The 72089-nt window shown below is 39.6% G+C and overlaps 2 protein-coding genes across 2 annotated transcripts; one reads left to right on the forward strand and one right to left on the reverse strand.

Annotated features, from left to right (window-relative positions):
* The first annotated feature begins 6458 nt into the window (after positions 1-6458).
* Positions 6459-16200, forward strand: LOC122657711. The gene is made up of 3 exons (XM_043852504.1): positions 6459-7063; positions 15645-15735; positions 15962-16200. The coding sequence occupies exons 1-3, from the start codon at positions 6791-6793 to the stop codon at positions 16183-16185; spliced, it is 588 nt and encodes a 195-aa protein (XP_043708439.1). The 5' UTR covers positions 6459-6790; the 3' UTR covers positions 16186-16200.
* A 42409-nt stretch (positions 16201-58609) lies between these two features.
* LOC122659067 lies at positions 58610-59576 on the reverse strand. The gene is made up of 2 exons (XM_043854222.1): positions 59324-59576; positions 58610-59223 (listed from the first exon to the last, which is right to left on the reverse strand). The coding sequence occupies exons 1-2, from the start codon at positions 59574-59576 to the stop codon at positions 58610-58612; spliced, it is 867 nt and encodes a 288-aa protein (XP_043710157.1).
* Between the last annotated feature and the right edge of the window lie 12513 nt (positions 59577-72089).

A 72089-nucleotide genomic window follows, 5' to 3' on the forward strand; every position in this document is an offset into this window, starting at 1 on the left:
AGATGCTTTTAGGATTTCGATATGGTTAGGAGGTTGAAATATCACAAACATAAGGGTATACTGGGATTTAACAGAATATATTTAGGGTGATGTCGGAATGGGTTCAGGGGAGGGGAGAGTTATTACTTAATACCCATGGGTGGTGTCTGTCATTCGGGCATAATCGAGGGAAGGGGGAGTAATTTACTCTAAATAATTTGTAACTTCAATTTTTTGACCCTTTAGTATTTCATACAAATTTTCTAATAAAGGTAAATATTGTCATTTCAAATGTGTATTTTTTTTTTTTGTAATAATTTCACGTGTATTTGAAATATGTGCATTGTTTTTCTTTTTGGTGAATGAAATATGTGCATTGTTGATATAATGATATGGCACTCTCAAATTATTTTTGAAAATCCTTTTATATCCTCAACTGAAAGAAAAAAAGAGGGCAAAGATGTCTTTTCATATGGAAAAGATAGATAGATTCAAATAGAAAACTTATCCAGGCACTCCCTTGCTCCACACTTTTCACTTATACTTTTTAGACATTTTTGCCCCTAACTTCTTCTTCTTTCTTCCTTCTTCCTCAAATCACCAACTCCCTTTCCAATCGCAGTTATTACTCCTCCTTTTACCTACTACCTACTCTATGAGTCTCTGGCCAATTGCAGGTGATTAAGAAAGAATCTAACCACTCAGAGGGAAAAACTTTCTTTGTTCCTCTTCTCTTCCTTTGTACCAATATATCGGATTCAGATCCTCTACGGCGCGGGCTGCCCCAAAGGTCATGTTACGCAGACACAAGGTGGTGCGCAATGACCGCCTTATCCCCACTTGGGCAAGGTGCTCGGGCAGGGGTAAGGCCGTCATTGCACACCGCCTTGTGTCTGCGTAGCACAATGAAATGGGTTGTTCACTTGTAGAAAAACCAAGCGTTGGGGTCTTCTATGGCCGAGCTGCCCCTACTGCCGTGTGCGCTCCAGACATAGCAAGGCGGCAAAAAGACCACCTATCTCTGCCCGAATGGGTGTAAGGCGATCTTTACCGCCTTGCTATGTCTAGGGCGCACGGTAGTAGGAGCAGCTCGGAAGTAAAGGATCTGGATCCAAAAAGCAACAGACAGAGGGGGATGAATGTTCACGTATGTGAACGACTCATAGCCGTTCAGATGGAACATTCCCACAAAATAGATTCCATCTGAACAGCTGTGAGTTCATGTACGCTTACGTACGTGAACATTCCCTCCACACATAGTAGCATAGTTGAGAAACAACAAGACTTAAAAAGCCGAGTCTTTTGTAGAAGTAAACATCGGAACCGCTGTCTCCAATCTCGTCTTTGGTAAACCTTGTTTCATTTCTTCAATTGCATATGATCACCCACATCCGCCTCTACGATGTTGACACCAATATCCTCTGAGCCCTCGCTGGCACCAAGATCCATGCCATTTTTAGTGTTCCCAACAACCATCTCATCGCCATTAGTCCATCAAACACCACCATATCGCTTGGATCGATTGCAACGTTGTGGCATTCTACAATAAAACTTTAATCACCGGCGTCGCTATTGGCAATGAAGTCTTAACTACCATCTCCTTCTTGGCTGCCCTTTTGTTGCCGGTCCAAGGAGATGGTTGACCCAAACACCCTGCTTTACTACAGCAACGTGTTGGACGCCATGATCAACGTAGCATACTTCTGTATGAAGGACCTAAACAGTAAATAACAAGTCCGTGAAGGTGCTGGTGATGAAGACTGGATGGCCGTTGAAGGGGAATTCGAAGGAGTCGTACGCCACCATCGACGAAGCAAATGCTTACAATTTGAATCTTATCAAGCATGTGTACAACCATAGCTGAACCCGTTGCACCCGGAAATGATGCCAAGCGTGCTCATATACGTACAATCCTTCCCTGAATCTCCATTGTTCCTTCTACCCCTCTAATCCCCGACCTCCAGTTGCATCATTGCCACTGTCAACACTGAGCTTCTCCGACACACTCATTTTATCCAAGATCTCTAAAGGGGTCGCTTTTGCTTCAACAACAGGGAACTTCACTCTCTGTTAACAGGTCCATACCAGCATTGGCACAATTCATTACTGGAAAATAAGCTTCGACACTTCCGGAAATGCCATTTCAAAATTTTTTTTGGATACGTAGGGATTCTTTTCATTTTGAATTCTATTCCTATGAGCAAGCAAAACCGTTTTTTGGGTAGTAGGGGCTGACGTCGCCGTTCACTGTGATATTCCTATCTTGAGCATACTGGCATCCTGGGAGAACCTCTGATCAGGAATGGATAGGTTGATTCTTGTGAAAATCTATTCCACGCTATGCAAAAATGTGTTAAGAAAACAACGCCCAAAAGTGGCGATTTGCAGAAGAATGAAAATGAACAAACACACAATGCACAACACAAAGGGATTTACGTGGTTCACCCCCAAGATGGAAGCTACATCCATGGTTGAGCAACAAAACGAATTTCACTATCTTTGTATGTTACAAAACCTCTCATACAGCCCTCCCAGAGAAAAGAACATTATAAAAGGAAGCCCTAACCTAGAAAGTACAGAAATGCCCCTAGACCCAAAAATTACCAAACCGGACAGGGTCGGACCAAAACATAACGTATATCGAAAAATATACCATTTCGAAGCTCTCGACGAGTCCAACACAACTCACTACCAGTAGCCACTATCAATAATGTACGCCCTTTTTCGGGCATCCGAGGTCGATTTGAGGCCGAAACGGCCCTCCGAAGATCCTCTGAACCACTTTCTGGATAGAAATTAGGCTTCACCAATAACAAAATGTTGGGGTTGATTCATGCAAAAATCAATATAGAACCTCGGATTAGAAATATAGGGGCTATTCATGTGAAAATCTATTCCATTGGATGTCGACAAGCTAGTTTGCCATTAAGGTCTTCAATCATGTTTTTCGCATGATTTATATTAAGGGTGTTAAACGATCCGGTTTCAATTAAACGGTTCGGTTCGGTTCGGTTTAGGCTGCTTGAGGTAGAAACCGTAACCAGACCGTTTAACTAAACGCTCTCATAATCAAAACCTAGACCGTTTGGTAAACGGTTTCGGTTAAACGGTTTTTAAACGATTTCAGTTAAATGGTTTTTAAACAGTTTTACACGATTTCAGTTAGACGGTTACTAAATGGTTTCATAAACCATTTACAAAGTCTAATTTACATTGGTTACCTGTTGCATGTTTTAATAGAAAATGGGCTTTCTATCAATCTTTCCAATCAGAATTTCCACCTAGTGCATCTCTTTTAATCTCCCTATTTCCTGATAGCTTATTTAAAACCCACAACTTTCCTAGAACCTATAATATTTATACATTTTACCAAAAATATATATATATATATATATATATATATATATATATATATAATATTTATACATTGGATGAGAAAAAAACAAATTGAATCTTTAAACTTAGTTTAGAGATTAACTAAGATAACAACAGGAAACGAATTTGTTTGAAAGAACATCCACCAGGTCTCTATAAACTGGGGACAATAAGAAGATAAAAATTAAGAATGATTAGATCCCCATTGATATTGGTAGCTGCAGCTTCCATAACGCCTTTCGCAGCTCTACCGATGACAGAATCAAATGTAAAGACCACACCAACGTTCACAATTGGGGACCTTTGGTAGTGCACATAACCATTAAGGAAGACACATATAAAAATTAAGAATAAATAGGAACAACGGAAGCCACGGTTAGAGCTTCAAAATACAAAGACCCAGAAACACATAACGGTACGAATCAATAGCCCCCTGAAACTAAGGTTTTTAAACGGTTAGACGGTTTGGTTATACAACAACAACAACAAAAAACTCAGCCTTATCCCAACTTAATGGGGTCGGCTACATGGATCCAAACACAATAAAAGAAAACTAAGTTCTAACAGGGGATGCAATATGAAAGAAGAAGTAGAAAATGAGGAAAGATGCAATATGATACTAGATACAAAATGGAAAGTGGAAAATGACAAGTGAAAGATGAAAGATAGTAAGAGGAAAGAAACCCAACCCAGCATGACAGGAGAATCTTAGCTAAATGGGGTCTACTATTTGGATCCTTGCCCTCCAATAGGCCCTATCCGAAGTCATACTAGGTACAAGACCTAGGCTATGCATGTCCTTTCTCACCACTTCTCCCATGGCCTTTTTAGGCCTACCCCTAGCTCTTTTAGCTCCTTCAATCGGGATCATATCACTCTTCCTTACTGGGGCGTCCCTAGGCCTCCGTGGAATATGACCAAACCACCTTAAGCGACTCTCTCAGAGTTTGTCACTGATCAGGGCGACTCTCACATCCGCTCTAATACGTTCGTTACGTACTTTATCCTTCTTTGTTTTACCACACATCCATCTTAACATCCTCATCTCTGCTACACAAAGCTTATCAATATGACACTTCTTAACTGCCCAACATTCTGCCCCATACATCATAGACGGTTTGGTTATAATTGGATTACACGGTTTGAAACCGTTGGATTAATCGGTCTAATCGAACCGAACCAATTAAATAAACGGTGTCATTTCTAAAACCATAAGTGGACCATTTAACTAAACGGCCAGGCAAGTTCAATTTCAACGGTTTGGTTCAATTTTGGTAAACGTTTTCGGTTTGGTTTGGTTTTGACACCCTTAATTTATATCCATGGGGGATTGGGTGGGTAAAATTTTAACTTTTCCTATTTTAAATTCCTTGAGGCATGATAAACGTTCTAGAATTTGTTTTTTTTTTGGGTCTTTATTATAACTTGTTATTTTATTTGGCACCTTAGAAATAAGGTGATACATGGCTCCATCAAACCCGATCCTTCCTGGGTCCACAAGAACATTCAGTCCTCATTAAAGGATTTAAGAATTGTCTCCCCTCCCCTTCTGTCGTTATCTTCTGATGATTCTGCTTCGATAAAAAGCAGTGTGTCATTATTATCATGTTTGGATTCATTGCCTATATTACACCATGCTATTTTGATTTGCGTAGGAACAACCAACACTTCCCTTAAAGAAATCAGGATGAATGTTTACTATTTTGTTGGACGGACATTTAACTATGCTAGCTGCAGGTTTTTTGGATATTAACCATTTTTTGTAGTCAGAGTTATTTGACCTATTATAGGGACTGGATCATTTTGCTCAGTTGGGTTATAATGTGAAAAAGTTCTTGTGTTGCAATCCTGATTTGTTCGATATTCTCCCATCTCCCACTTCTTTAGTGTAGTCTTGGAGTTTGGTCCCTCTTCTATTGAAAATTTCGGAGCTACTATCAGGCATATCATTTTACAACACCATGATATCTTGGACTTTATCAGCTTCATTTCCAACTAGGGGTGTAAGTTTGGCCCTATTGGCATGAGCCCGCCTTGAGCCCGAACAGGGTTTGGGCTGGATTTTTTAACCCCGAGGGCGGGTTAGGGTTGAAATTTTCAGGTCCTAGGTTAGGGTCAGGTTGGGCCAGGGTTGAGGCCTCGGGCTAAGCCCAACCCGGCTTGACCCTGTGTTAGGTTATGTGTTACAATTTATTGTTTACATTTTTCAAAATTTTTAGTATCTAATTATCTATTGGTTTACCAAAAAAAATTCTAATTTATCTATTGAACAAAAAAAAATTATAATTTTAAGATTAGGCTAAATTTTTTAACCCAAAGAAAAAGTCTAATAGTCAATTGAGTATGAAACAAATCAATACCCAATCACATAACTGTCTCATTTTTTGAATGCATAGGATGACGTAAATGGCAAAAAAATAGGGCAAATCAGGGCCAACCAACTCCTACTAAATTTCAGGGTCAATCAGGGCCGGGTTGGGCTAGGTTGAACCCAACAAGGTTGGGCTTGGGCTGAGATATCTTAGCCTGACCTAGGGCCGGGTTGGGCTTAGGTTGAGATAAGAGGACTCAGGGTTGGGCTAGGGTTTTAAATAATCGGCCCTGTTTTACCCCTATTTCCAACTATGTTATTAATTCCAAGAAGGAACTTAAGGTGTATGACAATATTATACACTCTCTATCTTCCTTATTTTAATATATCTTTGCTTTTCCATAAAAAGAAAAGGTCGATAGGCGTCATCCTAGGGATTTGGGTCCTCTCCAATGAAGGTATCACCCAATGAGTGTCCAATGAGGCATCCAGCGGCCAGGCTGTTATGCACACATTTCAATGCATGCCAAGCCAACATGGATGATGTGCCGGGATGTGTGCGCAGTAGCCCAACCGTTGGATGCCTCATTGGGCGGATACTCATTGGAGAGGGTCCAAATTCTCATCCTGGTGCATATAATGGTAATATTCTTTCTAAGTTGTGTAAGGTATAAGGGAATCACTCCGAATAAATTGATAAATTAATTACCCATTTTGTACGATCTGGTAAGTTATTCAAAGCGTACATCCAATGATTGATCATGTTAAAACTTGAAACGGTAGGAAAATACAGGGGAAATCTGCGAGCATACAAGCTACATTGCGCCTTGCACGACACATAAAAGCCGAATAATTATACGGAATATTATTTTACTTTTATATTTTATATTTCTTTTGACGGATTTGATTAGACTCCAAAATTTTGAGTTTTTGTTCTTTCTTGGGAAATTCCAAACCATCGAAGCAGGAGACGCAACAGCAACGACAAAGCTCACAGTCGCCGAACAAAAACAGAGAGAGGACAGATCATCATCGAGCTCCGTCTGTCTCGTGGTGGAGACGATCTTGAAGTTGAGAAGCGAGTCCGAGGAGTGCTTTGTCTTTCTTAGATTTTGTTTCTAGGGAATGGATATTGAAGTTTCTGGTTCGAAACCCTCCTCGACTGTCGGTGATGCCAGAGGAGGGATAACAAGGGAGCAGATACGTGTCAAGACGAAAGACTTGCAGGCGGTGCTCGAGCAATGTCAGAGAGCTCTCGAATTGCTCAGGAACGCCGGTGAGGATGACGTTGATGCTGAGGGGGAGAGGGAGGAGGAGGAGGAGGAGGAGGAGGAAGAGACAAAAGAGGTGACTGATCAGGATTCGTCGTCTCAGTGTGGTGATCTTGATACGGCTGAGGTAAGGCCTTGTTTTCCTCCCTTTTCCTCTTTGATGATGTCTGAGAATTTTTGTTTACAGTTAAGTTTGTTGTTTCCGACCGATTATGTCGAACATTTGAACCTAGAGTTAAATTATGCTAGATTTTGTTGTCCGTTCGATCGATCCAGGTTGATCTTAGTGGAACTAGCGCCAGCCTGTTTATCAAGTTTTTTTTTTGGTAAGAAATTTTATTATCTTTGGAACAAAGTTCCAGCAGCATCTACAAAGATAGGATGGGAAATACAAGGAGGGGGGTCATGAAACCAAACCCTAGCATCCTGCGTAGACGATCCCTGACCTGCAAGAATGTCGGCCACCGCGTTGCCTTCACGTAGAGTATGATGGAAGAGCACCGAAGAGAATTGTTGGGATAAATTCCAGCAGTCCAATATTATGCTTTCTATGCGCCAAGGAATGGAGGACGTGTTGTAGGATAGAATATCAATGACTAAGAGGTTATCTCCTTCGACAATGAGATGCGAGCTGTTCCACGAGTTAGCCAGGATTAGGGCTTGCCGTACAGCTAACGCCTCTGCCACCAGCCCACCAGAGCATAGTTTCGACCTATTCCAATCGAAAATCAACCGAGGAACGAGTTTGAAGTCCTGTAGACCCCACCAATTCCAGCCATTCCTGGATTCCCAAGCCTGTTTATCTATTTAGTCCTTATCCTCTAGGCACTAGAAATTTTGGGATATTGGAAATCTGACCGATGAAAATTTTATTAATTAGTATTTTTTTTTGGTAGAAAATTAATTAGTATAGTTGTTTTGCTCAATTGGAAGAGCCTTTGGTCTACTAACAATAATCTTTATGGCATCACATTTATTCCAGCGATTCGCTGGCTGAACTTCTTTATTTGTTTTTCTAGAATTTATGGGTTGCTTTGGGAAATTATTGCGCCCATTAATGTTGTCTGCAGTACCTTTTTGCATATTCTGGGGTAGTAATTAATCTGTATGGAAGTATTAAGATTGGGTTTTGTAAGATGGATTTGGATTACAATTATGGATGCACGATTAACATGTGGGAAATATGAACTATAAAGTATGAAAAATCAGATCTATAATGTGAGTTCTGAGACTTGTAATTGGTGTCCACTGGAAAGTACGGGTTCTGGCCTAATGTTCTTAAGTTTCCCCTTTGGAAGGACCAAAAATGATGAAGCTTTTATTCTCCTGTGCGGCTCTACTCATTCTCATCCTATCCGGCTCCTCTGTAGCGCGGGGGTGCGCTACAAATCTTGTGGCGTGGCACTAGAGCTTGCCACATGGACAAGCTCCCATTTGGACGGCGCGGATTGAGCTGGAAATCCAGATTTCAAAATTAAGAAATCCTCTTGTCCATCGCATGGGCACCACGCTCACGATTTTCAGCTCGGTCCAAATGGGAGCTCATCCATGTGGCGAGCTCTGCTGCCGCGCACCTCTGCGCTATAGAGGAGCCCAATTCCAAGTGTTAATAACATAGTTGTCAAGGCGCCAAAGCGACCCAAGGCGCTGGATGGGTGTCTAAGCGCTTAGGCGACAAGGCACATGTCTAGGCGTCGCCTAGGCGACCAAGGCGTCCCCAAGTGTTAATTTTTATTTCCCCCCTTTCTAACATTATTTAGTATGCTACAATATATACCTTATATCATCATAAATCAGCATTAAGCCTCCTCAAGTCATCAAAAATCAATATTAAGTCCCATCAAGTCATAAAAAATCAACATAGAACTAGAAGACAACAGAACTGAAGAAGCAAGCTATTGGAAGTTTGAAACAATCAAACATACATTTGGTTTATACTGTTCTTAGAAAATATGATCTTATCTATGAGTAATTAAATTGTTCTTGAGTTAGAGAAATGTTCTTGTTCTCTAAGAAGTTTGACTAGTCAGATGATTTTATTTTTAAATGAGACTTTTAGTATTAGGTAGAGAACAAAACCAACTTTCCAACAAATCCAAAATTGCTATATTGAAGAAGTTATGTTCTGGTCAAACCTTATTTGGTATGCGCAAATGCTGTCAAAATCGCTCTGACTGAAAATATTTTTTTAGATATCAAAACCAATGAATATTTTACCGCACTTTTGGTTTTAGCAATGTTTTACTATATTAAGATTTATAGAATTTTTAGATTTGAGAAAAACCCCAACATTAGAAAGTTGAAAATTTTACTTACCATTGAAAATCCAATTTTTGTTCTTGAACTGGGGGGTTGACTTTTTATCCATTTGGAATTTTTTTTTTTAACTATTTTTATTGGATTCAAATAGGGGGGTGTTTGCTTATTTATGAATATTATCTTAAGTAAATGAAATATTTACTTAAATGATATTTGGCATAAAAAAGAACCAATACCGGGTTCGATACCAAAAAAACAAGAGCAAGGTGCCTTGCAATAAGGCAGAGGTTGCCTAGGCCCCAACAAAACCGCCTGGACGCCTAGGCGACGCCTTGACAACTATGGTTAATAGCATACTAGGCATGTAAATCATGTAAACATATTGAGTCTCTAGTGGTTTCCTTGAGAAGCCAAATCAACATGACAGCATTGTTCAAAAACTCTTTGAAATTTCGCTCATTTCAACATGTCTGAGACGAAACAGGAGGTGAAACCCAGAATCAGCACTGTTTCACCGAAATTTCATTCATTTTGGGTTGAGAATTTTGGTCATTGCCTCTCCCCCCCCCGCCCCCGCGGGGAAATGGCCAAGTGAAACTCACGGAAAAAGTACACTGTTTTGGCAAAATTTCACCGAAATTTTGGTATTTCACTCATCTTGGTCTGACCAAAATGGCCTACCAAAATGATTTTTCAAACTATGCACTACAGTAGTTGAATCTGTTAGGTTTTAGAGGAGAAAGAGAAGAGAGGAGAAAAGCTCCAAGGGAGGCAAAGTTCAAACACGATTTGGTGTAATCTGTTATGTCTCTCAACTTGAGACAACCAACCTTATATTGAGAAGAATATCTAATTACACTCAGGCCCTTAGCCTAATACAAATAGCACATAAAATACATAAGTAAGTGTCTAAGTACAAATATACCCCTGAAACTAAGTACTCTTAACACTCCCCCTCAAGCTGGGTGGTATATGTCATACATACCCAGTTTGTCTAACATAAAACTGAAGTGATGAGAACTAAGTCCTTTGGTGAATATGTCTGTCACTTGTTCACTTGTCTTCACAAAAGCGGTACAAATAGTCTTCGACTCTATTTTCTCCTTGATGAAGTGCCTGTCAACCTCAACATGCTTTGTGGTGCAATACTTATGGCTACCTTGTTGTCACAGTATAGACTCATAGGTTCTGTCGTCTCAAACCCCAATTCTTGGACAAGTTTCTTCAACCACAAGATTTCACACACACCATGAGCCGTGGCCCTAAATTCTCGGCTTCAAGACTTAACCTAGCTACCATAGGTTGCTTCTCGCTTCTCCAGGTGACTAAGTTTCCCCCAACAAATGTACAGTATCCGGAGGTGGACCTTCTATCAGAAATAGACCCGGCCCAATCTGCATCTGTATATACTTCAATTCTCAGGTTACCATTCCTAGAAAAGAGAAGACCCTTTCCAGGACATGACTTCAAGTACCTGAGGATCCTGTAAACTGCATCAAGATGTCCCACCTTGGGTGCATGCATAAATTGACTCACCACTCCCACAGCATAGGTAATGTCAGGTCTGGTGAGGGAAAGGTAGATTAACTTGCCTACTAATCTCTGGTATTTTTCAGCATCCACAAGCGGTTCACCACAATCTTCCCCTAGTCTGTGATTCTGCTCAATGGGGGAGGAGACTGGTTTACATCCCAAGTAGCCTGTCTCTGTAAGAAGATTAAGAACAAACTTCCTTTGACAAACATTGATCCCTTGCTTGGATCTAGAAACCTCAATCCTCAGGAAATACTTCAATGGACCGAGGTCTTTGATCTCAAACTGTCGAGACAAGTAAAGTTTAAGCTTTGAGATTTCGGCTTCACTATTTCCCGTGACCACAATGTCATCAACATAAACAATGAGAGCCGTAATAGTGATGTCCTTCCTTTGTATAAACAATGTGTGATCAGCTTGACTTTGAGTATATCCGTTTTGCTGGAGAGCTTGCCTAAATCTCTCAAACCAAGCCTTAGGAGACTGTTTGAGTCCATAAAGAGCCTTCCTAAGACGACACACTTTCCCACTGTCACCAGTATGCTTGAACTCAGGAGGAGGATGAATATACACTTCTTCTTCTAGGTCACCATGTAAGAATGCATTCTTCACATCCAGTTGGTACAAAGGCCAATCAAGATTTGCTGCCATTGAGAGAAATACCCGGATGGAGTTGTGCTTGGCCACTGGAGCAAAGGTTTCCTGAAAGTCAATGCCATACACCTGTGTATAACCCTTAGCGACAAGTCTTGCCTTATATCTCTCCACGGTACCATCAGACTTGAACTTGACTGTGAATACCCATCTGCACCCAACAGGGACTCTCCCTTTAGGGAGCTCAACAAGGTCCCAAGTATGATTCTTCTCAAGTGCCAACATCTCTGTGTTCATTGCTTCTCTCCATTTTGGATCTGCCATAGCCTCTGCTACATTTTTGGGAATAGATATGGAGGAGATAGCCACAGAGAAGGCTATACCTGTAAGGGAAATAGAATCATAGGAAACAAACTTGGCAATGGGATTAGTACATGCCCGAGTTCCCTTGCGGTGGGCAATAGGAAGGTCCAAGTCTGAGGATATAGGAGTAGAAGAAGGTATACCTGTCTCGATGGATGGAGACTTAGGATGAGGTGATGAAGAAGGATTTTGGCAGGTCTTCTTTATAGGCAGCCATGAAGCAGGATTTCTCCTTTCCTTCGTATACACCAGTAGCTCCCCTTGTTCTCTGTTCCCCTGTACACAAGGATGCTCCCCCTCAACTACATTCTCTATACAAGGCTCCCCCTCAACAGAACTTCTCTTTCCCTTGTCAATCTGAAAAGGTGAAATAGGAACAGGATAGGAGATAGGAAGTGAGACAGACTCGGGAACCTCTTCATCTGCAATACCACCACCAAGCGATGAACACTCCCCCTGAAGAGGTGACTAAAAAAAAGGTATGGTTTCAAAGAAACGGACATCTCTGGAGAGAAGCCACCGACGAGTGGGAGGATGATAGCATTTATATCCTTTGGAGGTGGAGGAATACCCGAGAAAGATGCACTTCAGAGCCTTAGGATCCAATTTAGTGCGGGCAGATTTGCTAACATGTACATAACAAATACAACCAAACACCTTTGGAGGGAGAGAGAATGAAGAAGACCGTGAGGGTAGGACATCAAGAGGAACTTGAAATTGTAAGACACTAGACGGCATGCGATTAATAAGAAAGACAGCAGTGAGTAGAGCATCAGATCAAAAAGTTTTGGGAACATGCATGGTAAACCAAAGGGACCTAGCCACTTCAAGAAGGTGGCGATTTTTTCTTTCAGCCACCCCATTTTGTTGTGGGGTATCAACACAGGCCACCTGATGAATAATGCCATGGTCAGAAAAAAAGGTTTCCAAACCACTATACATATACTCCCCACCTTTGTCAGAACGGACAATTTGGATCCGGGTTTGAAATTGGGTATACACTAACTCATAGAAATTTGTAAATGCAACATGGACATCACTTTTATGTTTCAACAAGTACACCCAAGTAACCCGAGAATAATCATCAATAAAAGAGACAAAGTAGCGGAAGCCACGCAAAGAGGTAACAGGGGAAGGCCCCCAAACATCAGTATGTATAAGATGAAAAGGTGTAGTAGATCTATTACCATTGGATGTATAAACTGTTTTACAACGTTTGGCAAATAGACAAGGTTCACAATGAAAAACATGAGAGACAGGAAAGGAAGTAAACAAGTGAGGTAACTGTTTCCTCATAACAGAAAAAGAAGGGTGTCCCAACCGACGATGCCAAAGCAAAATATCCTCTTGAGTACGTCCACCTTCTAGCCCACAAACATAGGATTGAGGTTGTACAACAGAGGAAGCACCAGTTTCCAAAACATATAAGCCATCAGCTTCATGACCACTGCCAATCACCTTCCTCGTCACCAAATCCTGAAAAAGACAATGGGTAGGAAAGAAGGTGACAAAGCAGTTCAAAGATTTAGTCAATTGGCTAACAGAAAGAAGGTTAGTAGTAAAGTTGGGAACATGAAAAACAGACTTTAGGGGTAAGCAAGGTGTAACCTGGATATCTCCCTTACCAGAGATGGAAGAAAATGTACCATCGGCAATTTTTACCTTATTTTTCCCAGAACAAACAGAGTAGGAATTATACAACTGGGACCTACTACTCATATGATCCGTGGCGCCCGAGTCAATAACCCAAGGTGTGATGCCGGAGGAGGAAGAGGCCTGTAGTGCAAGAGAAGTAGGAGCTGCAGTGAACGTCCGGTGGGCTACAACCGGCGAAAGGCAGCAATGTCACCTGGGAAAGAGAGGATGAATCAGCTTCAATGACCCCAACATGAGCCTTAGGCCCCTTCTTCCATTGTCCCTTCGCCTCCCCAGTGGAACCTGTGGGGCTTCCCATGGAGATCCCAACAGAAGTCCTTCGTATGTCCAGTTTTACCACAATGGTCACATAAGAATTGGCTCTTCGAAGACCCCTTAGCAGCCCCCTTATCAGCTCCCTTAGTGGAGTCCTGAGGGATGGAAGAAATAAGAGCAGAGCGCTCAATAGTGGTGTTGATACTAGTCTCCATGGCACCCCTACGGGTTTCCTCACTCTGTAGATATCCACACACCTCCTCTAGTGAGGGAAGACTAGGTCGGCCAAGGATTTGTACCCTTAGAGGCTCAAATTCAGGATTCAGGCCACCAAGAAGAAATAGTACCCTCTCCTTCTCAAACAACCTGTGTACCTTGACTTCATCATCAGGACACAACTGAAGATCTCTATAGTGATCATACTCCTCCCACAGGCCCACAACAAGACAATAGTAGTCAGAGATGCTTCTATCGCCCTGGCGTAGGCTAACAATCTGTTGGAGAAGTTGGTACACCTTTGTAGAGTCTCCAACACGATCAAAGATACGGGCTACACTGTTCCAAATATCTTTGGCAGTCTCTTTACCCATAAACCTCCGTCCAATCTCAGGCTTCATTGAGAAAAGAAGCCAAGCCATCACCAGTGAGTTCTCAGTGTCCCATTTGGAATACCCTTGCTCGGTAGGAAGAGGTGTCTTGATGCTGCCATTTATGTACCCCATCTTTCCCTTACACCTAAAGATCAGTTTCATGGATCGAGACCAATCTAGGTAATTGGTATTGTCCAACTTGACAATGGGAAGCTGCACATTGGTGTTCTCATATGAAGGGACAGAGGATGATGCAGCAAGTGGGTCTACAGACAAAGGCAAGGCTGCTTCCTCATTTTTGTCACCCATATTTAACTCAAATCAAATGCTTAATAAGTCCAAACAACAGTATTTCAACCACAGCCACTGCTCCTTGAACACAGCAGTAAAAACAGGCAAAAACAGAGACCAGAAAAACTGAAAAAAGGCTTGTAAAACCCAAACGAAGCAGCAAACAGCAGCGGAGCAACAAGGGTAAGTCTTCCTTACCCAAAAACGATGCTGTATGGCCCAAAGAAAGCAGCAAACAAAGCTCACACTAAGAGCTGGATCACTCCAAGAGATCAGTCTGGCGGAACTGGGAGAAAAAACTGTCTGGCCGAAACTCAGATTCTCTCCTCTGATGCTACCAGCAGACTTGAGAGGATCAAATGATAAGGAAGAAGACTTCCAAACGATGCTACAGCATCTGGTTGCTCCCTATTTGGTTGTCAAACAAGGAAGGAGAAGCTTGGTGAAGATACCCCAAGGTCTCCTTCGCAAACCAGCAAGAACAAGGAGATTGCAGCTCACTCCAGCCTTCCACACAACCTTCAAACTCCAGGAAGAAAGTGCTCTGATACCATGTTAGGTTTTAGAGGAGAAAGAGAAGAGAGGAGAAAAGCTCCAAGGGAGGCAAAGTTCAAACACGATTTGGTGTAATCTGTTATGTCTCTCAACTTGAGACAAACAGCCTTATATTGAGAAGAATATCTAATTACACTCAGGCCCTTAGCCTAATACAAATAGCACATAAAATTCATAAGTAAGTGTCTAAGTACAAATATACCCCTGAAACTAAGTGCTCTTAACAGAATCTGTACCATTGAGTGATACAGTCTGATATCACTTCATGAACAACACTGTTCAGATTGTAACTCCCTTCATTCATGCTCCCTGCCCATCTGAATAGCCTAATAGTCGAAGGTAATGGAGTCTATTATGAGGAAATAGTTTCATATGTGATTTACGAGCTTTGCCTGTTACCGTCTAGTCTGACAATAAATTTATCATACCATTTAATTCCTTATAGTTGTCTATTTCTCTCAATAAAGGAGACATGACAATGAGGTTGTGGTTACACGTATACTTATTCTATATTTTTAACGGGTTGATGTTTTACAGGTATTAACTCATAGGTACTTCACTTCACATTCTTAGTATATGAAAATAAAACACTTGTTTCTTGTTCTTGTGCAGTTATGTGATCTTCTGAAATCTAGAATTGAATCACCCAACTTCCTCGAAAAGCTAGAGAATGTCCAGGTGGCAGTACCACAAAATACGGCAGGTATGCAGTCAAAACCCTCCCCCTTATGGTTCTAGCAATCCATGTGTAATTCCTAGCCACCCCTTTTCCCTCCCCTCGAGTTTGCATTTTGTATTTTGTTTTCTCTTAATTATTTGGCCTTTCTTCTTTTCTTCCAATACCTTTTTTATATCAGATTTGCTCTTCTTGATTAAAATTCAATATAACGATCTCAAAGTGCTAACAAAGTATATGTATGTGGTAACAGAAGAAGGTGGCTCTTGGGACATGGTCAGTGAAAATGATTTATGGGATGGTGCAAATTTGGATGCCAATATTGAGTCAGACCCAGAAGGTTATGTTCTAGTCAGACAAGAAGATATAGTGGAGGGTATTGCATGTTTCATGGCTGCGTATCTGTTATCTTTAAAGCAGACTAAAGTATGTGCAATTTCCTTTGTTTTCTCGATGTTTATGCCTTTGATAGGCTAATAATCTTTTCTTAATAAGAAAAAAAAGGTGCTTTGTTATGCATTTACTAGATCTAAATTGGTTAGGTTGGCTGCTATACTTGGCTGAACACTTCTTATGTTGGATGTCAGATATGCTGCACCAGTCACTGAATATTCTTATCTGTCATATGTTACATGTTGGTGATCAGTCAGATTTTCATTTCTGGTATTGAACACCTGTATAATCAGGGAATAAAAATTTACAAGTATGCACACTTAGCGGAGATAACTCCCTACGAATAGATACTATCTTAATATGCACATGCTTTATTTTTATTTTTTTTTGTGGGGGAGGGGGGGGGGGGGGGGGGATAGTCCATTGAGCCTTGGATTTCTGTCTCATTCCTTATCTCACCACAGAGATAGCTCGTTGCCAATTATGTTTCTATTTTCATATTCACTTTTGGTTGGGAACTAGAATTCCGTAGGTGTAGAGACTCTTGGGAAGGGGAAGATAGCATAGTTTTCACAGCCTCTAGGCGACCCAAAGCGTTGGAGGGTGCCTGGACGCAAGACGACACCAACAAGGAACCTAACCGATCAATGGTGCCTGGATGCCTAGGTGGCATCTTGACAACTATAGAAGATTGCGCATTCCATCACACAGTTTGAGCTTCTCGAAGATGTGCCAGTCTTGCCTTTCGTTCAGGACATCAGTATATTGTCATCTATACCATTTTAAGAGTTCTCGTCCATGATCCATCTCCTTCTTGGCCTTATGCTCTTCCAATGGAATCACAGTCGCCAATTCCTACATAAGGTGATTCAGAAAACCTTTGCTGCTCCAAAGCTTAGAGCCTTTACTTGCAAGATCAGCCATTAAAAATCAGTTTGTGATGCACTTGAGAGAGTAGGGAAGGTACCTCCTTCTCCATGCTTGCCCTACGTGGATTGTGGATGGAAAAGAGAATGGTTTAATCATCTATTCTGCTATTGCTCATTTTAAACCTGGGTTTGGTGCCTCATTTTTGTTCTTTTCTGATTGGAATGGATAATTCCAAATGCCATTGTTGATTTTTTGTAGAGATGCTAATGTGTTCCTTTAGTAAAAGGGCATTATTTTTCCATGCAGATGAGTGTCTGGTGATAGGGTATCAAAGCATTTGGGATGAGTGTCCATGTAGTATTCTGTGGGTGTATCAGTACCATATTACATGAATATATGTTGACATAGTTGAGCTAAGCTTCTTCAGATAATGCAGTTATCATATATTTTCAGTTACCATTTTTACATTATCTCATCACCTGTCATGAAGAGGGAGCTTGGAAGCTTTATGAATTATAGGTTAACAGTGGAGAAGTTGTGTAATGTGGCCCAATTTATGGGTCATATTCTTCGGAAGGGGATCTTCCTCTACAATTTATTGCTTAGGATTCGCCCCCTTTAACTTCTACTTATGGTTCTTCCCTTTTAAGTTCAGGAGTCTAATTAAAAAAAGAAAGAAAGAAAACAAAGAAACCAACTGTTCACGAGTAAATATATGACCAGTGCCTAGCTAGCATAGGTTTATTGACACGTACAATTTGTTATTACTCTCAGTGCAGATTAGTTCCAAAGTGGGAGAATGCTAACTTAGGGTCTTTTTGGTATCATTTTTCATTTTGTTTTTTGCCTATTTAAAAAAAGATCGTTAGTGAAAACCATTTTCGATCAAAAAATAAAAACTGTTTGGTAACTACTAATTTAATTGATTGTAGAATGAAAAACAGGTTTGGTGTGCTATGTATAAAATTCAATCCATCTTTTTGCTTGCTGCTGTGTGAAGGTGGTGGTCCTAGGTTTTCTTCCTTTCCTATTTCTCCTTTAGCCATAAACCAGTCCATAGAATCTACCCATGGATGAATTTCCAACGACCACAACTCTTCAAGTTTTGACCAATTTCAGGTTTTTTGTGTTTTCTCAGTCCATCAATCCCTCAATAGTTTATATTGACAATGTAAGATCATTAGCAAAAAAACGATGCACGTTCCTAGTTCCTAGTTCCTACCATAGTTGAAACAGGAAGATAGGTCAGCGGAATCCTAAAAAACTTAGGAAGAAGATTAACAGAACATAGGGAGAATAAAAAAATGAAACAAAACAAAGAGAACGGACACAAGGAAGGTGGAATTGAATTCACAAGAAGATGGATTTAGTTTACCTTGTTAGACATCCACACACTCACCTTGTGGTTTGCTAAAACCATAGTATAAGATTTCGAGATATATCGGTATCTCGGGCTTACCGAGATATCCGAAATATCCCAAAATTTCGCTGAAATACTGCATTTTTTCTGCCATATTTCGGCAATCCGTCTCGGTGGGTTTTTGGCCATATCAAGGGCTTATACTTCATGGACACCCTTATTTAAGCTAAATAAATACATTTAAACCTTCATATTGCAAAGACAAAGAACTCAAAGTAGTGTTTTGGGTTTGTACCCTTGATTGACAGTATACGGTCACCAACCCTAATGTATAGATAGTTAAATAGACATTGATTAGGCAGTAAAAGACATAAAAGAAATTTAAACAAACTAATGAAATCTCAAGACATAAGTCATAAATCATAACTCATAAACTCCATAATAGTCAAAGACTCAATAGTCAATAACTCAATCCACAGAGCCACAAGTTCACAAATCACAACTTACAAGTTACAACTTGCAACTTACAAGAGTGCAAGACTCACAAGTCACAACTGGCATACAAGTATAAAAGTTTAAAACTAATCCTAGTAATAATTGATATGCCTTCCTGGATCGACCCCACTCATGTTCCGCTAGAGTCGACGTCCATTGCTCTTTGTTTTAAGGACATATGTGGACCACGGTATAGTTTGGGAGAAGAAACAAGTGTAATTTCAAAAAAATTAGTTTAAAAAAAAAATGATTTACCTTAAATAGTGAAAAACCCTTGGAGGATGTGCTTAGATGAGGTTCCGATGTGTTTCCGGCGACAATCCGTAAAAAATGAGCTTCAACAAGGCTTGGATGATGCTTAGAAGAGAGGAGTAGAAGAGCAAAAAATGAAGAACTTTGAGCTTTCAACGGTCGATATATCGACTGAGACTTGCGAAATATGGCATTTAAAACAAGTGTCACGTGACACTTTGTCAAAAAACAGTATTTTGATGATATTTCGTGGATAGTCCACGAAATATCGTCGAGTTTTGATACTTTTTCATTTCGAGCTACCAGTTAGTCTCGGTAAGCTCGAAAAATCCGAAATATTCCGATATATCGCGAAATCTTGTACTATGGCTGAAACTGAGAACAAGATGGAGAAGAAAGGGGGAAGAGGGGAGTACCCAGCCCAATGGGAGGCTTCACCACTACCCAGCCCAGACTTCACCATCTAAGGTTGTTGCTGATTCACCACATTCTTAACCTTACTTCGTAGGAGAGGCTGCTTCCAAATTTCGAACCCACACCCAACAGGTTGCAGAAGCAGAGTCTTCTCTTGTGTTCATAAAATTAAAAGCATGTAGTAGAAGATAGTAAGTTGCTGTAAACTAACGACTCCCTAAAAGTTCTAGTTTCTGTAACACAAAAAAGAAAGAGACAAAACCAAAAGAGAAACTACTAAGTTGCTAAAGACATAGCAACCATTTATATTACATAAATAGAAACTATAACAAAGAAATGAAAGCAAAATGATTCTACTTATCCCTCTTTCCATTTTCCATTACTTTTACTTGATCCCATAGTTCAACAACTCGCCAAGATCTCGGTAATCTCTCTCTTTTTTTTAAAATCAAGATGAGATTTAAGGTGAAATAAAATATTACCCCAACTCGGTCGAGTTGAGATCTCGCTTCGAGATTTCGGTTCGACCGCGATTTGGACCAAACTTACCTTTATAAATCTCGATCGAGACAGTCGAGATCTCTAAATGAACTCGACAGAGAAGTGTGCATTTGACCTGATTTTTGAGGATTTTCGACGATGGTTTATGATAGAGAATTAGAGATATATGTAATATGTTAAGATTGATGTATTGTACACTTTTACATTTGTAATGTTTATTTAAGTTGCTTTATATTAATTGTATGATTTGATTGCTTTCAATTACTAAATTTTGTGTAGAATAAGGCCTATTAGTACATCGTCACCTACCAACCTAGGGTTCGAAGTGAAACTTCTATTAGAACTTTGTTTTTGCAAATCTGATAGTGTCATTGTGTTTAAATGATCTAATATAGGTTGAGTACCAAGTTTCAAGACCAAACTAGGTCTAAAACTCACTGAAACTAGCCTTCGAGTTAAAAAAAAAAAATTTACACAAACTCGCCAAGATCTCGGCCCAACTCAGCTTTTTGGCTGGGCAAAACCTGTACCAAAATCGAGTTCTTGAACCTTGCTTGATCCCCTAGTATCAATACTAAAAATATCTTAACATTATCAAAAGCAAAGAGAGCTGATCTATCACAGATAAAAAGGGAATATCTCCATTGGCATCAGCAACAACTCCTCCAAATACTATAGCTAAAGCAAGCAAAACTAAAAAGAAAGGAGAGATATACCATTAAAAGGTTAAATGAATATTTAGGTGAGCCTTCAAAGATAAGAATGGGTAGGTACGGAGTTAAAACCAATCTATGTTTCTTTGGAGAAGTTATTGGTTTCAGATATCATGTTTAACTCAGCTGCTAATGTAGAAATTTTTAATTTGACAATATACCTATCTGTTGGAATATGGGTATTACGTGTGACATGGGTCGATCCATGATACAAGATCGACCCATGGGGTGCTATTTCTATTTTAGTTATTTTCCCTTTCCTAGTTCTATTCTAGCTCTATTTAACTAGTTAGAATTAGAGTTATATTTGGGCTGTGACACTGTTCACGTGAACAGTATCGTGAACGGTGTTTCCCTTTGTAATCTCTTTTATTATTATTATTATTATAAATAGAGAGCTTGACTGATCTCATTGATCAATCAAGCCATTCACTAATTTCTACATGGTATCAGAGCCTAAACTCGATATCTGAGGAATTAATTCTGCTCTCCTCCATCGTCTCCCTCTCTACAATTGATCTCTCCTAGATCAACTAACCCATTACCCTAAAACCCTAAATCAACCGAGACCCTCCTTCTCTCTTCCCTTCTCTCGTTTCCATTATTTCATGGGGGCAGTACTTTGAGGTGATCTAAATATGATCTAGTATTTGCCTTAGAGTTTACCTCCTTTACTTTATCCTATTTTATGATCTCCATGCACAAGTGAGATCCATGTTTGAAAGCTGACACTGGATTTTTTTTTAGAAGACTGCAGATTTTTTTTCTCGAAGATTGAAGACTGCAGATTTATTTCTCTCAAGACCTGCAGTATTTTTTTCTCCATGTTTGAAGAAAACACTGCAGAATTTTATTTAAAAACCTGCGAGATGTTTTAAGACCTGAAAATTTTTTCTCGAGACACAATTTTTTCTGCAAATCCATATTGTGCGAAGATCTGCGAGACTCCTTTCCTCTTTTTTTGAAGACTGCATACTGTTTTAAAACACCGCAGCAGTTTTTATTGAAGACCTGAAATTTTTGAAGACCAGCGACTTTTGTGTTGAAGATCTGCAGTTTTTTTGCGGAGTGTAGGATTTTTTTTTTTGAAGCCCCGAGATTTTTTCGTATACAGATCTGCTGACTTCTCTTTGTTTGACAACATTGTAGTTGTTTCTTTATACAACTTGCGAGTTTATTTTGAAGCTTCGTTGCCTATTGCAGAATATTCGCAAATTCCCGCACTTCTCGATTCATGAAGTTCTATCGGTATGCCCGATTCAGGTGCATCCACTTGCTACCACCAACACTGGCCAATCTTCTACACAAGGGACCCATCATGATTATCCCTCTTTTCCAGTTAGCCCGATAAAGCTCGATGGCACTAATTATTTACTTTGGTCTACACAAATGTTTCTTTCCATTGATTCAAGGGGCTATAAGGGATATATATATGGTACCACTGTCAAACCAAGTGAAGCTGGTGCATTACAAGACAAGTGGAGTTCCAGTGGCTTTTCTTCTCAGTGCAATGACTCCATCCATTGCCCATGGCTATACACTACTTGATTCAGCCGCAAAAATTTGGAAAGCTGCTAACGGTACCTATTCCCAGGTAGGGAATGATGCACAAGTTTATGATCTTCAACGAAAACTCCATGCAACCGAACAGGGTGAACTTACTTTATCTGAATACTACTGTGAACTCCGTAGCCTGTGGCAAGAACTTGACTATTATGATAACTTTCAGCTTGATTGTCCTTCTGATATTACCAAATTTCAGCTTAGGGAGGATAAATTCAGAGTATACACTTTCTTGACCGGCCTTAATGTGGAATATAATCAGCTTTGGTCTCAAGTTCTGAGTCGTTCACCTTTTCCCACTTTGGAGCAAGCCTACTCTATGATACAATTGGAAGATACTCGTCGTTCCACCATGTTACCAATTACACAGCCAGAGAGATCTGCTTTAATTTCTTCTAAAGGTAGCTCTTCTAGTACTAGTACACGTTCCTCGTCTGAGAAGGAACCTCTTAAATGTACTCATTGTGGAAAGGAACGACATACTATGGATTTTTGCTGGAAGTTGCATGGTCAGCCATCTGACTCTTCTGATGGTCGTTGTGGTGGTCGTGGTCGAGGCCGTGGCCGTGGTCGTGGTGGCACACAGGCCCATCTTTCTGAAGCTACTGAAACAGCCCCTACTACCACACTTTCTGTAGAGGAACTTGCTGCCTTTCGTCGTATGATGACTACCTTCGCCTCTTCATCTGCACCTGCCTCTACCTCGACTGTGGTTCCCTCTTCTGAATCGAACCTTGTTTTCTCCAAACTAGGTATTTCTTTTGCTGGTCATTGTGCTTCGGCATTATCTCATCCTTGGATAATCGATTCCGGAGCCACTGACCACATGATTGGTCAATCCAATTTATTTTTTCGTTATTCTCCCTGTTCAGGCAAAGATAAAATTAAAATAACCGATGGTTCTCTTTCCTGTGTCTCAGGGAAGGGAGCCATCCATTGTTCTCCTTTATCTTTGTCCTCTGTTTTACATGTTCCTAAGTTAACTTCTAATTTGCTTTCTATCAGTAGTTTGACATCTGATCTCAATTGCAAAGCTATTTTTTATCCTTCACATTGTCTTTCAGGACTTGGGGACAGGGAGAACGATTGGAACTGGTAAAATGCGTGGTGGTCTCTACTTGCTTGACGATGATCTTATCTCTCATGTCTGTTACTATGTCCGGCCAGGCTCTTACCGCTACTTCATTGAACATCATTTATCTGAATTGCACCGATGGCATCGTCGACTGGGCCATCCATCTTTAGGAACCTTAGCTAAGATTTTTTCTGTTTTATTTCAGCATTGTAACCCTCACTCTTTATTATGTGAGGCTTGTGTTTTTGCAAAACAAACTCGTTCTGTTTATTCTAGTTCAAATAAAAGATGTTCTAAGCCTTTTTCTATGATTCATTCTGATGTCTGGGGTCCCTCACGTACCTCTTCTATTTCTGGCTTTAAGTGGTATGTCACCTTTATTGATTGCCACACACGCACCACTTGGGTTTACTTAATGCGACACAAGAGTGAAGTTTTTTCCTGTTTTAAAGTCTTTTATAGCATGGTTCAAACTCAGTTTCAAGCTACCATTCAAACTCTCAACAGTGACAATGGTCGTGAATATTTAGATGGAGCTTTTCAATTATTTCTTGCTACTCAGGGTATTATTCATCAAACCAGTTGCGTTGACACTCCACCCCAAAATGGAGTGGCTGAACGCAAATATAGACATCTTCTTGATGTAGCTCGCTCTATTATGTTTGAAATGCATGTTCCTTCTCATTTCTGGGGAGAGGCTGTTTTAACAGCTGCTTATCTTATCAATAGGATGCCCTCTCGGGTACTTGACTATAAATCTCCTCTTGATCTTTTGAAGGGTTCTTCTTATATTATTCCTTCCAAAATTTTTGGGTGTGTTTGTTTTGTTCGAAACCACTATGCCGATGGCAAACTTGATCCCCGCGGTCTCCGCTGTATTTTCATTGGTTATTCTCCCACCCAAAAGGGGTATAAATGTTATCATCCTACATCTCATCGTGTTTTTGTTTCCATGGATGTCGTTTTTCATGAGGCCTTGGCTTTCTTTCCATCTTCGGCACCTCTTCAGGGGGAGTCCATTCCTACTCTAGAAGAAGTGCCGATTCCCATTCCTCTTCTACATGAACCTATTGATGACTATCATGTACCTTTAGATAATGATGTTCAAGGGGAGCAGCAAGTACAGCCAGTGAAAGATTTCACACAGCAATATTATCGAAAGAAAAAAGGGCAACAACAGGTCACCACTGCAGCATTACCAGACCAAGAGTTGTCCTCTGACCCAGGATCGAATGACACCTCCTCTGGTAATATTTCTAATCCTTTAGATGCTGCTACTTCTCCTATTACTTCTGATCCATCACTTGATCTACCCATTGCTCTTAGAAAGGGAAAAAGGTATGGTACGCAACATCCAATATCACAGGTTGTTTCGTATGAATCTTTATCCCCATCATTTCATGCTTTTGTTTCCTCTTTATCCTCTGTTTCCATACCACAGACTTGGCAGGAGACATTTGAAGATACTAGGTGGAAGGAGGCCATGATCGAAGAAATGCTAGCTCTAAAGAAGACTAGTACATGGGATCTTGTTACACTTCCACCACAAAAGAAGACTGTTGGCTGCAAGTGGGTCTTTATAATTAAACAAAAAGCTGATGGAACTGTTGATCGTTTTAAAGCAAGGCTGGTTGCTCGCGGATTTACTCAGACATATGGGATAGATTATTTGGAGACTTTTGCACCTGTTGCCAAAATGAACACTATCAGGGTAATTCTCTCTTGTGCTGTGAACTTAGGATAGAGTCTACAGCAGCTTGATGTTAAAAATGCCTTCCTCCATGGTGAATTAGAGGAAGAGGTATATATGGATGTCCCTCCTGGGTTCTCATCTGCTGCAACTCATGGCAAGGTTTGTAAACTTAAGCGTGCGTTGTATGGTCTGAAACAATCACCACGTGCATGGTTTGGTCGTTTTCAGACAGCGGATGTTGACATTTGGTTATAAACAAAGCAATGCAGATCACACTTTATTTATCAAGACATCGAGCAGCATTATTACTCTCCTCTTAGTATATGTCGATGATATAATTGTAACTGGAAATAACCCTGCTAAAATTTCCAAGTTGAAGAATTATTTGGCCAAGGAATTTGAGATTAAGAATCCAGGCATACTTCGCTATTTTCGAGGGATTGAAGTGGTCCATTCTTCTTAAGGGCTGTTTTTATCTCAACGTATGTATACTCTAGATCTTCTTTCTGAAACTGGCATGTTAGGCTGTTCTCCTGTAGATACTCCCATTGAGGCAAATGCTCGTTTCCGAGACACTGATGGTGAACCAGTGGACAAAGGGAGATATCAGAGGCTAGTTGGGCGACTAATTTATTTATCTCACACTAGGCCTGATATTGCTTATGCTGTGAGTCTTATCAGTCAATTTATGCATGATCCCCGGTCTGATCATCTGGAAGCAGTATTCAGGATTTTGAGATACTTGAAGTCGGCTCCTAGTAAAGGAATATTATTCTCTCGTCATGATCATCTACAGATTGAGGCCTACACTGACTCAGATTGGGCTGGTTCCATGATCGAAAATCCACCACAGGTTACTATACATTTGTGGGTGAAAATTGTGTTACATGGCGCAGCAAGAAGCAAACAGTGGTGGCCCGTTCTAGTGTAGAGGCTGAATTTAGAGCTATGACTCTTGGTATTTGTGAACTATTGTGGCTCAAGACTTTGTTACAAGATTTGAGTATTCCTATTACTCGCCTATACGACTCTCTTGCGACAGTAAATCAGCAATAAGCATTGCCCATAATCCGAGGCGACATGATAGGACAAAACATATTGAAATTGATCGTCATTTTATCAAGGAGAATCTGGATAATGGGACGGTTTGTGTTCCTTATGTGCACTCTGGGGAATAGTTGGCTGATGTGTTCACCAAAGGCTTAAGTGGAAAAGTTTTTCAACCTCTAGTGTGCAAGTTGGGCATGACTGATATCTACGCACCAACTTGAGGGGGAGTGTTGGAATATGGGTATTTGGGTATTACGTGTGACATGGGTCGATCCATGATATAAGATCGACCCATGGGGTGTTATTTCTATTTTAGTTATTTTCCCTTTCCTAGTTCTATTATAGCTCTATTTAACTAGTTAGAATTAGAGTTATATTTGGGCTGTGACACTGTTCACGTGAACAGTGTCGTGAACAGTGATTCCCTTTTGTAATCTCTTTTATTATTATTATTATAAATAGAGAGCTTGACTGATCTCATTGATCAATCAAGCCATTCACTAATTTCTACATATCATTGGGAAGACTATGTCGAAGACATGAATTCCCTAAATGCACGCATTTGGGACTAAAATTCAACCATCCTTTCACCCTGGTCTTTTACTATCTGCTTCCATTGAGATATTTCCTTTCCCTGTTGAAAGACAATCTCTTTCAACTTGTCATTCTGTGATATCAGGTCTGCAAACTGAGATGCATTCCGCTAGGCGCACATTGCCTCTTTGCTCCACATCTGTGTTGGGGTTACTCCAGCACCCCACAAGCGCACTCTCCCATGAGAATTTGACCTAACAACACTTTTGAAGATTTTTTCCTAGACATCCTTGTTTTGCTGATTTTCTTCGCTTTCCTTACTGAGGTCTTCTTCTATTTTTTTCTGCAAATTACATTGAACAAGAACATTTTGAGGGAATATATCAATTTAGGGCATTTAAGGAAAACAAAACATCATGGCTAACGGAAATAGCTAGGTTAAACCAGTATCCTTTCTAACTCGGTGTCTATGAAAGCTCCAGCCTTCTTCGACTTTGTGTGAATTTGAACATCTCAATACGAAAAGGAGATGAACATTCTGGATGTTCATTTTTCTTAAAAAAAAGAGGGGGGAAATAAGATTAGAAAATGTTGGGACTAAGAGAAAGCCAACTTCAATGAAAAAAATATAAATGTAAAACAAATCATTTACCTTCCTCTCATGAAATACTACAAAGGTAGTACTTCCTGTCGTATGGTGCATTATTTGCTTGGCCTTAAGATCTTTATTTCGTTGTGATAGTTCCTACCAAGAATATTCCATTCAATTAAAACTGCCAAAAGGTAAATGTAATATAAACTACATTCAATTTCATTCAAAAGAATTCTTAGCAAATGTTTTTTGTCACCCCACATCTTGAACATTGCTTCCCATTGTTCTTTAGACATACATTCCAGATTAATGTTTGCCCTACGTTCTGAATCCGTGTCATACTTACTATAATGCTCGGCTTTCAGAAGACATTTGTAATCCCTCCATCGATTACAAAGTTTCTCGAGGACCCAACTCTTACTAGATTCAACTATGTCAAATTTCTCCTACAAGAAAAACGAAGATATTAGTTATCATATTATTACATTGTTATGTACGTCATACAAATTAAAATCTGATAGTAACAATACCATTACTTTGGTGCATGCATCGTCTTTGTTCACCTGTAGCAATTTTCGCCAATCAGGGGACATTAATGACAACACAACGTGGTTTTTTGCTACTATCTCAATCCATGTACATATCTTAGCTGTCATCTCACTGCAACCTTGGCCATACTTATTTACATCAGTTTGGATCTTTACACCTATACTCAAGTTTTGGATGTCCTTTGCCTTTGTTTTTCCCCTCTTTTCTCTAGCCCATACGGACTGTAAAACATTAAACATAAAAAAAAATTAATTATTGAGAACGATAATACTTGATATCAAGTTTAAAGAGTAACCTTCCAATTGACTAACCTGGACCAACACTTTCCTAATGGCTCATTTTTCAATTATGTGTTTCACTCCTGTAAAATCAGTAAACTCAAATCATATATCAGATTAATGTTTACCCTATCACAATATAAATAATATAAACTAATGAAAGCAACTAATCCACAGTCACATGATTTTCGGTGTAAAGTATACATAAATGAAAGCAACGGATATAATCCACTATCAAGTAGAAAAATATGAAGTCTTTCCATGTCAATGAAAAACAAAATCGACATAATTTTTTTTGATATTGGACTTTGTATGTTAGTGAAGAAAAAATCTGAAGTCTTTCCAACGAATATGATCCACTATCAAATAGAAAAATCTAAAGTTTTTCCATGTCACTGAACGACAAAATCAATATAAATTTTTTTGATATTGGACTTTGTATGTTAGTGAAGGAATAAAGAATGCACTGCATTTACGTCAGTACATTTCCATCTAAAAGAAGGAAACAAGAACTGAAAGGAGTGTCATGAGTTTTCAGAACTTATTATGGATCAGAACTCAGAGCATAAATAACAAAACAGATCTTAGAAAATAAAGGAATTGCAGAGAAATAGTATAAAGACAACCAGAATTGAGTGTAGAACAGAAGAATAACTTTTATCTTCTATGAGATGTAATAACAGTTGCTGCAACTCCAATTTGATGGCAGAAACAAGAAGAATAAGTTAAAGAAGAAAGATTGTTGAGATTTGAGAATCCTCCCAAAGAAACCCTGAGAATCCAACCTAGGCTCTAACACCGCGTTTGGTTGCATAAATTTGTGGGAGCATGTATTGATTTTGAATGGGGATTTCTAAATGGACATTCTGTGGATTCGTATTTCGAAAAAATAAACTGTTTGGTTACCCTGATTTTGTGACGTGAATCTTTCTGAAAAACTGTTTGGTTACCTTGATTCTGTGACGTGATTCTTCCTGAAAAACTGTTTGGTTACCCTGAGTCTGTCCGGTGGATTCATCCTGAATCTATCTGAAAAACTGTTTGGTTACCTTGATTTTATCAGTTGCCAAATCTAAAATTTAAAAGTACAAGGCATTTTAACCAATAATTAAAAATAATGTCATTACCCAATTAATGTATCCTTGAATAATTAATCATATTTAATTACTACTCAATCTAATATATCCTAAAATTATGAATATACCATTATTAACCAAAAATATTAATTTGACAAAATTTGTTAGAAGTTTAATTTACAAAAATGTCATTCCATACAGTGGTTGATGTTAAAAATAAGTTGAATGGAGTATGATATTAGACACATCGACATAATTAAAATATATATAATAATAACAAAATGATATATATGGTAAAAAATCGATAGTAATTGTTTCTGTGTGCAGAATACAATATAAGTAAAGCAGCCACAAACTTTGATCCTACACCATCTCTTTCCCTCCTCCCACACTAATATTCACTTGTTAAGATTCAAGTGTTTTTACAGCAACAAGCACCTCCTTCAGCGTCTTTATATGCTGCTCACATAACTAACCTTGTTTGTTGTTAAGAATCTCCAATTTTTGCTGTGAGGTATCCCTCCAAATAGCCTGTGAATGGATGTGGTGTTGGTATGATGGTTGGTAGATCTTCGACATTATTCCCTTATTGCTGGTTTGAAGAGGAAGATTCACCCTCATCTATAAATTTGAAGAATCCACAGCCATCATTTTTTCCTTGTAAACAAGTTAAAAACAATTGGTGAAATAAATTCGTAAAATAGTCTATATAAATGAATTATTTAAGGAAAGAAAAATACGTGTTGCCATATCAGGGTGGAACGTGGGCAACACCAAAAATCTCGTCCGACAGAAGGTCCTCTAGTGCACCCTTCGAACCTTGCATTGCCCTTTGCCGCATTCACACATCCTGAAGTGGTCAACCCACATAAAAAAGGAATTGTGTCTAAGGCATTTGTAGAAATGTCTTCCCAGATTAAACTTGGTATTTGATTTTAATACATTACATTGCACACCACAACTCTCACATGTAGCCACAATATCCACCTAAAAATGAAATTCCAAAACATAGACGTAAAAAAAAAAAAAATTTAAATAGAGGAGTTCGTGTAAATAGAGGACAAGCATAGAGGACTAATAGTACCAAGAGTGAAGAAAAGGATTAACATTGACTTTAACAGCTCTGCCATATGCTTACAGGTATAGAAGAAAGAGGGAGAAACGGGTTGAAAGAGAACGGCTGTTTCCCGTTTACCAACTAGGTGGGGTCTGTTTCAGGCTTACTCTTACCACTCGAAGTTGGATGGAACAGAACATATTGCTATTGTAAAGGTAAAACGTTTTTAGATTCAAGCTCTAAATTTTTCTTCAACACAATCAGTTTGACAAATTAACAGTCCTCAACGTTTTCAAAGTTTCTCGATAATGCATTGTTTCCTAATGTCTGTGGTCATCAGTAATTAGAGAAATCAATCTTCCGTAGCCTAACTTAAAAAATACAGGGAATTATTTGTGATGGGCAAGATGTCCTTGTAAGAGTTCACTCAGAATGTTTGACTGGGGATATATTTGGCTCGGCTTGATGTGATTGCGGAAACCAGTTAGCCTTGGCAATGCAGTTGATAGAACAGGCGGGTCGAAGAGTGGTGGTCTACCTTCGTGGACATGAAGGAAGAGGAATTGGTTTAGGTCGCAAACTTCAAGCCTACAATTTGCAGGATCAAGGGCATGATACAGTTGTAGCTAATCTGGAACTTGGATTAGCCGTTGATGCTTATGAATATTGGATTGGAGCTGAAGTATGATATGAAATGTTATTTGATACTGATGCCATATTTAGAACTTCTTCCAATAGCTAGATGCAGTTTTGGTTTATCAACATAATTTCTGATCTTTCTGTTTACTTGTTACTGATTGTTGGCAGATCCTAAGGGACATTGGAGTGTACACCATGAGCTTAATGACAAACAACCCAACCAAGTTCGTAGGGCTCAAGCGTTAATGGTTTGGCTGTTCTTGGAAGGGTTCCTGTCTTATCACCCATTACAGAGGAAAACAAGAGATACCTAGACGCAAAGCGAACAAAATTGGGTCATGTCTAAGGGTCTGATTTACCTTATTCTACAGATTCATCAGCTGCAATGTAAATAACAAGCACCACAGTATGAAAGCATGATAGATTAAATGGCTATTTCTCATTTTACATTGATAAACAGCTTACTTTATATCATACAGAGTTCAAAATTCAACACCCAAGCATTTGAGCTGTTAAATATGAACATGAAGAGGACAGTGTGCAGGTATCATGGATTGATGAATGGAGTACAATTTCCTTTTAATTAGTAAATCCTGATTTCCTTCATGTACCTATGAAAAATTTAGAGACTAAATATAAACATAAAATTCACAACCTGTTCTGGTATGGTAGTAGAAAACCCTTCCTCTATCCCTTGTTGCATTGTCCCTTACGTTGTTTCTGGTTGTACTTAAATGTACAGCCTCCAACAATTTAAGCCACAACAAAAGCAAAAATAAAGAAATTTTCATATCACAACATGAAAATGAACCTGGATCTGCCAAATCAGACATGGATCAGCCTCCAACAATTTAACTGATCTTTCTAGGCTTGGATACTCACCATTTAGAAGAACTTCATAAATGAACTTGTTATTGAGGATCTCATCCACAAAACAAGGAACTCAAGCACAATAGAAATTCATATAATAAATGAATCAAGAAACCATGCAGAGCAAACCATTGCAAGACCTAAAAATAAAGAAATCCATTTTGTTTTCTGCTTCCCCATAGTCCCATACTAACTAAAGGGAGATAGAAGAGTTTAACAAAACAACAACCATTTTTCATCAAAACACAATCCAAAGTTCAACCTAGAAGAAACCCATAGTTCAGATAACTAACATCCAAATTACCATAAAACCATCCTAAATACTTAAACACATGTTCAGATCTCAAGGTTATAGAAATAAAATGACCAGCTGTTTCTTCCTACTGTGTCATATAACATTCCAACAGATTTGCCCTGTCTTCCTCCTTTGCTTCCAATAAAATTGGGGCTAAGGACCTCATTTCCATAAAATATTGTTTCGCAAGGCATCTCTTGGTGAAATCTATACCTGGAATTGCACAATACAAAATTAATACTTATAGATGTAGTAGGACAATCATACAAGATTAATATTTAGAAATTTCTCTTGGAGATCTCTATACCTGGAATTGCATCAATGTAAGCAACCAATCGTTTGCCAATATCATCATCAGTGTCTTGCTTAACCCTTTCATTGATCACGTTAGCTATTGCCTTTAATGGACTTGCGATCTTGTCAACAACCCATTTCTTTTTCTTTTTCTGGGATTTACTACTTGTGGCTTCTGAACATGGCCTACCACGACTACGATTGCTACTTTCCATAGGAGTTCCATTGAGATGTGTTCCACCATAAACATCCTCTTGAGAATCAATATCTAGGTCAACATCAGTCGGCACAGACCCACCAAAATTAATGTTAGCTGCTGCCTCTGATGGGTGGGAAGCATCCTGTCCAGTTGTAATCTCATTTCCCATCCAAGCTGCAACATTCAAAAGTATTGGAAGCACCCTATGCTCTCTCCAAAATTTTTGTTCCTTTTTCTGCCAAAAGACAATTGTTAAAGACACTATAGAGATTGCAACATCCAAATATATTAAAACAAAAATTGATTCAGATGTCAACTCTACTGAATTCCAGCCTAATCCACTCTGTTTTTGTAGGTCACACAATGCTTTGATCTTTGATTTCCAGATTCTGTAATGATTTCTATATTGCTCCCAATCATATGTCAACTGACAGCGATCTTTTTTTTTGGCTGAAATTTGCTGTCACTATTCTTTCTTCAGTCTATTGTCTCCGGACCTTCCACTTTTATGTTGATCAATAAGACACTCGAGCAATATATGAGATACATCAGTAGGCCAGGAAGCTTGTGTTCTCGACTGGGAACCCAATTCTGAATCCATCTTTTGCAATCTTGTGTGATAGAAATAACTAAATATCATACAAGATTAAAATTTAGAGATGTAGTATGACAATCATTTTATCATAACAGTAAATACAATCAGGCTAAATAGTAGTTCAACTAAAATATCCATTACAAATGTAAAACATACCCACATTTATATAAAAATATCCATCACAACTAAAAGATAACTCAAATTCATATTACATTAACCAATTTGATAATTATATAGTTCAATTTTCATCACTTTCAACTTAAACATCCATTACAAATATAAAACATACCCAAATGTATATCAAAATATCTAGCACAACAAAAAGATAACTCAAATTCATATTACATTAACCAAATAGATAATTATCTAGTTCAATCTTCATCACTTTCAACTTCATCAGTCATATCGTCATCATCAACATCTCCTTCATTTCAAACACCAAACATGTTGTCAGCCATATCTTCTCGGAATTGTTCCCAATCAACATTATCAACATTAGCATATTCAGCAACAGTGTGAACATCAGCATCTTCAGCATCACTGTAAACATCAACATCTTCAGCATCACTGTAAACATCAACATCTTCATCATTAGTTTGATCAATGGAACTAGAATCTTCATCATCAGTTTCATCAACGGAACTAGAATCTTCATCTTCACTCTCTTGCGCAAAAAAGTTTTCCTCATCTTCAACACTATTTTTAGAAAGGATATGATTGTGTATAAGAACACATGCGTGCACAATATTGACTTGCGTCTTGTAACGGTATTCTGCCTGATTTTTCAAGATCTTGAATCATGACTTCGATAGTGAAAAAGCACGTTCAATTACATTGCGCAGCGATGAATGTCGCAAGTTAAACAATTCCTTTTTATCAACTGGACGCATGTTAGAGTTTCTCCACTTCTTCAGATGATACAGAACATTACAGTGTGGCCTTAAGAACCCCCTCTTGTTGGCAAATCCAGCATCAACAATACTATTTACCTCTCGGTACCACTAGCTTTGCTTCTCCTTGCTTGTGAAGTGCAATATCTAATATCCTAGAATCTGATGCTAATCCTTCCCAGCCAGCGAGTAGGTAAGTAAACTTCATATCAAAATCACAGGCAGCTAGGATATTCTGAGATATATTTCCATTCCTATCACGAAATCTCTTATGTTGGTCTACCGAAGTCCTTGAACCATGGGTAGAATTTCGACAGTTACCTGATATTCGATCATGCGTTGTGGTACTTGGAGGCATCATTAATATCGGGTACAATTGAAGTATTGCACCCAACACAATGTTAAAGTACTGACTTATGGTCTCACCAGAATGGCCAAAATCATGCGCACTGATACGATTCTTAACATTGTGGCCAATTGTTTTTAGAGAAATGACCAGCTGCTCCTCCACTAGCAATGCTTTGCTATCATAAAGAAGATCCCTCACTCTCATCAAATGACTTAAACTAAGAAATGCACTCCTGGTTATTCTAATGATGCTACGACATGTGGTGTCGGATACCCCTATAATTCTTTATCTCAATATAGCCACGACGAGTCTCATCACGGTAAAGGTGTCTTTGGAGATACTTCCTCCAATAATATTCCGCTCCTAAAACAGCAACAACAGCAGCTAAGATAATTATTCTCTTGCGCTTTTGCTTTCGCTTCCGCTTCCGGTAGGCTTCATCATTCACGTGAACGATATCCATGTAAATGTATATCTACAATAGCACCTTTTTTAAATTAGGACAAAACTCAACACACCAAAATCCCTAAATAGAAAGGTATCTATGTTGCGGTTCATTTGATGCATATACATATAAGTATACAAGACATAGGTATCTTAAAAAGACAAAAATAAACCACATCAGGTTCAAGAATATCTAGCTCAACCTAGCCTGGACTAAGTTGCACTACTGGATCCAAAATTCCCACAAAAACCAAAACAGAGACATGACATACACAAGACTTACATGTCTACCGATGAACTAAGCCCACACTGAACAGCCAAGCAACTATAATATCCATCCTGTTATGAGTAACCTTTCAGCGCACAAATAACAACTATTAGTACTTTGTAATGTTGACAACCTTTTATTTTCCACACAAGATGTTCACAATGAAAGATGCAGTACCAACGACCAAGAGTAGTTGTTTTGATTTTGATTGTAAGTCCATCTCATAATCATGGCTGGATTTCTATCAGTCCTTTTTCGACTCTCTCCCTCTCCCCACTAGCACCACCACCATCACCACCTCTTTCATTACGGCCACCACCACCACTTCTTTCGTTTTTGGTAACTATCACCACCATTTTTGTTAATTTGCATTCTATATGGTTCTATTTCAGTAACAAGTATTTTTTCCCCCAATTTTACCATACGGATGGTGAATATGATGATGACAACCTCACAAAGAGGGTTTCTCTGTTACATACATACATTAACGAAAAAATAAGGGACAAAGCTCAAGAACCTCAGACAGTACCATTTGGCCAATGCTACAACTTGAATCAGTACTGGTTTGCCACTTCAAACAATGCAAAGGCTCAAGGAAAGGTACAAACACTTTAACACAGTGGATCTTATTGCAGTGTTGGTAAAAAGTGGGGAAATTGCACCTCTGTTAGTGCCTTGGCATTTCTCAAAATGAAACCTGGTACCATGTGAAATTGCACTGATGCCAACCAATGATACCATAGACCGAATAGTGTTATTGAATAGGTAGGAGAAGTTCCCACTTCCTAGAAGTATAACTAGAGTTAATCAACAGTAAAGCTAAGTCTTTCTTACAAGGTTATTAATCCCCTAAAAAAGGGGGCTTTCTTGCAAGGTTGGAACTGTAGAAGATAATTCCATGGCATAATTAGTCATATTGCTTCTCAGAATGGCATACTAGAAGGTACAATATGGTGTATCCATTTCATCAAATGAGATAAATTTCATTTTAATAGAAGCATTAGAAGTTTGCTAATCATCCTGAGAAGAAGAAGAAGGAAAACTGACAAGTTTCTAGCCTTTAGTTGGTAGTTTTACTACTTTCATGTTTATTTATCCCTGTGGAAGCATGACTAGATTATTAGGAAGCAGTAATTGGAAAAACAAAACCAGATATGCAGCTTTGACCCACAATCCCTGCATTAAATCACAGCCTACTAGGCAAGGCCACGAGTGTAGGACCTCCATAGCCTCTACCTACCTACATTTTCTCCTCCTTTTTACTACAGTTATTATAATTTTTCAAATGCAGCAATTCCCAAAATCCCCCTCCAAAATCAGTTATTTAATCATTCCTTCATCTTACATCTTAAATATGAGAGAAAGAGGGAGGGAGATAAACAAGGGGCAGTAGAACTGAATGGTTTCACCCCCAAATAAATATGGAATGGTTTATAAATGGTAGTGAAATCCTGAGGTTTATAGAAAATAGCTACAAAATTGACCTTGACCTCCTCTTATAACAGTAGGTTCCCACAAGGCAAATACAAGAAGCATGACAGGTGAATCTACCCCATGGAAAGCAATTCAATATGAACAGAATGACTAATCTACTTTGTCAAGGAGTCTACTAACTCAATTTACAAACAATTTCATTATCAAGGAGTTGAGTGAGAAGAAAGAACATGTTCATTACCAAGGAGCTGACACAGAGAGAGAGAGAGGTCCTCACCTTAGGAACTCTATGGCAGTTTGCAGGGGAAGGGAAACAAAAGTGAGCTCAGGTACAAAATCTACCGACTACAAAGCAGAATCTTTAAGCAATAGTACATCTTCTCAAACAAAGTTTAGCCATTTACAAAAATTTCATCGACATAGTTAATGACAAGAAACGTCCCAAGGATCTCCAAAATGACCCAGCAAAGAGATTACGCATTTGGAACCAAAATGCTCGAAATCTAAATCAGAAAGGGATATAGAGAAGTGGGAATTAGAGAGGGGGGTTTTAAACCCTAGGTCACTAAACGTAAGAATGCACTATTTCAGAATAATAATAATACGAAGAAGAAGAAAGGAGACATTCAAGGTTCGAAAACTCGGGTCTCGGAGCCATCTCAGCCCAGCCAAAAATCGAGTTGGGCCGAGATCTCGGCAAGTTTGTGCACTTTTTTTTTTTCCGACTCGGAAGCCCATCTCGGTGGGTTTTAGAGCTCTTTTGGGTCTGAAAATCGGTATATAGCCTATTTTAGGCCATTTAAACACAATGGCATTATCAGATTTTGCAAAAACAAAGTCCAAATAGGACTTTTACATTGGTCCCTTAGTTGATAGGCGAAGACGTATTAAAATAGTATATTATATACATTAATGACATAATTTATGTATATAGGACTCAAACAAAACATTCAATTAATAGGAAAACAACTTAATAAGCATTACAAATGTTAAAATGAATAAGTGATACATCAAATTGCTCAAGCTTAACAATGTTACAAGTTACAACTATCATCACATAAAATTAGATTGAATCACATATTCATTCCCCATTTGTCCCACATAATCTTCCCATGACATATTGTTGCTCCACTGTTGCATATAGTTCTCCACAGCATTCATATAAGAGTTCTCATCCACATATGCCAAGATCCCTATCCTAGGGTATAGCTGTTCCACAGTGGCATTAGACCGTTGCTGTGAAGGTTCATATCCAATGCTTATGCTACTGTCATATTGAGGAATGTATGGGACTGGGAATGTGGACCCAATGCCAGAGCCGGACTCACTGCTTTGATAGTCATACGCATGTGTTGACTGGCCAAACTGACCAATAGGCACTATATTCAGAACCGGTGCTCTGCTGGCCATAATCATAGTGATGATGAGGTTGATATGATTGCCACGACTGATGCTCACTACCAGTATCCATAGTCATGCTTCCAAAACTTGTTAGCATGGTGTTCATACTCGTGTCATCATACTGAGGTTGGTTGTGTTTGCGACCCGTCCTTCTCTTGTACGTTTTGTTGTGGCCACCATGGTCTTGATCTTGTGTGGCATGTGTAAACTGAGACTCACCAGTGAAACGCACAAGGTCCTCCTGCGTTCCCACATCATACTGGTATTACTCGCGCATCCCCTCATGACGATCATCATAATAACCACCACTCTGCATGCCACCAATACCACCACCACCACTATCACCAGCATCACCACCAGTAGGGTCATCACCACCAGCAGGGTCATCACCATCACCATCACCATCAGGAGCAGTTCTTGTTGCATCTTCAAAAGGTCTCTGTGACTGAGAATGTGCACGCCCCACTTGCTACACAGTCGTCAACATCTGTACCGGTTACGGACGCAATGGTGGAGTCGGGCCTACTTCCAGGCTCATCCATCTCTGGTACACCACGATCCCTCACCCATTGGAATAGGGGATCCTCATCATCATCAGAGTCCTCCTGGAATATGTTGGCGAGCTCCATGGGATCTTTGTCATGGTTCTCAAATTCTTCACATATGTGCCTCATCCTTAGTCTCATATTATAATGCACATACACCAGCTGCTCCAGTCGTTGATTACCCAATCTGTTCAGCCTCTTTGAGTGTATCAATACGAATGTACTCCAGTTGCGCTCGCACCCAGAGGATGAACAAGCTTGTAAGAGCACTTTGATTGCCACCTTCCTCAGGTTGGGTGAACTTATACCATAAAGCACCCACCAGTCAGCTGCATTATAAACATAGAATATTAAGAATATATGCATTGTAAAGGGATAAAATTATAATTTATAAATGTAATGTCATGCCACATTGCCACCTACCAGGGTCTGACCTTTGTCTACCCTCCACCGCAGCTTTTCGACTAAAACTTGCTGAAGCCTCTCTGAAGAATTTGATCTATTTTCATTTTAAATTTCACACAGTGTTAGAGGCATTAGTATTTGCTATTTAGTAATTACATTCCTTTACTGACTACCAAAGTACCAAAGTCCCATAGTCTCACCTCATCATTGCAATCAGATTGTGTCTTAGGATTGACCTCCAACTTCTCAATAACAGTTTCAAATGCCAGTAACAAATCCGTGTCCAGCCCAAGATTATGCGAGTACTGGTACTTTGGATTCAAATAGTATGCTAGTAAAGGGAAAACCACAAATATCAGTTGTTAGTGACTTAATACTTTCGAGTTTTTAATATATAAATATAAAAACTCATATAAAATTTAAAGTATGTTGAAGTGTTGAACTCACCAGCTTTATGCAAGGGATGACTCAAGTGCTTCTCCCATCGCTCATCAATGATGTTAATGTATGAGCAAGTACTTCGAGGTATTGCAGCTCGGACCATTTCCTTCATCTTTTGTAGGACAGCACATATGTGGGGCAAGGTAGGCTTCCTCTCCGTGTCAACCACCCTCAGTACTGCCACCACTGCCTCTAATATGGCAACAACTTTATACAAGTCCTTCCAAAATTGATCACTTGCAATGGTCTCTTGTGCTGCCTACCCTTCTTATGTCCTAGAACCTGGCAAACTAAACCATTGTTCACTTGCAAACATTGACCTCAGACCTACCACCTTCGTCTGAATACTCTTTAATGCAATGTAATTGGTGGCAAATCGAGTGACACTAGGCCTCACTAAATCCCCCTTGCATTTTTCCCTCATCATGGCTAAAGCATAACAATGGTTATACACAAAGGTGGTCACTTGCCTTGCCCTATTGACCACACCAGCCACCAAAGCTTTTTTCCCCATGTCCTTCAGCATTAAATCAATAGAATGGGCTGCACATGACTACATGAGTCCAAAAGAGGCGGATCCTTTTCCTCTTCTTGTTCATAAATTTCTCTCCAGCCTTCTTAAAATTAGAACCGTTATCCGTCAGAATTTCGATAACGTTCTTTACTCCTATATCTTCCTCCACTACTTGCTTCAATAGCTTATACAAGTATGATGCATCCTTGACATGCTTTGATGCATCAACAAACTTCAAGAAGACAGTCTTCCCATTACAACTCATCATGAAATTTATAATGGACTGTCTAGTATGTCCAGTCCAACCATCAGCCATAAGAGTAACCCCATATGTGTCCCACCTTCGCTTCAGACCCTCTATGTACTCTTTCAGCTCCTCTACCTCTTGAGGCAAATATACATTATACAACTCATATGGTGTAGGCCCCTTCCATCATGGGCCAACCCTCCCTGCAACGTTAAGGAATGCATTATAATATGTTCTTTGTGCTACAATAGTTGGAATGCTATTGTATCGCATGAACTTGCTGAAGGCTTTCCGTGCTTCCTCTTGTTTACCACCAAACATTTGCGGGATGGTTGACTGGAAGGCATCTTGTTGCCTAAAGGTAGATGGATCCTACTCAAAAATGGTATCTGGGGAACGTGCTCAGAGTCGGGCTTGGGGCCGTGGGATATCTCTTGTGCTAGTGCTTCTCCTCCTCTCATCTTGTTGCACTGATGCAGCTGAGCCAGATCCACCAGCTCATCTTGCTTGCTCATATGCTCTTATATTCTCAAAATGAATATTTTGCCTACTCTCTGCCAAAGTGCTGATAAATCCTCCATTCAGCTTTTGATTCGAACTCACCAGGTGTAGGCATATATTTAGTATCATCTCCTATTCCTCCACGGATCTCTACACCAGGCTTCTCTAGAACTGCCTCATCAAACGCTATTTGTTGTCTTTCCCTCTCAACTTTCTTTGTTCGTACTCCTCTCAAGTTTTGTGCCATTGTCAGTTTCACTTGGTTCGGAACATTTCGGCATTTGACAACATCCTTGCCCAAACCAGACAAATGTTCCTTTAACCTAGTTGCTCCTCCAGAATTTAGAATCTTTCCACAGTAGTTACACTTTGACTTCTTTTTGTCCTCAGATATCGGGACTCCATGTAGCCATGCTATATCCCCCATTGTGTAAGAAATATCTTATTTTTTACACTGTTACATAAAAAAACATGTATTAGTAACTATTACAAACTTAAAGTAAGGTATTAAACACTTAAAGTATTGTATTCATAACTATTAAATACAAAATGAAGCTACTGTAACAATCAAATACCTATCTCTTATTTATTCCCTAACCTTAGTATTTATTTATTAATTAAAATAATTTTTATAATTTTTATTATAAATAATTATACCTGCAAATATAAAATATTATAACATAATGATGTATTTGACATCATTTGAAGTTGGACATTATGTACAAATATTGTGCATAATTTTCCAACAAAAACAAGTATTTTTCCTTAATTTTATATATTTTTTACCTATTTTAATAATATTATTATTAAATTTGAAAAACAAAATATTTTTTTTAATGGGTGAAAAAACAAATGACTTCATGAGGCCGTAGAGCATGCAAACTTGTCTAACATATATCAAAATCAAATCCAAACAATAGGTATTTATCCTATTTTTTTTAATTTCTTTTTTGAAGAAATTTATTTTTTTTTTCCAAAATTATAATAACCCAAAAAAAAATCGACCTCCATCAAGTGATAGATCAACCAACGTTGTATGACATAACTCAAAATCACACCCATCTACCAAGATTTCATCAATTTTTTTCCAAAAAAATAGATTTAGGGAAAATGGGTTACCTTTCAAAAATCCTTCAAAAACTTGATCAATCTTGCAAAAGTGAGCTTCAATCTTTAGTTTTGCAGCAAAATCAGCTTCCAAAGCTTTGAATCCAAGCAAAAAATAAAGAAGGGAAGAGAAGAATTGAGACTTTGAGAGAAGAACAGAGTTAGAGAGAAGAGAGCAAAATAGAGAGTAAACACCCCCTCTTGACAGAATCTCGTCGAGTTCTATCGAAATGGGGTGTTTAGAAAGCTTAAATGAAGTTAAATGGGTCAATTGACCCAAGCCCATACCCGAAACCATCAACTTGACCCGAGATCTCGACGAGATTTTGAATTTTTTGTTCCTGGTTTTATCATAAAATTGAGAGTGAATCGAGACGAGATATAGCGCCGAGATCTCGGTGAGAAAGTGAACTTTTGTCTCTCGTAGACTATCTCGACTCGAAAAATGAAAAAACCGAGAATCTCGGCGAGATCTCGCGAGATTTCGGACTATGCTTTCAACTAGTGATAACGGACCTGAGGTAAATCTTCGAGAACACCTTAGCACCCTATAATTGATCGAACGAGTCATCGATCCTGGGTAACGGGTACCGATTCTTGATCGTCAATTTATTGAGCTCACGGTAGTCGATGCACATCCTCAGGCTATCGTCCTTCTTCTTCACAAACAGTACAGGTTCTCCCCAAAGAGAAACACTCGGTCTGATGAACCCTTTCTTCAATAAGTCCTTGAGCTGTTCTTACAACTCTCTCAGCTCTGTAGGTGCCATCCTATAAGGTGCCTTGGACATTGGGGCAGCATCTGGTATCAAGTCAATCATGAATTTGGTCTCACGGTCTGGTGGTAACCGTGTCAGGTCTTCCGAAAAAACATCCGAAAATTCCTTAACCACATTGATCTCTCCAAGTGGCCTGACCTTTGCTTCAACATCCATCACTGATGCTAGCTAACACTGACATCCTTCCATCACTGATACAAGCTCCACCTCTTCAAGAACAACATCTTGAATATCATTGATCTCCTGTGGAATATTCTCAACCACCTCTTCATCTTCTGCTGTTTCAGCTTTGTCTACTTTGACTTCTTCAAGGTAGACCTCTTCAGTAGAATCTTCCGCATGTTGACTTTCCATCTTTGAAGCTCCAGGCATTGTCTCTTTCTTTTCATCACAATTCACTGTGATCACTTCAGCTTTGTCTTCAACTTGTGCTCTCTCAATTTCCGTTGGCAATGTACATTTGTATTCAGCCACTGATTTAACACTGGTGATGTCAGATTTCCAACACTCTTCAACTTGCAAACGGAATCTCATTGATGGAGGCTTCAAGTTGTCTTCAGATTTGAAGGCTTTTTGGTGGTGATGTTGTCGATGGGAATTTAAGTTACCTTGTTGTAGAGCTCTGAACGTCCGTGGGAAATATTTCTTACTCGGATCTTCCTTCATCTCTGCCCATGTAACAGGTTCTCTACCACGGTAGTCAGAATAATCCATCTGGGTTCTCCACCAATTATGTGTTGGTCCCACTAGCTTGGTATGTGCTAGTCTCATTTGCCTATGCTCAAATCATACCAATTAAAATAATCATCTAAAGCAGCTAACCAATTACAAAATACCTGTGGATCTGGTCTGCCATCATAGTCTCTCAACTCATACGCCTCTGGAGGTCTATGGCGTCTCCTGTAATCTTTGTATCCTCTGTTCCTATCTTCACTATGATCTCTGTCATGCCTACGTCGATCCCTGTAATCTCTGTCTTCTCTGTATTGATCTGTCCTTGGGGCTCTTTGTCCTACCGAATTGACTTGATATTTGTCCTTTTCTAGGGGAATGTTGTTGTTCCTTACTGGAGTAGTTTGGTGTTGCTCAATTCGCTGCAATGTTTCACTTATAGCCCTTTGACCAGCATGAAACTGCTGAAGCTTCTCCAGAATTTTGTTCAAAGAGTCGATGGACACAGAGGTAATGGGCTGGCCATGCTCATCCATGGCTCTGATACCACTTAATGTAGTCCTAGATAGGTAAGAGGCCTACTAGGAGCCAAACAACAGGATCAAATAACAAAAGGGGTTGCTGGTTCGAATGGACAGCACTAGGATTTAGGTCAATTCCTAGGGTTATGGTTGGATATTGGAAAGGGGTTTATAGGGTATTAATGGGCAGGTCTAGGGGGTCAATATGGTATAAAAATAATAGGATTTGGGTGAGTTTTGAAATTCTGTAATTTTGGGCAGAATTGAATTTTAGGGTTTTGGGTTTGGGTTTTAATGGAGCAAGGAGATCAAGGGGTTAGAGTGGGAGTTTGGGGCTGAAACTTGGATCGAGTGTCAACAATGATGTAAAGGATGTATGCTGAAAGTTTGGTTTGAAACTGATGGACAGATTTGGAGTTATGGAGGTTTCCTAGCAGAAGTAGGAAAGAGGGGTAAAACTGTAATTTCAGACAATCGGCTGGGTGGATGGTGCTGAAATTTGAATCAAGTCTCTCTTAGGGTTTGAGAAAGACTTGATCAAAATTTTAGCAGATTCTAATGGTTAGATTTGGCTGGGCAGAATTCTCACGAAAATCACCTTGTATGTGACCTTCTAGAAGGAAGAAGAATAGTTGCAGAATTTCTTACTTGTTACAGGTCTTCAATGGCAACAACTTTGAAGATGAACAATGGGGTCTCCCGATCTTCACAATGCAAGGAGTCGATTGGAGATCCACCAATCCCTTCAACCTTGATATTACGCACAAGGCAACCTTGATATTACTCACAAGGCACACTCACGATGGAGCAAAGGCAGCAAGCATAAAGCTAATTTTTATTAATCAAATTCGTGTACAATGCTGGCCTCCCTTACAAACTTATATAGAAGACTCAAAAAATAGACTTAGACACTAAAAAGGAATGGCCTAACCTTATCCCTAATCTATTAGGCAACTTAAACTGACTAGGAAACTCAAATAGACTCAAAATAGAGTCCTAATGACTTAAAACAACTTAAACTACTTAAAATAAAGAAGATTCCCTAGTAGCCAATAGGATATAAGAACCTCTTAGCCAATAGGATCACTTTACTTAAATTAGAACAATTGAACCAATTGGATGCAACCAATTTAAACCGGTTCAATTAAAAACACAAAATAAAAACTAAGTATTGGGCTAATCCCGTATGCAACCTATATACCCCTATTTCAGACCCACTAAAGTGGCCTAATACATAGAAAACCCTTGGGAACAAAGGCCCAACATTTATATATCCTAACCCTACACTTATTCCCAACGAAACAAGCCCTATTTGATGATGAATCTGCATCAGAAGGTATAATTATTTATAATAAAAATTGTAAATATTATTTTTAATTAATAAATAAATACTAGGGTTAGGGAATAAATAAGAGATAGGTATTTAATTGTTCTAGTAGCTTCATATTATGTTTAATAGTTATGAATACAATACTTTAAATGTTTAATAACTTACTTTAAGTCTAAATTCTGGAGGAGCAACTAGGTTAAAGGAACATTTGTCTGGTCTGGGCAAGGATATTGCCAAATGCCGAAATGTTCAGAGCAAAGTGAAACTGACAATGGCACAAAACTTGAGGGGAGTACGAATAAAGAAAGCTGAGAGAGAAAGACAACAAATAGCTTTTGATGAGGTAGTTCTAGAGAGGCCTGGTGCAGAGATCCGTGGAGTAGTAGGAGATGATACTGAATATAGGCCTACACCTGGTGAGTTCGAATCAGAAGCTAAATGGAGGATTTATCAGCAGACTTTGGCAGAGAGTAGGCAAAGTTTTCATTTTGAGAATATACGAGCATATGAGCAAGCAAGAGGAGCTGGTGGATCTGGCTCAGCTGCACCAGTGCAACAAGATGAGAGGAGGAAAAGCACTGGCACAAGAGATATCCCACGGCCCCAAGCCTGACCCCGAGCACCTTCCCCAGATACCATTTTTGAGCAGGATCCATCTACCTTTAGGCAACAAGATGCCTTCCAGCCAACCATCCCGCAAGTGTTTGGTAGTAAACAAGAGGAAGCACGGAAAACCTTCAGCAAGTTCATGCTATACAATGCCATTCCAGCTAACGTAGCACAAGGACCATACTATAATGCATTCCTTGACGCTGCAGGGAGGGCTGGCCCAGGATGGAAGGAGCCTACACCATATGAGTTGTATAATGTATATTTGCCTAAAGAGGTAGAGGAGCTGAAAGAGTATATAAAGGGTCTGAAGCGAAGGTGGGACACATATGGGGTTACTCTTATGGTTGATGGTTGGGCTGGACCTACTAGACAGTCCATTATAAATTTCATGGTGAGTTGTAATTGGAAGACTGTCTTCTTGAAGTCTGTTGATGCATCAAAACATGTCAAGGATGCATCATACTTGTATAAGCTACTGAAGCAAGTAGTGGAGGAAGATATAGGAGCAAAGAACATTATCCAAATTCTGACGGATAACGGTTCTAATTTTAAGAAGGCTGGAGAGAAATTGATGAATAAGAAGAGCAAGAGGATCCGCCTCTTTTGGACTCATGTAGTCATGTGCAGCCCATTCTATTGATTTAATGCTAAAGGACATGGGGAAAAAAGCTTTGGTGGCTGGTGTGGTCAATAGGGCAAAGCAAGTGACCACCTTTGTATATAACCATGGTTATGCTTTAGCCATGATGAGGGAAAAATGCAAGGGGGATTTAGTGAGGCCTAGTGCCACTCGATTTGCCATCAATTGCATTGCATTGAAGAGCATTCAAACGAAGGTGGTAGGTCTGATGTCAATGTTTGCAAGTGAACAATGGTTTAGTTGGCCAGGTTCTAGGACAGAAGAAGGGAAGGGAGCACAAGAGACCATTACAAGTGATCAATGTTGGAAGGACAGGTTCTAGGACAGAAGAAGGGAAGGGAGCACAAGAGACCATTACAAGTGATCAATGTTGGAAGGACTTGTATAAAATTGTTGCCATATTAGAGGCAGTGGTGGCAGTACTAAGGATGGTTGACACGAAGAAGAAGCCTACCTTACCCCACATATATCAGCTCTGCAGAAGATCATACATTAACATCATTAACGAACGATTGGAGAAGCACTTGAGTCATCCCTTGCATAAAGCTGGTGAGTTCAACACTTCAATATACTTTAAACTTTATATGTGTTTTTACATTTACATATTCAAAACTCGAAAGTATTAAGTCACTAACAGCTTATATTTGTGGTTTCCCCTTTACTAGCATACTATTTGAATCCAAAGTACCAGTACTCGCATAATCTTGGGATAGACACGGATTTGTTACTGGCAGTTGAAACTATTATTGAGAAGTTGGAGGTCAATCCCAAGACACAATCTGACTGCAATGATGAGGTGAGACTATGGGACTTTGGTACTTTGGTAGTCAGTAAAAGAATGTAATTACTAAATAGCAAATACTAATGCCACTTAATACTGTTTGAAATTTAAAATGAAAATAGATCAAATTCTTCAGAGAGGTTTCAGCAAGTTTCAGTCGAAAAGCTGCAGTGGAGGGTAGACAAAAGTCAGACCCTGGTAGGTGGCAATGTGGCATGAAATTACATTTATGAATTATAATTTTATCCCTTTACAATGCACATATTCTTAATATTCTATGTTTATAATGCAGCTGACTGGTGGGTGCTTTATGGTACAAGTTCACCCAACCTGAGGAAGGTAGCAATCAAAGTGCTCTCACAAACTTGTTCATCCTCTGGGTGCGAGCACAATTGAAGTACATTCGCATTGATACACTCAAAGAGGCGGAACAGATTGGGTAGTCAACGACTGGAGCAGCTGGTGTATGTGCATTATAATATGAGGCTAAGGATGAGGCACATACGTGAAGAATTTGAGAACAATGACAAAGATCCCATCGAGCTAGCCAACATATTCCAGGACGACTCTGATGATGATGAGGATCCTCTATTCCAGTGGGTCAGGGATCTTGGTGCACCAGAGATGGATGAGCCTGCAGGTAGACCCAACTCCACCATTGCGGTCGTAATCGAGACAGATGTTGACGACTATATGTCGCAGAGGGGCGTCACATTCTCGATCACAGAGACCTTTTGAGAATGCAACAGGCGCTCTTGATGATGATGATGATGATGATGGTGGTGGTGGTGATGGTGATGGTGATGACCTGGTGGTGGTGATGACCCTACTTGGTGGTGATCTTGGTGATAGTGGTGGTGGTGGTATTGGTGGCATGCGAGTGGTGGTTATTATGATGATCGTCATGAGGGGATGCGCGAGTAATACCAAGATGATGTGGGAACGCAGGAGGACCTTGACGTTTCACTGGTGAGTCTCGGTTTACACATGCCACACAAGATCAAGACCATGGTGGCCACAACAAAACGTACAAGAGAAGGACGGGTCGCAAACACAACCAACCTCAGATGATGACACGAGTATGAACACCATGCTAACAAGTTTTGGAAGCATGACTATGGATCTGGTAGTGAGCATCGGCGTGGCAATCATATCAACCTCATCATCACTATGATTATGGCCACAGAGCACCGGTTTCGAATATAGTGCCTATTGGTCGTTTGGCTACCAACACATGCGTATGACTATCAAAGCAGTGAGTCCGCTCGGCATTGGGTCCACATTCCCAGCCCCATACATTCCTCAATATGACGATGAGTATAAGCATTGGATATGAACCTTCACAACAACGGTCTAATGCCACCGTGGAACAGCTATACCCTAGGATAGGGATCTTGGCATATGTGGATGAGAACTCTTATATGAATGTCGTGGAGAACTATATGCAACGTGGAGCAACAATATGTCATGGGAAGATTATGTGGGACAAATGGGGAATGAATATGTGATTCAATCTAATTTTATGTGATGATAGTTGTAACTTGTAACATTGTTAAGCTTGAGCAATTTGATGTATCACTTATTCACTTTAACATTTGTAATGCTTATTAAGTTGTTTTCCTATTAATTGAATGTTTTGTTTGAGTCCTATATACATAAATTATGTCATTAATGTATATAGTATACTATTTTAATACGTCTTCGCCTACCAACTAAGGGTCCGATGTAAAAGTCCTATTTGAACTTTGTTTTTGCAAAATCGATAATGCCATTGTGTTTAAATGGCCTAAAATAGGCTATATACCGATTTTCATACCCAAAGAGGTCTAAAACCCACCGAGATGGGCTTCGAGTTGGGAAAAAAAAGTGCACAAACTCGCCGAGATCTCGCCAACTCGATTTTTGGGTGGAGATGGCTCCGAGACCCGAGTTTTCGAACCTTGGTTGAAAATCAGAGATGGTGACATTAGCAAGACAGCCTTCAGATCTCGCTACGGTCACTATGAATTCTTGGTCATGTCCTTCGGATTGACCAATGCCCCGGCCGCTTTCATGGAGTTTATGAATGGGGTGTTTCACGACGTACTGGACAAGTATGTCATCGTCTTCATTGATGATATCTTGATATACTCAAGAATGAGGTGGAGCACGCAGCTGAGCACCTTCGACTGTCTTTGCAGCGCTTGAGAGAGAAGCAGCTTATACGCTAAGTTCAATAAATGCGAGTTTTGGCTACACCAAGTGGCTTTCTTGGGGCACATCGTCTCATCCAAGGGTATAGAAGTCGACCCCGGCAAGGTGAAGTAGGTAGTTGATTGGAAAACCCCCAAGAATGTAGCTGATATCCGTAGTTTTTTGGGTTTAGCCGGCTACTAAAGGAGGTTTATCGAAAATTTCTCAAGATTCTCAGCCCCGATGACTCGACTGACCCGAAAGGGAGTGAAGTTCGAGTGGTCCGATGATTGCGAGAAGAGCTTCCAAGCAAGGTTAGAGAACTCGCGAGATGTCGCCGAGTTTCTCGATTTTTCAAAATCTCGAGTCGAGATCACATACGCATTCTAAAAGTGCATTTTCTCGGCGACATCTCGGCGGGATATCGAGATCTCGGTTTGACATAGGAAAATGCCCATCTAGGTTCTTTACATGAGTGCCAGATCTCGAGATCTTGCTGGAAATTCTTGGTATACGTGACACCTATCTATGCCAGAACCAAGACAGACACTTATTTATGCCTAATATCATTTAAGTAAATGAATTAGTATTTCATTTACTTAAGATATTATTCATAAATAAGAAAATACCCCTCCCCATTTGAATCCAATAAAAATAGCTAAAAATCAAATTCAAAAGGAAAAAAGTCACCCCTCGCCAAGAACAAAAACTGGATTTTCGGTGGTAGGTGCAATTTTCATCTTTCTAATCTTTGGGTTTTTCTCAAATCTAAAAATTCCATAAATTTTATTATGGTAAAACATTGCTAAAAACCAAAAGTGCGGTAAAACATTCATTTGTTTTGATGTCCAAAAATTATTTCCATTCGTAGCGATTTTTGACAAGATCACAAGACAGAATTAAGTTTGACCGGTACATAATTCTTTCAATATAAATCAGATTTTAGCAATCTTGGACTTGTTGGAAAGCTTTCAAAACAAAGCTTTCCAACAAGTCCAAGATTGCTAAAATCGATTTATATTGAAAGAGTTATGTACCGGTCAAACTTTATTCGTGCGCACAAATGCTATCAAAATCCTTAGGTTAGAAAGTTTGAAAATTGCACCTACAAATGTAAAATCCAATTTTTGTTCTTGAACTAGGGGTTGACTTTTTTCCTTTTGGAATTTGATTTTTAACTATTTTTATTGATTCAAATAGGGGTATTTGCTTATTTATGAATAATATCTTAAGTAAATGCAATATCATTTACTTAAATGATATTAGGCATAAATAAGTGTGTTTTCTCCGTGTCCATCCTGGTTTCTAGCATAAGTAAGTGCCTCATCCTACTTTCCTACCAACTGAAACTCCTATCTGGACTTGGTTTTTGCAAAATCTGATAGTGCCATTGTGTTTAAATGGCCTAAAATAGGCTGAATACCAAGTTTCAGACCCAAACTAGGTCTAAAACCCGCCGAGATCTTGACTCGACTCGGTTTTTCAAGGGTCCGAGTTGGCACCGAGACCCGAGTTTTCGAACCTTGCTTCCAAGAGTTGAAGCAAAGACTGGTTTCCGCTCCAGAGCTTACCATTCCTAATGGCACAGGGGGAATGGTTGTCTACAGTGATGCGTCAAAGATGGGTCTGGGTTGTGTACTCATGCAAGCCAGGAAGGTGGTGGCCTACGCCTCTCAACAATTGAAGGCTTATGAAAAGAACTACCTGACTCATGACTTGGAGCTTGCAGCGATGGTCTTTACTCTGAAAATCTGGCGGCATTATCTTTATGGGGAGAAGAGCGGGATATACGCGACCATAAGAGTCTCAAGTACTTCTTCACACGAAAGGAGCTTAATATGAGACAATGGTGATGGTTGGAGTTGATGAAAGATTATGGATCGCACCATCCATTACCACCTGGTAAGGCTAACGTGGTGGTAGATGCCTTGAGTCGAAAGTCACAGCCGATCGCATCACTTGCATCACTAGCCGTGTGAGGAACTTATCGAAGAAGCGAAGGATGGATTTGGAGTTGCTAGTACGCTATATCCCCGGCAGCCTTGTCAGTTCAACCATCTCTTATCGGGAAGATTCAATTAGCTCAATCCTCCAATGAAGACTTCCAAAAGATCATTGGAGAAATTCGTGAAGGAACACAGCGTGAGTTAGACTTCACATTGATAGCGGAGGGTGTCCTCCTGTTCAAAAATCGGCTGTGTGTCCCCAATGATGAGCAGTTAAGGAAGGAAGTGTTGACTAATGCTCACAGTTCTCCTTATTCAGTTCACCCAAGCAGCACGAAGATGTATAAAGATTTAAAGAATTACTACTGGTGGGGTGGAATAAAGAAGGATGTGGCTGAACATGTGGCAAGGTGCCTTACTTGTCAGCAGGTGAAAGCAAATAGGCAGCGACCTCACGGTCTACTACGACCACGCCTATTCCGGAATGGAAGGGGAGAACATTACCATGGACTTCATTCTTGGGTTCGCCCCGAACACCTAGGGGTGTTACGTATCCGGGTCATTGTGGATCGGTTAACCAAAATGGCCCATTCCATTCCTATAAAGGTCACCTACTCGATGGACAAGCTGGCCCGGTTATATGTTGATAATGTGGTCCGCTTGCACGGAGTCCCTGTTAGCATCATTTCTGACAGAGATCCCAAGTTTACTTCTAAGTTTTGGGGTGCCTTCCAAAAGGCCATGGGCATACTGCTAAACTTTAGTACAGCTTTCCACCCTCAGACAGACGGACAGTCGGAAAGGACTATACAAACCTTGGAAGACATGCTTCGAGCATGTGCCATTGACATGCAAGGCAGCTGGGATGAATACATCTCACTCGTCGAGTTCGCTTACAACAACATTACCAAGCCACAATTGGTATGGCACCGTTTGAGGCTCAATATGGAAAGAAATGCCGGCATGTTGTATTGGGTGAAGTTGGTGAGCGTCGTATTCGGGTCCGGGCTGATCCAAGCAACTTGTGAGAAGGTGGACCTGATTCGGGAGCGAATCAAGGCAGCCCAATCCGAGCGAGAAAGGTTATGCGGACTGAGACGGAAGGACTTGGAGTTTGTAGTCGGCGACAAGGTTTTCTCAGTGTCACCCACGAAGGGGTGATGCATTTTAGCGAAAGGTAAACTAAGCCTCACGGTTTATCCATCGTATGAAATTACGGCTAGAGTCGGGCGGTGGCATATCGGTTGGCTCTCCCTCCATCGTTGGAAGGCGTGCGACGTATTCCACGTGTCCATTCGCGGAAATACGTTCACGACCGAGTCATATTCGGACGCATGAACCACCTCGAGCTCGCAATGATATGTCCTACAAGGAGCAACCCGAGAAGATTTTGGACAGCAAGACTGCTCACCTTCAGAACCGTCCTATCTTCTATTTGAAGATAAAGTGGTGCAATCACACAAAAGAAGAAGCATCTTGGAAAGCCGAAGTGGAAATGCGGGTGAAGTACCCCTCTCTTTTCGAGTTACAAGGTACGCCAAATTTCGGGGACGAAATTTCTTATAAGGTTGGGGGAATGTTAGACCCGCACCTGAGATCTTATTATAATAATGTTATTCTTGTGCCACGTAGATGGAGTCGGCGTCTATCTTTGGTGAGCTGTTCGCAATGGTGGTTAAGCCAAGTTATACGGTCATTGACCAGTTCACAGGCATGGCGGTTAAGGAAAGATTTCTTAATCTGGATTGGGGGAAATTCGTGGATGAAGACTTTATAGACTACCCTCCAAGCACTAGTCCCAAGAGCGAGGAGTACCGAAAGAGCATCCGATGTCTTGTCACATCGCACAACGAGCCCTGGTGAGTGAGCGTCGAAGGAAACTCTTGGGATTAAATCAATCCTTGATGGGGCAAAGGAACTATTCTTGGGTATGTTTTGAACTTGTTTACGCGGTTACTTATTTCCTTTGTAACCCTCGAAAGGTGGGCCACATGGGGTTTATTGTCTTGGGTTTACCCTATTTAAGATGGACGGTGGACTCACGGTGAGTCCACAATTGCTGTGAAGGTCAATTTTGGGTAAAGTGGTGTGGGACCCACTTGTCCCGCGTCTCGGATTTCGTCGTGGTGACTCTGGACATGGTGGGGCCCACCCTCTTCTTTTATATTTTTGTGTTGGGCCTTAAAGTGTCCTAGGGACCCTCTTGAGACCAAAAAAATGGGTTTTGGGGTCATAAGGTTAAACCAAACATGCCCTTAATTAAAGCTACTATAAATAGGGGTTATGACCATTAAATGGTCATAACTTCTCAAACTTATCTAAATCGTGGAAGTAAAGAAAGGAAGGAGGAAAGAGAAGGAAGAAGTTGGAGGAAGTCTAGAGCTCGTGGAGCTCAACCCTAGGTATCTTGCTGTCTTGGCTCAAGTAGATCCTTGAGTCTCTCTCTCTCTCTCTCTCTCTTTCTCTCTTCTTTATTTCTTTTGGGTTTGGGGAAGGAACCGTTCAGGTTAGGGGTTTTGACCTAGGGTTCCACTTGGAACCCAAAGATGTCTATCGAATTGGTATCCTACCTTCTTGGGGGCTTGAAGCTCACCTCTAAGACCTCTCTTCACCTTTTATTGGAATCTATTTCTTGGATCTAGGGTTCTTGATGGAGAAACCCTAGATTTGGATCAATTGAAAGGATTTACTCTTTGAACCCAACAACCCCATGATAAGGGTAGGGTATTATGATCCTAGGTGACTTAAAGACCTTTCCCCCAAGTCCTTGAGGACTGAAACCCAAGTGAAATCGAGTTGGGAAGCTCAAATATTGGGAATTTCGGATTCAGCAGAGAGGTGGACCCAGGCCAGAAACCACCATAAGAGTCCACCCCTAATCTGTTTACAGGTGGACCCAGTGGTGGACCCAGACCAAAAACCACCACAAGAGTCCATCCCTTCTCTGTTTGCAGGTGGACTCAGACTAGAATCTACCAAAGAGTCCGGTCCTAGGTTTTTGGAGTATTTTGCCGGATTAGACCCAGGCACTGTGCCTCCACTCAAGAGTCCACCTGAACTCTGTTATCCTACCTTAAAGCTTAACCTTTGAGACCCGTCCTACCTTACCTAACTTGCTTTGTCACGCTTCTTTAGGCAATATTACTCGTATGATGAGGCTTACTTTACGTTGATCGGCAACGAACCTAATAAACGGATCGTGAACTAATAGGTGAGTGGGGTTGGGATTTGACTTGATTTTGGGAGTGTTTACATATATTGTGTATGATTTGAATGCCAATTAGCATGCATCCTTCATAATTGCATATTTATAACTATGATTTGTGGATACGTTAGTGATGTGGATTGTGTAGTTATGGTGGATCTATGAGAAATGCTTGGTTGGGATACGGTGTCAGATATGCCGGCATCGGATCCCCATGAAATGTTATTCCTTGCCTATCATGTGCTGTGTCGTGCTGGTACCCGGGTACTAGATGGTATGGGATGTCAATGTGACCGGAATACCTCTCGATACGATAGCTTCATGTAGTATTACTGCGGTTAGGGTTTTCGATCCCCTTGCTACGACCCTTACCAATAGGGGTTTAGGTGTTGGGTAATTGAGGCTCCCTGTGTGCCTGAGGAGTGATTCGAGGCTAGTTCAGGGATGACCATTGGTTATCGGGGTTTGCCTCCGGGTGGCGAGTGGCTTCTACCGGGGCGAGCCCCATTGTAACAACTGAGGTCACATTTCAGTGATAAGATAAGTGACCCGGGATGTTACCTGAGTTGTTGCAGTAGCAAGTACCTAGTGACTTAGACGTACCTGCTAGGTGGATAATTGGTTAATGATTTCATGCATCATGGACTATATGTTATTGCTTGTGTGTCCCCCCATCCCCTCGCTGGGTTTAGTGGAGCTTACCCCCTTTGTGTACACCTTTTTAGATATGGCTGCAGATGATGGATTTGTGGCGAACCTAGAGTTTCACTCGACTGAGTATGATTTTGTGGGCGAGGAGGACCGAGAGCCGTTGATAGAGGAACACGGCGACGGGTGTCCATGTGATGACTGTGCCTATGGGGCATTTTGATTCAGAGACCTACTTCTGTTTCTTTTGAGTTTATACCATGCACTGTATAAGCTATGTTTTGATAGTTATTTAATGGTCATTTGAATTATCACTAGATTACTGTATAATCTAGCACTAGGCAAATGAACATTATGTAACTATTACTTAAACGCTTCCGTAGCTCTGATTTACCTTGGGAATGTAATATTCCTTTGTTTCCGTTTACTAGTATTTTTGCAATGATTATATTAGCTTCTGACTGTGATTCAATACACTGCAAATCGAGATTTTGGCGGTGTGGGGTGACACGTGTCATCCTAATCATACCCCTTTTATTGTATTTTATCCCTTTTTGGGATGGGGGTGTGATAGCGGTGGCTTCCTGTTATTACGCCACGTAAACCAACCACCGAAAGGATGTAGCTCCTCAAGATCAAAGGTTGAAAGGATAGAAGAAAGAGCTCTGGCCGAGGAAGGGAGAGAAAGAATAGGTTTCCCTCCAAATTTATCCTTACCAGAAAGGATCTCATTAAAATCTCCGATTAATAAAAAAGGGCACTTAAGAGTGGTGATAAGATTTTTAAGCTTTTTCCACACCAACTCTCTCAGCCCAGATTTGGAAGGGGCATAAATGCAAATAAGAGCCCATTGGTAGGAAGTCACGAGATCTGTTATGAAGGAAACTAGAAACCTTTCATCGACAATGGTATGAGAGACGGAGGTCGGCAGAGTGGTAAGGAACCACAGTCCACCTCCAAGGCCTTTAATTCCAGTGCTAGCTGAAAATCCAACTGTATCCAGCATCCTCATAGAGTGAGGAAGAAGGTTAGGATCAATGGAAGTAGCCTTGGTTTCACAAAGAAAGATAAAGGGTCAGGCTTATGTTTAAAAAAGGAGAGCTTCAGAGCTGACAAGGTGGTTCTAGATTTAAGACCATGAATATTCCAACTTAAAATTGAGGAAAAGGAATAGATAGTGGGAAGCGGAAAGGGTGAAAAGCAACCCCCAAAAAAAAGAGAATTTCAGATTATATTTGGCGACGATGTAAGGGATTACCGTTACCAAAGGAAAATTAACACCCCAAGTACAGTACACCTCAAGTGCACCAAAAAGGCACATCTGACGGTGCACCTTAAAGTGCTTTTGTTTTAAAACACTCCCCAAGTGCATGTGCACCGTCAGATGTATCTTTTTGGTGCACTTAAGGGTGTACTGTACTTGAGGGGATAAAGGTCCGTTACCAAATATAATATTCGACAACAGTGAAAAATAATATTGTAGATAAAAATACTCTTCATCAACGTTTAATATACTATCGTCATTTTAAATAATATTTAGCGACATTATTATAGTTAGCGTTGCTATAAATGTATTTGGCGACAATATTTTGTATTACGTTTTTATAAATTATAGGGCAAATTTCCCGGACACCCCCTGTAACTATTCGAAATGGCAAGTACACCCTAAATTTTGCAAAAATGTCAAAGATTACCCCTATTTTATGAATATATATCAACTTAGTCTAGTCTGTTAGGCTTTTCCAGTTAAGTTGCTGTTAGTTTTTCGATAGTGGCCAAATTGCCCTTAAGAAGTGAGAAACTGACCAGAATACCCTTAAGGGTAAAACCCCCAACTTAACCAAAAAAAAAAAAACTACAGTCATCGTTTTCACCTCTTTAAGCTGTCTCTGGGCTGAACGGAGAAGATGCCGGAACACTGTGCGCTACCATGCGCTGAAGATGGAAGAAGGAAGAAGAAAGAACACCGGCCACCTGCGGTATGTTTTCCCCTTTCAATCTTTCCTGTTCTTTTAATGTTCATGAACAAATTCTAATATCTAGGGTTTTGAATATGTTAAATCTCAGACATTCAAGTGATTGATTTGTTTGTGGAGAGATACCGTGGCAAGAATTTCACCTTGTTGCAGGTTATGTCCTTGGAAAGATCTTGATGATGGAACCACAGGCATAGTTGTCACGGCGTCACGGCGATCCAAGTCGGTGGAAGGGTGTCACGTCGATATATCGACATGTCGCCCGCCATGGCGTTGCCATGGGGAGCATGTCGACCATGTTTAATTTTTTATTTTCTCTATTTTTAATGTCATTGAGTATGCCATAATATATGTCCTATAACATCAAAAATCAACATGAAAGTGTACTACACTACTACTAATATACCATGCCACTATGGTTTAATTCATGAAAGTGTAACTAATATCCATTAGTGTATATGAAAGTATGAAAAATTGAAAATATAGATAACCTATCAAATAATTGAAAGCAATAGTAAAAATTAAATGATAGGCTAACCTGTTTACTGAAGCTTGATAGCAATAGTCTTTCTTCAGTGTGTGTGATTTGGAGCAAAGCAACCTGAACAAAGTAATAGGTATATAGTAATATATATGAATTTGATGAAAGAGGAGAGGAAATTATGTATTTAAAAGCCAAAAAATAATTTAAGATAGATAACTGAATATAGTAATCAAAGATCAAATTATTAAAGTCAAGTAATCAACCAAATATAGATAACTTTAAGTCCTTAACTAATCTTCAAAGATCAAAGTTTAAAGTTCAAACTTCAAAGTTTAAACAATCCATAATCATAATATCCAAAAGGACCAAAACTAATTAATTATCATATTCATCTAAAAGATCTGCATTTGGCAGATTTTCTTGTCGTGGCTCTTCGACACCAACATAGTCATCTACGACATTCTCGTCGTCATTCACATCATCTTCCTCTTCTTCCTCATCTTCATCTAGCTCAGAGTCATCCTAAACATCAGCCATCCTTGAACTACCTCTCCCTCTAGCATGTCCACGGCGTGAATATGTCACATCGGCTCTAGAGGTTGATGCTTGAGTTCTCCTTGGTCGGATGGGGGCTTCAATCGATGCCCCCATTGCTCTACCAACATCATCTCACGTGAGATCATCATTGGGATGGACTAAATCTTCCTCTGACTGGGTAACCATCCACTCACTAGACCAATCCAGCTCATCAAGAATTAGTGGATCATATGTTTTGTTTTTGCCTTCCGGCTCACGTCTCTGTTGAAACCTTTCATGGAGGCGGCTATTGTATTGAACATAGACTAGATCATTCAAACGAGAATGTTCCAGTCTATTCCTCTTTTTGGTATGAATCTGAATTCATAAACAAGAGAGAACAAAAAAGTCATTTTTCAATAAAAAGACATAACAAAAGTGGAAAAAAAAAATCTAAAAAATAAATTAAAAGTAAATGTAATCATGTAAGTTAATACTTAATACTTACAAACTCAAATGTGCTCTAGTTGCGCTCGCAACTAGAAGAAGAGCAACAAAGGCCTAGTATGCGTCGTGCAAGCTTTGAAAGCTCAAAAGCACGACCTCCATTTGTACTCCACCAAGTAACTATAAAAATATAATAAAAAAACTGAATTAATAGTAATACATCATAGACATAGTAGCATACAACGTAGGTACAAACTAAAAATACTAAGTTACTTACTAGGATTTATGGTTGTCCGTTGTCTAATCGCCATATCCCTCCCGAAACAACCCTTTGAATATCTATAATCATCAATTTGCAAAGTTATCTTGTCTTGTATAGCAGGGTCAACTACCAATCTGGTCATGACATCAACCAATGAGATGTGTAGATTGGCAATCAGTTCGCCATTTTCATTTTCCTTGAACATGAAAAATTTTCCGGGATTAAGAAATAGTGCGGCTCCATACAATGGACGCTCCATCTGACACTCCCAACGCCTGTCAATGATACTTATAATTTTCTTCCACAACCGTTCTTTATGTGCTAAATGTTCACGTATTTTCTTTTTTGCCTCTTCCATAGCAACATAAACTTCAGGCATTGCAGGCCTCTCATCACCATCAACAATCCTCAAAACAACAATAAGTGGCTTCGATGCTCTAATAAAATCCTCCACAGTGTTCCAAAATGGTACAGCAAACACCGTTTCTTCCACTTTCTTTCCAGCCTCTGTCTTTGACAAATTAGAACCCTTCCACTCATCAGAAATAAACAAATGCTTCAATGCATCCTTATGCCTAACTAAGCTCGACATGTCAAACAAGCGAGTTGCAAATCTAGTAGCTGCAGCTCTCACAAGATCTTTTTGTCCAGCTTCTTTTCCTCATTGCATCAAGAAGACGTGTGTGCCTGTAGATGAAGGTGGTTATTTTTTTTGCCTTACCTATCACATTCTTAAAGTCTTTCAGACCACCTATATCCTCCAACATCAGGTCTAAACAATGAGCTGTACAAGAAGTCCAGTATAGCTTTCTTCTCTTTTCCATAAGCATTTTACCAGCCAACTTATAGTTTGCAACATTGTCAGTCACAACTTGAATGACATAATCCTCACCAATCTCATCAATTTTGTTATCAAGCAATTCAAATAGCATTTGTGCACTTTGAACCATACCAGATGCATCAACAGATCCCATGAAATAAGTCCCTCTCGGACGAGTTAACGAGAAAATGAATTAAGTGCCTTCCCCGTTTATCCGTCCATCCATCGGACATAAGAGTGCACCCATACGCTTCCAATACTCTTCATATTTTTCTTCATCTCTGCAGTTTCATTCACAGCATTTCTTAACAATGGCACTCTCACTTGATGATATGAAGGTGGAATATATCCAGAACCATATTGTGCAATAGACTCGCACATCACCTCAAAGGTCCTTGCCTTAATAGCATTGAATGGGATACCTTGCTGATACAACCACTTAGCAATGTGATAATCAACTCTAGCTTTTTGTTCTGGTGTCCTAAAACGGTTCTCTATAGTAGTCTGAGTAGAACTACTATTATGCCTCTCATTGACTACTTGCTCAGAGTCCATCTAACATGAGCATCCATGGGACCCCTTACTTGAGGTGAGTAACCTTTCTTTTCTTAGCAATTGTCCCGAGCTAGGAGCCACCCTAGCAACGTAGGAGTCCGGGATTGTCCTTCTAGTGTATCTTCCGATTGTATTTGCCCTCCAACTTCTACAGCATTATCATCACCATCATCATCATCCAATACTTCTGTAATTTGTTTCTTCTTTTTTTTATTTAGAGCTTCCCTCATCACTTGAGAAATAGAATCATTCGTCTTGGTACACTTAATAACGTCTCCATATCCACCCACCAAATGTTGCTTCAATCTTTTAATTCCACAACTCATTTCTTTGCCACAAAGGGTGCATTTAACAACATTCTTGTTTGTTAGATCTGGCCAATACCCATACTTCCACCCAGGGTCATTTGATTTGGCCTTTCTTCGGGTCTTTGCTTGGATCATATCCTGGAGTAGCTCCAGATTCTTACAATATTTTCACCCCACTACTAATTGGTGTAAAACCATCCATTAGTTGAGTGAAAGACACTAGTAGACTACAAAGGTAACAAAACAAAAAAAAAAAAACAATTAAACTGATTTTTAGCATATTAACATTAAGCTGAACTAGGATGGAATACAGTCAAAACACAAAATCCAAGTACTGGTTTTTAGCAGATTAACATTAATGGATGGAGGGGAAAAAAAACTGAAATTATGGAGTTGAATATATGCTTGCTTGCTGTTGTGTGTGTGACATCGTGAGTCTGTGATCGAGACTCGTGAGTGAAATCGGTGAATAGTGATGGACTACCGGCTGTAATAACTATTAAATCCCTCCCCCTTGTCTCTCGACTCTCTCTTGTCTCTGTGTGTGTAAGTGTAATCGTGTATGTGTGGGCCTGTAGTCGTGGGCTCGTGTGCAAGGTAAGAAGAAGAAAAATCAAAAACAAACACCTTCTCTGTGATTGTGCAACCCCAGCAATCGCAAGGCAAGAAAAAGGAAAAAAAAAAAAAACAGAGATAGTTCGGCTGTAATAAATCCCTCCCCCTTCGTCTCTCAACTCTCTCCCTGTCTCTGTGTGTGACACTTGTGTGTATGTGTGCACTGTGCGAGGCAAGAAGAAGAAGAAAAAATGCAAGGCAAGAAGTCCCAAGGTCTCATGATCGTAAGCAAGCTAGTTGCAAGGCAAGAAGAAGAAAAAAGAAAGAAAAAAAAAACCGAGAGGACTATGGTTACAACACACGATCGGAATAAATCCCTCCCCTCTCTCTCGACTATGTCCCTGTCTCTCGTGAATCTCTCGTGTGATCGTACAAGCAAAGAAGAAAAAAAAAAAAAAAAAAAAACCGAGAAGGCTATGGTTACAAGACGATGGAATGAATCCCTCCCCTCTCGCTCTCGACTATGTCCCCTGTCTCGTGATGTACAAGCAAAGAAGAAAAAAGAAAAAGAAAATAAAAACCGAGAGGAGTCGAGGACTACTAATCGAAATAAATCCCCGTGTCTCTCGACTCTCTCCCTATCACCTGTGTGTAAATGTGGCGTGCAAGGCAAGAGAAAAATAAAAATAAAAACGATACTACTAGTCGTAGTAGTGATCGGAGGTGGGAGGAGATGAATCAAGAAGAAGAAGTTAAGAAGAAGAAGAAGAGGTCTACCTCGGGAGGAGGAAGCAAGGCAAGAGAAAAATTACAAAAAAAACGATACTCATGGCCGTAATCACTACCTGGAGGTCGGGAGGAGAAGAATCAAGAAGAAGAAGTTAAGAAGAAGAAGACGAGGTCTCATGGCGCGCCTGGGAGGAGGAAGAAGATCCAAATTAAAAATTTACTTACTTGGAGAGTTGGAGTCCTGGAGATTGCCGGAGAATCGGAGAAGTTCGAACTTCGAAATTGTTCAAGGTCGCGAGACTCGAGAGTTGCAGAAGCGAGGAAGTTACCGTTGCCGCTTGAGTCACGATCCCTCTCCTCTCGATTTTCCTTTTGCGATTTCTAATTTTCTATTTCCCCCATTAGGGTATAACCGTATAAGACTATAAGAGTATAAGTTATTATGTTTATTTAAGTTTTATGATAATGTGTATTGTAGGTGTAACTTGAAAAAGTTACACCTCCAATACACATTAACGAAAAAGCATCTAAGTTATTAAATCGTTTTTAAAAATACATATATATATAAACCTGACTTTTATACATTAAATGTTCAAATATCGGTCGACATACCCATATATCGTGGTATGGCGTCCATGGCGACGCCATATCGCTCGATATTTATACATATACCATGGCGGATCTCGATATGCCCTTTCCCCCAGCGCCAGGACGCCATGGCGACGCCATGACAACTATGACCACAGGTGCTCCAAAACAGACGTTTGGGGTGAAATCTACATCTTCTGAACAGAATGGAGTGAAGAGGCCCTATGGGAAGGAGCAGATGTCACCTGGTGGCAAAAAGAAATCAAAGGGAAGCCGAAGTAAAGGAACCCCTGCCGCAGAGTTCCCAAAGGAAAGCTTGAAGGTTGTTTCGTCTTCAGCATCAAAAGATAAGAAGAAAAACAGTCAACCTGATGATTACCCTTCTAAAAGAAAATTAGATGATGTAAAATCACACAAAGACTTGGCGAAGACCATGGACAACCATAGGGATTTAACTGGTGATTCAATAGTGGTGCAAGCTGAGGATAGAGTAGACTCACTGGAAATGCCTTTTAAAGACCGGTGGAATGACTCAAAGTCTGAGTTTTTTGATAAAGAAATCCACACATTGGCAGACAATCCAAAAACAGATTAAGTGGTAAAAAGATTGATAATCAATTGAGATCAGAGGCATCAAGGGCAACCCTGCCAACTGCTTCTTTAATGCAAAATGGGTCTGTTCCTGATGCAGTTCATCCCCCTTCTGTTGTTATAAAGAAAATTGGGTTGCCTGTGATAAGTGTCAAAAATGGAGGCTTCTACCTTTTGGCATAGAGCCCACGGTCCTTCCAGAGAAGTGGTGGTGCAGCATGCTTAAAAAACAGAGTATCCACAGGATTAAAAAAAGAGTAAACATCGCCGGAGTTGGTTGTCGACAGCTTGAGCTGTAGCTTGGAAGATGATAGATTTTTGAGTAATTTTTAAGAAAATTTACTCAAAGGGTAAATTCGACATTGTCACTTTGGATGGTAACTCTTACTAAGAGGGTAAAATTGTCATTTTATCTTTTGGGGCTAACCTTGCTTAACGTCAGGGGGAAGGTTGACAGTTTTGCAAAATTTAGGGTGTACTTGCCATTTCGAATAGTTATAGGGGGTGTCCGTGAAATTTGCCCTAAATTATATAGGGAGATGGTAAAAGATTAACCATCGCAGAAAATTATATTTGGCTACAGAATATTTTTTTTTAACCATCGCCATAAATGCAGTTTGTTGTAGTGCAACATCTAGTTTACCCAAAAAAAAAGAAGGAAGAAGACGATCCAACATCTAAATAGGAAAAATCAACATCCGCATTTAAATAACTTATCTTAATTTAGGAACCACATCACAGTAAAAAAAAAAGGCAGTACTTAGAGAACACTAATTGACCAGTATAAATAAAATAAAACACAGCAACTAGTAAGAGCCACAAAGCATATAGAGCTAATGCCTAGTAGTTGCTGCCAAGAACTCCTAATTATGCACATCACACCTAATCTTTTTCCATATTCAATGGGAACTCTTCAAGCCAAATTGGTCGGTTTACATTCAAAACCTACTTACCAAGGAAGACAACAATAGCTAACATATTTATTGCATCCCATCAATAATCATCTCAGCCCTATCATTCTTATCCTGGGGAATTCCAGTATTTGAAGATCTTATTGAGTGGGTTACAGCTGGGTTTCAATTTAAAGTTAGCTGTGAGTGAATTGTGTTTAATTAGTCTACTCATCTTTATGTGCGATGGGGCCATAATTGATACTGGTATTTGTGAGTTGTGATTGGTTGTAATGTTAATTTCTCTCATGCACTTGGGATGTAGATCTTAATGACTGGGTTACAGCTGGGTTTCAATTAAGTAAGACTAAAACATAATTACTTGTTACAGCTATTCACTCTGGACACTGGATTAATATTGTTAAGTAAAGTTCTCCTGTGCCTTCTCTGGTCCTTTGTTTACTTTCAATCTCCATTCTTATCTCCTTACCTTTTCTTTAGGTTTAACTAAGTCTATAGAGGAAGAAAAGCTTGTGAACTTAATTGGGGTGTTTTTCTTTTAGAACTAAGCTTTCCTTCACCCATAGAGAAGCAAGGATTTCTTCTCTACTAGTGACATGTGATTGAAGCTTGGGGAAAACCTCCCAAACAATCTCTTTAAAACAACGTGGCCATCATCACAAACATGATAATTCTTAAACATAACTTAGTAAACTAAGAAAGGTAGTGCCTAGTGGTTATTGCAAAGAACTCCTGTGGATCCCCCCCAAAAAAATAAAATAGAATAAAATAAAATAAAGCACTCAGCCAAGATCTGTTCCTCGCCAAGTACCTCTATAAACAATATTATGAACAATCTATAAGTTAAAAATTGTACACAGCCCATCATATAGCTATATGATGAAATCATTGAGAAACTAAGGTATAAAGGTAACGAGTGAAGATGTTTTGCATAACCCAATCCAAACCATAGTTGAATCGGTGATAATTGGTGTTGGGATTCAATTAGAATTCACCAATTCAGCCAATCTAATTATATGATTCCTAAAATAATGATGTCCAAAAATATAATATAACTAAATGCATAGATAATATGAAATTAAGGTTTATTTAAATTGTATGGCCTTACCGAAATTGCCGAGTCTACTCATTCCAAGGAGAATCATTAACCCAAATGGTCTTATTCTCTTATAAGCTCCAACATTTTACTAGTGGTATAGCAAACTCCAGAAAAGATTAAAACGCAGATCCAGCAGAGACAATGCCCCAAAGAAACTCGCATCAGCTTCTGTATCTGCTTCTGTAACTGGAATGCCTTCTGCACTGAAATCATATAAAAACCACAGATTTATATATGGCGACAAACATTGTTAGTTGAATGGAATGGAAAGGTTGACAGACACCAGTAGCTCATACCGATAACTATCGGTTCGCGGAAGTAAGGATCAAAATGAGAGAAGAACAAATCGTCGTTCAATCTCTTCACAGTTACTAGATCTACGCGTAGCAGAAGAAAGAAAGCGAGAAAAACCCTAAAGCGGAGGGCGACAGCTCACGAGAGAGGAACCAAAGCTTATTATCAAGGAAACCGGGAGGCAGAGCGCTGAAAAGGAAACGAGGTTTGGTAAAGTGGTTTTGGTGTTATCGGGAACTCAGTCACGGTAACTTTAAAGCTAAAATAATTAAATATTGGTTGGACAGGTTCCCAGACATCTTTCTGACCATACTTCCATGTGCCTAGTTCAGTTCAACTTTTTGCCTTTTGGACTATCATGGATCGTAGACCCACTACAGCTAAGAGGGAAGGCTTGACAAGACAAGCATTAGGACGAAAATTTGTTGTTACACAAGGCTGGTAGCCAAGGAAATGGAATCTAAAAGCGTATTTTAGAAAATACCTAAACTTAGGAGGGTATTTGTGAACCCAAGTGAATTATTTCTTTTCCACTTATAGCAGTAAAATTTTTTCCGAGAGAACCTAAACTACCCAGGGGTCGGGGAGGGAGAACTTAGAAAGTAGGGGGAAATAGGCCGGGTTGGGCCAGATTTTTAAAACCCCAGTCCAATCCTAAGTCTTTTTACTCAGTCCAAGCCCAACCCGCCCCAGATCGGGTTGAGATATCGATCTCACCGTGTCCAACCCTTAGTTAGTAAGTTCGGAACGGCAATTGAACGGAACTGATACATACGGCAATTAAACGGACTAGACTTGAATAATACTTTTAAAAATTCGCTTCATAAAACGATACGGTAATAATACGATCACGCTTAATACGTGTATAATACGGCATAGACGCAATAATACTTTTAAAAAACGGCATATATTCATTATATAACATGCATTCACCACCTAATAAACAAAATAATATCATGATTTTATAAACTAAAATAAACACAATAATATAATATCTTATATTACATCTCTAAGATTAGCACTTAAAATATCAAAATATCAATAAAGTAGTCTCTAAACGAGAGAGACCCACACCCCATAGTGGAGAAGGTTTTTTTTTTTTTTTGGTTGAACCATAGTGGAAAATGTGAGAATTTTCAACCCAAAGTGAAGTTGAGGTTAGATTTCCACAAAATTCCAATTTCAGACAATGAGAATAAGAATAAAACAGAAATAAGGAGACCTGCAAGGCATCTTAAAACGAGAACACAACAACTGAAGCTAAAAAAAAAAAAGGAAAAATTATGTGATTAACTACAAATGAGAATAGGGAAAAAAATAGGAAACTTGCTGTTTACCAAATTAATTAATCCTTGTAGATAAGAGTGAAACAGAGGATAGGTGAACGTGGATTGTGGTGAAACTGAAAATAAAAAAGGTTTCCGCTTCTATTTTCCATGGAGATGCAGTTGGAACTTGTGATTTTTCGTTTGATTAGCAAACAATAAAATAGAGAAAGGGATACTAACCACAGTGGAAGAAGTTCTTCCGAAGAACAACAATGGAAGAAGAAATAAACAAGGAGAAACGTCGCACGCTTCACGACGTCATTGCCGCCATCGCCGCTGGCCGCTGCCGCTGCCGCTGCCATTGCCGCTCGCCGCTGTGCCCGCTGTCGCCAGCCGCCGGCGATGTTGTTGCTTGCCGAAGCTTTGACGATAGCGGTGTTGAACAGAGAGATGGAGGGGCCGCCGCCGTTGCCTTCTAGGGTTGGACTTTGGAGTGAAAACGCAAATCACAAAAGAAGAGAAAGTGAAATCGTGGAAAAATTCTAATCTTTGGGGGTTTTTTTTTTTTTTTTTTTTTTAAAACATTAGAGTAAAATTTAAAAAGTATAAAACGTATAATACCCAATTATACGAGTATAATACGCGATCGATTAAAAACGCGTTTTTTATAAAAATATCGGAAAGTGCGGACGGAGTATTATGCGTTCAAAAATTCGGCACGCATATAATACGCGTATTATACGCCATACTTACTAACTAAGGTCCAACCTGGCACAGCCTTGATTGACCCTTATTGGGCTAGGTTAAGCCAAGTTGGCCTTGATTGATCCTATTTTTGCGACCCTAACTGACACATCTTTTTTTCCATTTGCGTCTTCCTATGCATTAAAAAAATGAGAAACATGTGATTGGATATTGGTTGTTTTCATACTCAATTGACTATTAGATTTTTCTTCGGGTTAAAAAATTTAGTCAAATCTTAAAATTTTAAACGCTTTCGTTCTATAGATAATTAGACCTTTTTTTTTTGGTAAACCAATAGATAATTAGATACTAAAACAAAAATTGTAATATGTAAACACTAAATTGTAAAGCATAACCTAGCACAAGGTCGGGTTGAGCTGGGTTGGGCCGGACTTAACCAAGGCTTCAACCTTGGCCCAGCTCGACCCTAACACTGGGCCTGAAAATTCCAACCCTAACCCACCCGCAGGGTTGAAAAAATCCAGCCCAGGCTCTTTTTGGGCTCAGGGTGGACCAGGCGGGCTCCAGCCGACATAGCCAAACTTACACCCCTACTAGAAAGGGTGCCATTTAATGGCAATAATGTGACCAGGAGAGTTGATTCCATGACCTCGTCAGGGACATGCACTTCAACTGGCACTTGTTCAACCTCATTGCAATGGTTTTTTATTTTTTATTTTATATATATATATTTTTTTATTTTTTATTTTTTTTTGAGAAATTGGAATAAAGGATTTTACCATTGGATTATACATATAGTAAAATGATCAAAATATTCTTCAAATTTCAATGCAAAAGTTTTGTATCTAAATTAATAGATTTTCACTGAGATTTTAAAAATAGGGGAATTATTAATGTAACAAGGCTCTGTTATTTATCCAAACATAACAAGACACCTACTACCCTCCTTAAACTACAGTTTAGGACGCATTTGGAAATAATTTTATAAGGATAGTTGAGTAAAATCAAATTCATTGCTTAAAAATAGAAAAAACTCATAAATTTTAAATTAATTTTTTAATAAGGGATTAAATCGTAATTCTGCACTACCATCCAATGGCCAATTATGAAAGCCCAAAAAATCACCCCCTTTATGAGAGTTCCTCCTCCTTTGTCTCTCCTCTCTCACGACGCTACGATCGACGACCAAACCAGAATCTGTTCTCTCCTCTCCAGGCTTCTCTCCGACAATGGTACGACACCCTTACGCCGACGCACCCTCACGCGATGGTAGATAAAGGAATCCGTCAAAGCCGCTGCTTCCATTGGCGACTTCTACCCTAAAAGCCCTAAATCGAACAAATCCCTTTCTCTCTCAGGACGACCAAACTAGATGGTAGAGAAAGGAATCTCCCTCTGCAACGCAATTTCATACTCTGCTCGTCTTCGTCTCCTCGATAAGATGCCTTGGTTGGACAAGCGAGCTCTGGTCGAGAGCACCATAGTTGAAATGGGTCTTCAAGACTGTGCCGATACAGTAATCGGGAACTGGCACTTGCGAGGGATCATTGGGGGAGAGAAGTGAAGGGTCAGTATTGCTCTTGAGATCCTGATGAGACCCAGATTGGTCTTCCTTGACGAGCCAACCAGCGGACTTGATAGGTAATTAATTAGATTCTGACATCATCAGTTACCAACCATCTAATATTTCAACAGCTAGCAGAGTAAGAGTGCATTTGGTAACGCTCTGAACAGTGTTCTGAACAGTTCTTTTGTTCAAAAAGAACAAAAAAACATGAAAAAGTGTTTGGCTTTGCGGTTCGTTTTTTCGTTCTTTTAGAATGAACCGGAGGTCTTGATCACCAAAAGAACGTTCTTTGCAGACCGTCTCTGAGACAGTCTGTAAAGAACAAGAACGAATGGAAGGGGACAAAATTTGGAAACCCGTGAGGAGTATTGTGGAAGGAAGGGGTCTCTTTGGCCGTGGAAGTTTGGAGAAGAAGAACCAGAGCTCGATCTGCAACCCTTCAGGTGAGATCTCTCTCTCTCCCTCTCTATCTCTCGTAGTCTGCATCTCTCTTGCATTGTTTCCCTCTCTCTCTCTCTCTCTCTCTCTCTCTCTCTCTCTCTCTCTCTCTCTCCCTCACTGTCTCTGTGTCGTTCTCTCGCTCTTTCCCTCTCTCTGTCTCTCTCTCTCCCTCTCATACTCTCCCTCTCACTGTCTCTGTGTCTCACTCTCTGACGATTTATGCAATTTTTTCCCCATTTTTGTCTCAGGAATAGGATCAGCACCCCTTTAATCAGCACTCCTCAACCAAAAAGGTTTGGGCTTCAGGGATTTTTTTGAGAAAAATTGATTTTAGGTATTCTCTGTTCTAGGTATACAATTTATGGATTTTATTCTCTGCTCTAGGTATTAATTTTTTGTTTTGTAAATTTGATGTTGCACCTCCCTAGTCATCATACATATGTGTGTTGTGAAAGTTTGATTTGATTTGGTAATCAGATCTCTTTATTCCCTTTTTTCAATTTGAGTAAACCGATTTGTTTGGGCTCCCTGTTATTGGTACCACCACCACCACCACCACCGTATGTAGATGTAGTAGTTGAGCAGAAGCTGCTGCAGGGCCTCTTATTAATAGCACTGAGATAGTCGAGAAGGAAAGCCATGCTCTATGTTTCTTACTTACTGACTGTACCTGCTGCTGCTTCGTTTTTCTGTAGATGTAGTAGTGATTATTAGGCTTTGAAGAAGAAGATATTGTGAGGTTTATCAATTGCTGCTGCTTCCTTTTTCTGAGGGTTGGGGAACTGTTATTAAGAGAGTTGAGATTGATTTCTTAGTTGTATCAAGGTGTTCAATGCTAACCAATTACGGCCTGTTAGTGCCACATTTGCATGCAGCCATACAGCCACAGGAGGCAGAACTCTTTTCTTCTTCTTTTGTTTTTTTTTGGGAGGGAGGTGAATCATGGGGTGAAAATTGTTAGCCTGGTGGTAAAGTCTCTGTTGTTGGTACTTCATGTAGTTGAGACTGAGGAGACTTAAGATCAAGTCCTACCTCAGATGGGGTTATTGGGTTTTTGGGGAGGGGGTCATGGAGTGGGGTGTGAGTGGGGTGTTTCCTTGCATTACCAAAAAACTATGAGCAGAGCCATGGGCTGAAAATCATGGCTCAACCTTGCTACTGATTAGACCAAGATATATATATTTGGCCATAAGAAGCATCAGGTAATGTAACATAAACTTCATGTGGCAATAATGGAGAAACATTTCATAATCACCCACTGTCTCATAAATAATTTTGTAATAGTAGGGTAAAGGATTGCAATTAGGTCCTCTTACTTAGTAGGATTTTGTAACATAAACTTCATGTGGCAATAATGGAGAAACATTTCATAATCACCCACTGTCTCATTAATAATTTTGTAATAGTAAGGAAAATCATGTGTTTGTTAGATCTGATATGCTTATATAAATGTCCAATATGCATACTCAATCTAGAAAATGTTGTGGTTACCTATTGCATTCCATTTAATATATATGTTCACAGTTGGCAATGTTTGTGGCTTTTAATTTTGAAAAACAAATCCATCTATTAACTCAAGTTGACATTTTCTGTTTGCAATTTTTAAGGTAAGAATTCATTCTCACGCCCTTGTTATGATATCAAAACGGTCCATTCTCGTTGTGTCATATGGACAAATGATGTGGCTATTTTGAATTATTCTTTTATCTCCCCTATCTAATTGCCCAATGGGACTTTAGCTGGGTAAGGGACACCGAGCTTGGGAAGGATGATAATAGGTCCATAAAGGGTAGACCTCAACCATGAGATATGGGCATGCCACAAAAGGGTCCCTCTCTGTCCAGTAATAGTGAAGTTATACACATAAGATTGGCCTATTTGAATAGGGCACTGGGTTACATATGCTGGTCCATCTGCCCATAATACACATAAGTTGTCGAATTCCATGCCTGTTCCAATTTAAACCATTTTAATTCTCAGTAAAGAAGATAGCTAAATTGAGTGAGTTGGAGAAAGAGAGAATGTTATATATATAGCTTTTAATTTAGTCCTTACCAATGCAAGGATTGCAAGCTAATATTGTTCTGGACATGGTAAATGCTATATTTTGATATTTATAAGTTGATTAATTCGTGGCTTACTTTAATTAAGATTTTCTTAATTTTCATGTGTCATTGGCATTAAAACCATAACTTGATTTGAAGATGCTTTGTTGAAGTAAATATGGTTATTGGTGCTAAAACTTTAACTTAACATGATCATCCCTTCTCTCTCATTTTTTTTTATACTGATCAGAGATATGGATGAACATTGGATTTTTAAACTATTCCATACATAACTAACCTTGAAATACTCTTTACCTTTATTTGAATGAACATCCTGTGAGTATATAGAACCTTCTTAGGGGGCCTAAATAAGCATTAACTACAAAAACAGGGGATTCCTCTATTAATGGACAGAACTAAGTAGAATAGATCAGCTAAAACTAAGAGAAGTACTTGGCTTCAGCAAGTAGTGTGTCGTATTCGTCTTCACCTTCCATTCCAAGGTGTGAAGCTTCATATAAACTCATCAGTCCTCTTATGTCTTCACTTGATTCTTGTTTGAACTATCCCTCCTTGTCCTTGAAGGTCTCAAAGACATCCATTCCAAGTTCACCTAGAATTCGCCTAATGACTCTTCAAGTTTCTCAATGTGTTTGACCTGAATTCCAACTTACAATAGTGAAAAGCAAGAAGAGTATTAAATTAGTTGTTGGACCCAAAAAAATAAATATTATTAAACATAAAGTTGCCCCATTTCTTGGAGAAACTAATTAAGAATTAATGTTCAATTCTTACCATATTGACATCACTACTGCTGGTATAACGAAAGATTAGCATGAGGTTCCCTTCCTCCTATTTATCTTTCCCATTTCCATTGGTCTTCATTGAGATTGAGGCAGTACAAAGTTCAGTCATGAATTACATACCTGTTATGTGATGAAAGAATAGCATGAGGTTCCCTTTTTCATTTTATTTTTTTATTTTTTTTTAAGTTAGATGCATTTATGTTGA

The sequence above is a fragment of the Telopea speciosissima genome, chromosome 4 (assembly GCF_018873765.1).
Source record: "Telopea speciosissima isolate NSW1024214 ecotype Mountain lineage chromosome 4, Tspe_v1, whole genome shotgun sequence".
Lineage (NCBI taxonomy): Eukaryota > Viridiplantae > Streptophyta > Magnoliopsida > Proteales > Proteaceae > Telopea > Telopea speciosissima.

Coding starts and splice junctions, on each gene's coding strand:
- LOC122657711 (XM_043852504.1), top strand. CDS start 6,791: ATGGATATTGAAGTTTCTGGTTCGAAACCCTCCTCGACTGTCGGTGAT. Junction 7,064..15,644: donor GTGATCTTGATACGGCTGAG/GTAAGGCCTTGT, acceptor GTTCTTGTGCAG/TTATGTGATCTTCTGAAATC. Junction 15,736..15,961: donor AGTACCACAAAATACGGCAG/GTATGCAGTCAA, acceptor ATGTGGTAACAG/AAGAAGGTGGCTCTTGGGAC.
- LOC122659067 (XM_043854222.1), bottom strand. CDS start 59,576: ATGGGATCTGTTGATGCATCTGGTATGGTTCAAAGTGCACAAATGCTA. Junction 59,224..59,323: donor AGACTTTAAGAATGTGATAG/GTAAGGCAAAAA, acceptor TGAGAGCTGCAG/CTACTAGATTTGCAACTCGC.